General features: G+C 43.0%; 3 protein-coding genes and 1 long non-coding RNA gene across 5 annotated transcripts; 2 read left to right on the plus strand and 2 right to left on the minus strand.

The window, feature by feature from the left end:
• Window positions 1-10,330: 10,330 nt before the first annotated feature.
• CALHM5 (calcium homeostasis modulator family member 5) lies at window positions 10,331-15,200 on the minus strand. The gene is made up of 2 exons (XM_004753553.3): window positions 14,541-15,200; window positions 10,331-11,048 (listed from the first exon to the last, which is right to left on the minus strand). The coding sequence occupies exons 1-2, from the start codon at window positions 15,177-15,179 to the stop codon at window positions 10,659-10,661; spliced, it is 1,029 nt and encodes a 342-aa protein (XP_004753610.2). The 5' UTR covers window positions 15,180-15,200; the 3' UTR covers window positions 10,331-10,658.
• On the plus strand, window positions 11,856-27,905 carry LOC106005895. 2 transcript variants are annotated; one of them, XR_001179605.2, is made up of 4 exons: window positions 11,856-12,091; window positions 24,933-26,536; window positions 26,622-26,766; window positions 26,997-27,905. It is a non-coding gene; the product is annotated as an uncharacterized LOC106005895 (long non-coding RNA). The 2 variants fall into 2 exon arrangements; XR_001179604.2 differs by lacking the exon at window positions 11,856-12,091 and adding an exon at window positions 22,121-22,373.
• Window positions 16,057-19,859, plus strand: TRAPPC3L (trafficking protein particle complex subunit 3L). The gene is made up of 2 exons (XM_004753554.3): window positions 16,057-16,284; window positions 19,740-19,859. The coding sequence occupies exons 1-2, from the start codon at window positions 16,111-16,113 to the stop codon at window positions 19,857-19,859; spliced, it is 294 nt and encodes a 97-aa protein (XP_004753611.1). The 5' UTR covers window positions 16,057-16,110.
• Window positions 27,906-51,194: 23,289 nt separating the features above from the next.
• CALHM6 (calcium homeostasis modulator family member 6) lies at window positions 51,195-53,975 on the minus strand. Its single transcript, XM_045080191.1, has 2 exons — window positions 53,016-53,975; window positions 51,195-51,690 (listed from the first exon to the last, which is right to left on the minus strand). The coding sequence occupies exons 1-2, from the start codon at window positions 53,544-53,546 to the stop codon at window positions 51,268-51,270; spliced, it is 954 nt and encodes a 317-aa protein (XP_044936126.1). The 5' UTR covers window positions 53,547-53,975; the 3' UTR covers window positions 51,195-51,267.
• Between the last annotated feature and the right edge of the window lie 12,098 nt (window positions 53,976-66,073).

The raw sequence follows: 66,073 nt of genomic DNA on the forward strand, positions 1-66,073 counted from the left end.
GTGGAGGGCCTATTGAATTGCTTTACTTTTTCCACTTTTCCAACAGATGATATTAAAATAAATGGGAGCCCTTGGTAAACAGGGATCGAATTCCATGCAAGTCACGGCCCAGCACCACACAGCATTCCAGAGAAGCCCAGCCACACAGCTCACTGAATGTCAGGCCATTTTCCTATTTAGTCACATTTCTGAGCAGGGAAGAAGGCAGTGGAAAAAACTAAATGGAAAGAAAAACCTTTATAGTCCTAAAATTCTCCGTATTTAAAAAATGATGAATATTAACAGCAAAAGGAACTCATCAAGTATATTCAGAAATCTTCTCCTTGGGGCCAGAAATATAGCAGATGGATTATTAAAAGTAAGAAACTTGTTTCAAGGAATATAACCTTTTAGGCTTAATTCCCCCCACTGCGTAGGCAAGCGCTATAAGCACCCACACACACTTGATCTATTCCCCTTTGTACCTCTGGGAGGGGTGAGAGACGAGAGCGTAGGAAGATTTCTTCTGTGGGAAAGCGTGTGCACGCACGGTCTGGGGACCACGAGGTCTGGGGACTCTGCCGACTGCTTGGGCCTCACCCAGCAGTGCACACCAGTTACTCACGGCAGAGCTCCCAAATCGAAGCGAAGCACCTGGGGGAAAATTACCCCGTAAGCTTTTATTAGGACGACACCTGTGTCATATTATTTTCCCTTTAGTCTCAGAAAAGTGTCTCTCAAGGTTCAGTTGTCAGTACATTCTGCAACTCGTCCCACCGCTTTCCTACACAGGTCCATGTTCCAGTTTTCTGCGTATCATCAGGTGTCCTGGCACATCTGGCTTTTTCTAGGCATCTTATCTCCTTGGCGCCATTACCAAGGATGCCTCAATGCTCCAGATATGCCAGATATGAAAATCTGGGCTGTGCTAACTTCCCATTGGAGAGTCTCAGCTGCATTTCAATCTCTTAACTCATATGGTTGAAATTCATGAGAGCCTGATTTAAAGACAAACCGAAGTGTGTGCATTGAAAATAGCAATAAGGTTGGGAGCATCCTTCCCAGGAGATGAATACGGCCGAGGGAATACTCTGGGAGAATCAAAGCCCAAAGGTTCAAGAGGTACATCTGGGCCTAAGGGTTCAGAGACACATCAGGAAGACAGACACTCTGGGGCCTCCCTGCTCAGTATTCATTATGCCTGTCGGAAGATTTTGTTCAAACTCACCCTGACCTCTCTGTGATGCTCCAGGGTAATGGTTCTCAATTCTTACTGTTCCATAGAATCACTTAGAGCTTTAAAAAAAAAAAAAAACAAAAACAAAAAAAACACCAGATTCCCAGGCTGAGTTTGCCAAGCTGAGTGATGGTCTCTGGAAATAAGACGCAGGCATCACAACTTTTAAAATGCTCCCAAGCATGGGCGCCTGGGTGGCTCAGTGGGTTAAGCCTCTGCCTTCAGCTCAGGTCATGATCCCAACGTCCTGGGAGAGCCTGCTTCCTTCTCTCTCTCTCTGCCTACTTTCTGCCTACTCTCTGCCTACTTGTGATCTCTGTCAAATAAATAAATAAAATCTTTTAAAATAAAATAAAATACTCCCAAGCGATCTTAGTGGGCCCCTTCTGCTTTAAAGCAAAAGTTTGCAAACTGTCTTCCTGGGTTGGTGCTTCGGGTGATTGCTGGAAAGGCAGGAACACCACGTGAAGGCTGCTCCTCTCCAGACTCTCAGTCCCAGTCCCTCCAGAGCTGCCTCTCCTTTTGTCTCTTTAAGTGTTTCAAATAAAATACAGTGTCATTGGAAAAAAAAAAGGGACAGTCTTGATTGAAACAAAGCCCACCCCACCAGTGGCTGGGATGACTAGCTTACCCCTTGGGATGGAGGTAGGAAGAGAAGCTGGGTCTTCTAGGACATCACCCCAGAGTAGGTGGAGAATGATCAAACACAGGTTCATTACTATATATATATATATATATATATATATATATATGCAGTTAAAATATATATATATATATTTTTTTAACTGCTTATTTCCTATACAGGGTCAGTGAGACCCACTCATAGTTAGCCAGGTGTTTAGGGAAACAAGTTTTTTTAAACACTAATTACTTTTCCTCATGTTTCCTCCCGCAATTCAAATGCCAGAAAACAAAACAAAACAAAACAAAAACCCTGGGAGAAAGAACCTTGTTCTGTTGATACCAACAGCAATCATTATTAATGCTGACGCACATCCATTCATATTAAAATCTAGGAATAGGGCTCAGTTGGTTAAGTGACTGCCTTTGGCTCAGGTCATGATCCTGGAGTCCCAGAATCCAGTCCCACATTGGGCTCCCTGCTCAGCATGGGGTCTTCGTCTCCCTCTGACCCTCTTCCTGTCTCGTGCTCTCTCTTTCTTTCTCTCTCCCTCTCAAATAAATAAGATCTTTAAATATATATATAGGAATAAAATGTTGTTATAGTGCAACTAGAAGCTATTTCATGGGTTATGTACTCTGCCCAGAGATGTATTTATTTTGAGGTATCATTCTTTTTTTTTTTTTAAGATTTTATTTATTTATCTGACAGACAGAGATCACAAGTAGGCAGAGAGGCAGGCGGGGGGCAGGGGGGGGAGCAGGCTCCCTGCTGAGCAGAGAGCCTGATCCCAGGACCCTGAGATCATGACCTGAGTTGAAGGCAGACACTTAACTCACTGAGCCACCCAGGTGCCCCTTGAGGTATCATTCTTAAGCAGAATTACTCATATCACCAGAGTTCATAGTTTTCTTACTTAATCCTATTCCTGGAGATGATCTAGAGAATGTGATTAGGCAAAATAATTAATTCATTTCCTCCCATTTTCATCTCAGTTTTCATTACAATGTAAAACTGTTAAAGATTTTTCTCTAGCATGGGTGTGGCTGTAGGGTCCAGAAATCTAAAATCGTAAAAAGATGGTTTGTCATATGCACAGACAGAAAGATGGGCTCGAACGATATAAAAATTAAAGTATAGAGACTACTCCAGATCTTTTGTGAACTTCCCAGTGCTGAAATCCCTTCTCTAGCAAGTATAATTTTTATCAAAGGAAATATTAGGAAGTTGACCTTATTGATACAGGGAACTGGAAGCATAGTTTGAGCACAACTATTGCAAATAATTTAGAAACCCAAGGTGGAAAAGCTGTGCCGAATGGGAAAGGGGCCAGGAACCTTCAAGCTGGACATTAATTCCCAGGGGTACCCCAAGAAGCCCATGATGGAATTCATGTGCTACTGATGTAAGATTTAGGACAACAGAGTTGAAACTCAGAGATGTCCTCATCCAACACTCAGATTTTAACAAGGAAACATGTTGTTAAAAGTTAAATAATGACTTGAGAAGACACCAACATGAGACAACATTCCTGGGGTGGAAGTTAAGAGATCAGACGAACCCAGATTCACATTTAGGTTCTATTCTCTTACCTGCAGCTTAACCTTGACCTGTTTGAACTTCAGTGTTCTTTGTAAAAATAGAAACAATAATCCCTCCTCCCCAGTATGTTTGAGAAATTTTAAATATAAACCAGATGTAAAGTATCTGTCGCATAATAGGTCGTCAATAAACATTAATTCTGCCTTCCCTCTTTAGTGGAAGAGCAAAATTTAGAATGTGATCTCTCTTACAGCTGCTAAGTGTTCTTTCTGCGTAACGCGTAACTCAACCTTAACCAACTGAACAGTGAAAATATTATTTGAGGGGGGCCTCATTCTGTTAAGCGTCTGCCTTCTGCTCAGGTCATGACCTCAGGGTCCTGGGATCAAGTCCCATATTGGGGGTGGGGGGTGGCTTCTCCCTCTGTGCTCTCTCTCTCTCTGTGTCAAATAAATAATAAATAAAATCTTTAAAAAAAAAAAAAGAAAAAGAAAATATTATTGAAGCTGCCTAAAAATAGATTTCCTTCCAGACTCAAATAGGACATTTTATATTTGTAATAAATATGTTCCAATTCTGAAAGGGATTAAACTAAGTCAATGCTCTTGATCAAAATCCTACTCAAATAGGTGTCAGTGCAAAGCCCCACTAAATCTCTTGCGTGAAGGCTTCTTTCTGGGGCTTCCCTCCATGCTCAGGCTCCAGCTTCCGTAGATCAGCTTGTTCTCTTGTCTCTCTGAAAATCTCGCTGTGTCCCAAGACACATTTTGGGCTTCATTAAGGTTTAGTCAGAAACCACAGCTATAATGGTTAGAACCAGAGCCAGATCCTTTCTTTCGTCAGCACCTCAAGGCAGTCTAGGCTCCCTTGGGAACTTCGGGCAATGATGGGTTTGGGTTAAATATATGGTAACAATCAAGACCACAACCACACACAGAGGGAAGTCTTCACCCTTGCAGCTACCATAGACGAGGTCCATATGTGGGTCCCCTGCTCTTTGCTATTTACCTCATAGGTCAGGGGCTACAAATGTCAAAAAGTGGTGACTCTTCTGGTTCTAGAGGCAGGCAGAGGGAAGGGAGAGGGTAGGAATCAATGAAATAAGAATCAAGACCACGAGATTAATTTAGTTTTTAAAAATTTTTAAATTAATGAAATTCCAGTAAGAGCACAGCAGTGGCTTAGTTCTGAATCCAAAACCATGAAGTTTCTTGCAAATCATATGATGCAACAAAAAGAGGAAGAGGAAATTTACAAATCCCAGTTTCTTAAAACAAGAGAAAATGTTTCTCCACAATGAAAGAATATAACTTGGAGCAGGGAAAGCTGATGCAAGAGACCTACCTGAAGGCCAATCTAGTAACACTATTGGACTTTAAAGACTTTGAAGATGTGAAACTACAGGTTGCCTGGGTGGCTCAGTCAGTTAAGTGTGCCTGCCTTGACACACTGGGTCTCAAGGTCCTGGGATAGGGCCTAGCACTCGGGGTTAGTCTGCTTCTCCTTCTCCCTTTGCCCCTCCCCCTACTCCCCCACTCCCGCTCATGTTCTCTTGCACTCTCTCTCTCAAATAAATTATAAAATCTTTAAAAAAAAAAAAGAAAGTGAAAATACAGGCAAAAACATCATATTAGAAATAAATAGGGATGGCATTGGATTTTTCCTCAGAAACGTCCAGTAACAAAAGAAAATGGACTAACAGCTAAAACATACTCAAGTAGAGAAAGTGTGAACCAGCTAAGCTGTCCTTCAAGTAGAGAACACGCCAACATGTGACTAAGAATTCAGGGAATAGTATTCCTGAGAACCTTTGCTGAGAATGATACTAGAGGATCCAACCAGGTAAGCAGAAGTTGACTAACAACACTTCAGCAGAAGACCTGAGGTGAGCATACCATTTATTTCATCGCATAACTCTTATGAAAATTTTCAAACACAAATGTAAAGAGAACCCTTTATAAATCCCATGTACTACCTATCCGCCTTCAATAAGTATCCATCTTTTGCCATTTCTCCTTCTTTCAGCTACCCTTTTTTGTGCTGAAATATTTTATTTTATTTTTTTAAGATTTTCTTTATTTACTTGACAGGCAGAGATCACAAGCAGGCAGAGAGGCAGGCAGAGAGAGAGAGAGGAGGAAGCAGGCTCGTTGCTGAGCAGAGAGCCCGATGCAGGGCTCGATCCCACGACCCTGAGATCATGACCTGAGCCAAAGGCAGAGGCTTTAACCCACTGAAGCCACCCAGGTGCCCCGAAATATTTTATTTTTTTAAGATTTTATTTCTTTATATCAAAGAAAGAGAGAGAGAGAGCACGCGCATGCACACGCAAGTGAGGGGGAGGGGCCAAGGGAGAAGCAGACTCCTCACTGAGCAGGGAGCCCAACTTGGGGCTTGATCCCAGGACCTCATGCTTAATGGCCTGAGCCACCCAGGCACCTCTGTGCTGAAATATTATAAAGAAAATTCCTTTTCTTTAAGATTTTATCTATTTATTTGAAAGAGAGAGAGAGAGAGCGCGCACAAGTAGGGGAAGGGGCAGAGGGAGAAGCAGACTCCCACTTTAGCGAAGATCCTGATGTGGGACTCTGATCCCAGGACCCTGAGATCGTGACCTGAGCTGAAGGCAGATGTTTAACGGACTGAGCCACTCAGGCCTCCTTAAAGAAATTCTAAATAATACGTTAATTTACACAGAAACAATATGCGTCTGTAACTGGAAGGGACTTTTTAAAAAATATAAACCACCGTGCTACTATTATACATAACATGGTATATATTTTCTATACATGTGTTTAATTTATAATATTATTATAAATAATTCCATGAAATCATCTAACACCCATTTAATACTCATTCATCTTCCCCTAAATATCGCAACGCTATCCTGTTAGAGCTGGCTGTGTGAAACAGTTCACACACATGGCTCATGCACTGCTTCTGTTATGTCTCTCCTTTCTCTTTTTTTCCCCCTTTTACATGCCATCTGTCTATAGAAGACTGTGTCATGTGTCACACAGAATGTCCTGTATCGTAAGTTTACTTGGTCGCTTCCTCATTAACTTGTTCCCTTTGGCCTGTATCTCCTACAAAGCAGTAATTGGGTCTTAATACTCGATTTGATTCAGACCGAGTTTTTCAGGACACATTTGACAGGTGATCCTGGGGACTTGCTCTCTCACTGTGCAACATAGGGAGGCACAGAACCTCTGGCTGTTCCATTTTTAGCGACGCTAAAAAACACGAGTGGCTTCAAGTGGTGTGGGCCACATCCCACTGTGCTTTCCCCTAGGAGCTGAGAATTAGCTATTTCTTGTGTAGGTCCATTATGTCCGTAGGGGTAGCACAATGGTTATTTTCTAATTCTGAAGAGCTCTACAAAGAATCAAATCATGAGGGGCGCCTGGGTGGCTCAGTGGATTAAGCCTCTGCCTTCGGCTCAGGTCATGATCCCAAGGTGCTGGGATCGAGCCCTGCATCGGGCGCTTTGCTCAGCGGGGAGCCTGCTTCCTCCTCTCTCTCTGTCTGCCTCTCTGCCTCCTTGTGATCTCTCTCTCTGTCCAATAATAAATAAAATCTTTAAAAAAAAAAGAATCAAATCATGATATGCATAAAGAAATAGCTTTTTCATGTACTCAACTAAGCACAACTTAGAAGATATCATGGGAAAAAGAAACCGTGGACTAGAGCAGAAAAGAAGAATGCCTAGAAATACAGAAAAGTTACAAAACTTGTGTGAGGGAAAACTTGAAACTATTTCTGAAGGACAAAGGGTAGCTTTGAATACATGGAAAAGAAATGGGAGGGCATCCCCTGTTCCCAGACAGGTTGATAACATCATAACCGAGGTGTCTAATTCAGGAGGTCTGGGGTGAGACCCAAGATTCTGAATCTCGTCTAGCCTGCCTTCCGCAGCATGGCTTCTTTGTGCTTTTGAGCAGCTCTCAAGGTGTGGTCTGTGGGCCAAGAGCATGAGCAACCACTGAGAACTTGGTTACAAATTCTCTTGCCTTACCCCAGACCTACCAAATCAGACACTCTGGTCTCAGCAATCTCCATGTTAACAAATCCTCTGGAGGATTCTGACATGAGCTAAAAGTTTGAGAACCACAGCTCTAGTGTTTCTAAAATTTAAGTTGTGTAGGAATCACCTAAGATCCTGTCAGAGTGAAGACTTGATTCAACAGGTCTGGGATAGGGTCTGATTCTGCCCAGCTGGCCACCTCCCTCATGGTGCTGATGGTCTGAGACAACACTTGGAGGAGCGAGACTAGAGGAAGAATCTGTTTCTAGTTCACTCAAGGCCAGTTCAACCTGTCCCCTCTGCTCCCGTTTTGTTCTAGGTATTCACGACAAATCATATGTTACTTCTCTCAGTGGTATGTTTATTTGAAACAGAATTTAACCCACAGAAGTGTGTTCCTCTCACAACAAATTTAGCCAGAAGTAACTAGAAATTAATCTCAGGCTTTGGTGGAACAGTTTTGGAGAGACACCTATCTGGGGTCTGTTAAATTGTGCCATTGAGGATATACTGTTAAATGGAACCTAGATGAACAAATTAGGGAAAAGCTTATGCATGAAGAGAATCTTTGTATAAATCTATGTCTAATTTTGATTTGCCTCCACTTTCTCTCCCTTAATAAATTCTGGTTTTCCTGAATTAGGTTTAGGCTATCTATTGATTCCTGGTGTCCCCAAATTTGGTGGTTTAAAACAACCAACATTTATTTGAGCTCACAATTTCCTGCATCAGGGATTTAGGCAAGACACAAAGGCAGTGCCCTGCAATGTCTGCAGCCTCCAAAGGAGCAGCTCAAAAGTCTGGATGGCTGGAAGGGCTCCATTAGGACCAAAGACCTGTGATCTTTGTTCTGGATGTTGGTTGGGTTCTCTGGTTCTTCTCTAGGTCATGTCTACTGAGGCTGGCTGGGATGACTTCTTCACTGATGCATCTGGCATCTAAGCTAGAATGACTGGGACAGCTGGGCTGACCAGGCTCCTCTCTCTCTCTGTCTCGCTTTCCTGGTTAGTTTGGCCTTCTTCAGAACTTGGAGCTTTCAGGGTAATTGGACTTCTTGGATGGCGGCTGGCTTCTGCCAGGCCGAGCATTGCCAGCGACAAGGCACAAGCTGCAACACTTGCACAGTCTGGCTTCACTCTGCCAGATGCTGTTGGTTGAGGAAGGCCAGATTCGAGGGGAGAAGGATAAGAGACTCCATCTTTCCACTGGATCCAATGAGCTGTGTTACCATGGTTAGGTTTTATTAAAGTGAAACCCAGATGCACCAAAGATGCAGTGAAGTTGGTTGGTTAGAATCAATGTAAATGGGGAAAAAAAAAAAAAAGCTAGCTTTATGGGCTTCTTTGAAAGGCTCAAGGGAGCCTGTGGTTGGCATCTCTTCCTCACTCTACTTTCAGTGATCTCAAGGGGGTAACTTAAATCTGTGCCATAGAAATTGGCAAACAGTTCAAATCGAGATTTTTTAAAGAGCCACTTGTTAAATATTAATCATACACCATGTTTAAAATCCAAGTAATACATCAAATAGATTGCTACTTTCCATCCTCCACCTTCCACTGTCCCACCTAAACACACACACACACACACACACACACACACATACACACACACACACACACACCCCTGAGCCTGCTCTAAGTTCCCAAGGATATATTCTGGGTCTTAATACCTTTAGGGTCTTTTCTTCAACTGGGGGTAAGGTCCATGGTCACAAAGGTTTGTTCCCCGGATTCACCATCTAGGGGGCCAGGACTCTTTGTGATATAAGGTGTGAGCCATAGCGTAAGATATAGTGTCTCTTCCTTACACATTAGTTCTGCTAAGAGATATGGGGGGAACTTAAATATAAACATATACATATATATAATATATACATATATTAAATACATATATATGTATAGATTTAAACTAATGTATATGTTAGTAAACATGTATAGATTTAAGCTATACATATATGTATATATACATATAACCTTGGACCCCCATACATATATGTATATGTCTATACATATGTGTATACATCTATATTTAAGCTAACATGGGTATATTACATAATAGAATACACAAAATTTGCATTATTTCTGATAAACATAAAACTGCAGAACAGTTCTACACTAGCACTGCCTTGACAGTTTCCCCAAACACCTGGTCAGGGCCGACTGACCCATTCGTCATAGCAGGTACTATGCCTAGAGCCCGTGATACTTGTAGGGGCTCGTGAAAGTGTTTTTAATTTCTTTTAAAATCAGAAGAAAATAAATGAACTTTTGGGTTGAAAAATGTTTTAGTATATACTATAAATATACTTGTCTTTATATTAACACATTCATAAATGTGTGTGCATGTTTTAATGTAGAAAGGGGTCTATGAAGGCAGAAGTGCCTAGGGCCCCCAAAAGCCATAATACGGCCCTGCCTGTAGAAACATACTTTCAGTGCACAGTGGAATCATGTGAAAAGCTCTGAATTTTAGGCATCATATACTTTCAATGTGTTATTCTTGAGAACTGCTGACTTCAGATTCCAAGGAAATGAATTCCAAATGGTAGAATTTCATATGTCCCTGAAAGGCAGTAGAATAGATTTGCAGGACAAGGATTTCCTCTGACTACACCGCAGATCCCACTGTCTACGGCTGTCTGTTAAGAGTCTTGTACTTAGTCCCACGTTACCACTTTTACCCCCAGATGCCACAACCAATATTTACATAAAGTGGCCAAACTTCTGGCATGAGTCCCGCTGTCAAAACATAAAATCTTAGAACTTGAAGCCACTGGAGATGCCTGGGTGGCTCCGTCCATGAAGCATCTGCCTTTGGCCCAGGTCATGATCCTCACATCCTGGGATCAAGCCCCGAGTCATCATTGGGCTCCCCGCTCAATGGAGAGTCTACTTCTCCCTCTCTCCCTCTGCCCCCCGCCCCCGCTGCATGCATGCTCTCTCTTTCTCTCCCAAAGGAATAAACAAAACTTATTTAAAAAAAAAAAAAAAAAAACAGAAGAACCTGAAGCCACTGAACCCTAAGTCACATCAGTGGAAGAGCACCTTCCTCACCATCCTTGACCACACACACTGCATCCGTTTCAGCACATCCAGCCACTGCCTGCCCTTGGGAGCTGCATATCTCTTCCCTTCGGGTTCTTGTCCTCAAGGAAATACCGTGAGAAAACAGAGACAGAGTGGTCACTACTGATGCAGCAAAAATGTCAGAATGAGTGTACCGCTGAACGCCATGAGTCCGCGGCCGTGGATGCGCTACACGCTGTGGGCAGTACCCACAAGCACCATTGTGGTCTCATCGTCCTCAGGGCCAAGGTCCAGGCCGTCCTCCACCACCCTATGCAGGGTGCTGTAATGCTGCTGGCTTTGGTGGAAAGAATGGAGCTTGGAAGCCGCCTCCCAGGCTGCAAAGGTGGGCATGGGGAAGACATCTGGCCTCTTTTTTTCAAAAAAGCATTTCACGTTTCTCTCACTCAGCTTGTTGGCGTACTCCAGGAATGTATTTTCCAACTGCTCCTTCTCCTTTTGTGCATACGTCTTCCAAAAATTCAGCTGAAGGTAGCTAACTTTAGATCGGCAGCGAGCGCAACAAGTGGTGATCAGAGAGAAGAAAGATGCCGAACAAATGATGAACCAACCTAGAATCTAAGAAAGAAAGATATTGAGGACGTGCAAAGGCACAGCCACTTCCCAGGGGGCACCGATGGGGCTACCGGTCAGCGTAGGACCCAGTTAAAACCGCAGTCATTACCGTTATCTCAGTGGAAACCCGTCATATTCGTGTTTTTCTTGTTTAATGAAAACTTTAAGGAATGTGCGGGTTTACCTAATCCCTATCATTCATCCGACCCACCACGGCTGGTATGCAAAGAAATAACCAGAAGGCAGACAAATGGGAAAGAGCAAAAATATAAATTATCCAAGAATCAGCTAAAGCACCCCCCGAAAGAGTATTAATTGTTGAAGGAAAGAATTCCATGCATGAGTGAATACGGGCTTTGGAGGAGGAAATGAGCATTTCCTCGGCCCGGAGCTGTCAGCATTGGTAAGTACATGTTCATGGCTAGTGACTGATTTTTCCATATTACATTGTTTGCAGAGAAAAACAGATCCTCTCTGAGAGAAATCCCATGAGTGACCGTCCATGATAAAGTGAGAGAGACATAATACAGTGGGGAAATTGAAGCTAAAAGAATTGAAAGGCCTCAAAAAAGCCAAGGGAAAAAAAAAATTAGAGTCATTCTAAACCTTCAGCATAATTGGTTCTGAATTTTGGTAATTGGGGGAAAAAAAATTCCTTTCTGAATACAAACTGGTTCAAATGGCTTTTTTCCCCCCTGAACTTTAAGAGCGGAACTCTAAATAGCTCATCTGACCTTCTAAACTTTCTTACTATTCTTAATTCTATTTGTCACAATTGGAATTAATCTCCTATTAATCTCCCAACTAACAGAGCCCTTTCACAGTCTCTCTTGACATTTTCATTAAGTGACTCTCGGTATTTCTCAGCAAATGGGCCTATTTGAAAACAGAAGCAACAATCTGCAAATGAACCCATTCAGACCCTAACGGAACTACCCACAAGCCCTGATGCTTTAAATCCGGAGTTCCCACCCGCTGCCTCACACGGTGGCGCCATTGTGAAGGCCCCAGACTCCAGCGAGCACCAACTCCGGACCGGGCACGAGGTGGGTTTCAATCTCCATCTTCCCCCACAACGGGTGTTCTCATGTCCTCCATTGTAAAATGGTGGTTCCCCCACCTCAGAGGAGAATTGGGGGGATTAAAATAAGACAATGCGGACACACATACACATTCAGGAAGCGTTAGCTGGTATCACGTGCTGCTCTTTTTCAAACATACTGATGTTTACATAAAAGCGTTTCTGAACTCATGGTTCTTTGTGACATGATTTATGAATGAGGCACCGCTCCTGTCGTGTGAAAGTCCCATAGTTACCTGGAATCACTTGGGGTCTTCCCCGTCTCTTCTACTTCTACCTTCCTCTTTTTACACAGCTGGGCCTCCTGTGGACCAGCAGGCCATCTCACCTCAGTATCCGAGCCAGTTCTGCTCGAGTTATACTATTTGATGGACCACAGATCTCGGTCTGATCTCAGCGTCACCGAGCTCTCACCTGAGGGCTGAGCCCTGAGCCCTCTTGTTCGTCCCCAGTGCACAGTACGGAGACTCCGGCTAGACGTGGTGGACGCTCCTGCCCCAGCATGTTCCATTCTGCATGACTTCCCTCTCTCAAACCCTGGCAGTTTGCTCATTCATTTAGAACTCGGACTGTGTGCCAGCAGCTTTCCGCCCATGTATGTCCATCATCTCCACACCTTCCAGCAACCTCCCAAGGTAGGTGTTATTCGCCCCAACTGTGAGGAAACAGGGGCTCAGAGGGGTCAAACCATGAGCTTGGGGTCGCAGAGTGGTAAATGGTGAACTCAGGATTCAAACCCCAAGCTGGCCAACTCGAAGACCAACCTCTGACCACTAGTCCTCTCGACTTGCTTAAAATAGAGAGCTGCCCAGCTGGATTTCTTGTTTCCTTGGCCCAGCCACGGATGGGGCACTTTTTCCACCCCCACCCACACACCCCACTATTGATCTGGACTGTTTGTGACTCCTTCCTTGGCTGAACCACTGCGGTCAGCACCTGCCGTTGGCACCGCTCCCCTTGTCCCCATCCCACACGCATCCTCCCCTAGAAATCAGCCCCAGGTCCTTCTCATTCTGCTGAAAAGTAAACAGGTGGTGTGCCCGGGCTAAGCGATGACAGGATGTGCATGATTTCCTTCTGCCTGTGTTTAGAGAAGAAAAGCTCACACGGTGATAAGTGTTTGGACCTGGCACTGACTGAATAGAGTCTGGTGCCCGAGGACATAAATCATAAATCACTCATTGTATCATAACATTCGGAATTAATACCTTCCTTGAACAGAAGAAGGAAGACGTTTGGGATCCTGGCATGTGTTTATCTCGGATGTGCTTTATGCATTAAACAAAAGCTTTTGTCTGGGGGGCATTTTTAAGCTTATCTGTTCGTGTAAAAGGTACGGTGTGACTCTTCTGCTGACCAGCTTTAGAAAGTCTGATTTTAAAACCAGACTGCCCAGATGGGTTGTTGAAAAAGCGAGTCCTTGTTGAAAAAGTAAAAAATTATACTCCTTTCAGTGCACTTTTTTTTTCTGAAACAAATGGCATCTGACAAATTGTGGGTCTGTTTATCTACTCTGATCAGCTGTTGTGGTTTGGGGAATGTAACCCCACGACTCACGACTCACGAGGAGGAACTCAGTCTTTTCCTGAGGCCAGGGAAGGCGTCCCATCTGGATTTGTGCACAGGTACCTGGAAGTATGACAAGCTACTTCCTGGTGTCCAGTTAGGTAGAACTACGGTTTCCCTCTGTTCAACAAAACAGTGTCCCAAATAAAGCATTACTTGAGCTGCTCAAGTAATGTAAGAACATTTTCAGCTGTAGTGGGTAGAAAGAGCAGAGGACGGAACCTCCCTAGAGAATACGGTCCCTTTTGACTAACGGCTATTTAAAGACTGCCAACGCCCATGAAACACAGGAAATTTTTCTCAATCTTAACAATATTTATATACAGAGATAACAGTCGCCAGAAATCATTTGAGGGGATCTCTACACTAATTATATTACATGCCTCTTTGAAAAACATTTGGTTCAGCTCTATTTTAATAGATGAGTGCTATCTGCACGTGTTTTTCTAAGAAACCAGTTTGAAAACAAATAATTGATAGGAGGCAGTGATTTCTAATTACAGCTCTGTCATTAACACTCAGTTATGAGTTAGTGTCATGCATTATGTACCAAGTCAACCCGGAGAGATTGTTCTAAAAGCACTTAAGGATTTACATATGCATAACCCAGAAGATATTTTCTTTTTGGAAATAGGAAAGACCATCCCATCAGCAATTTTACCAAACCACCAACCCCTAAAAAGCTTTTCCTGAGATTGTCTTCATGCTGCACTGTGTTCCAATTTTTCTTTCACCTCAGAATGTTCTAGCAGGATTCAGACTCAGCTCTGCCTGAAAGGAGTCCCCGAGAGAAGAGAGAATCCTTCAAGCTCCTGCTGGGAGAGAGAGGAGAGTCTGTCCTTCCTTACCTGAGACTGGGCTTGAAGGGACAGCTTCACTTCTTCGTTGTCTGCGGGAGTCATGCTGGTTTTGCCACAGGAGACTTTGTGAAGTTCATCCCAGCACTCTTGGGGTTTGCCCTTGCAGATCAGTCCCAGGAGTCTGGAACTTTTGGTCCCGCTCATGGCACATTCATAAAACGTCCCATTGAGCAGAGCCACAGAAAGCCACATCGTCGGAGCCACCAATGAACTCAGAGCGATCTGGCCGAGGACATAGACAAAGCGGCAGCTGTGGCCTTTGGCGAAGATTTTCCTGGGATTCACACAGCAGCCTGTGAAGAGCCTCCAAAACTTGCTGTTCAGAAAGAATCCCAGAATCAGCAACACCCAAGCAGGAGCAAACAGGAAAACCAGCCCATAGACCAAGTTCTCAGTGCTGCAGGGACACTTAAAAGCCACCAGCGAAAAGAGACGCTCACTCCCCAGGGTCAGCAGAGCCATGAAGCTGTAGCCAATAACAGTTTTCTGGTTGAAGAAGAATTTTAAAATCCCTTGAAAAGCATCCATGCTGAAGGCATACCAAGGGAAAAGGCTTTGCTTATTTATCTGGGGAGCAGCTGCGGCAGTGGCCAGGGGTGGAGCTCTTTCTTCCTTAGAAACAAACATGCCTCCTTCTCAGACTGAATTCAGCCAGATAAGGAAACAATGTCATTCCCCAGGAATGACTGTTTCCCAACTGTGTCCAGATAATGCCTCCTACTGGTGGATTTCACGCTGTGGAACCTGGGCCGAGACAGAGACTCGGAGTAGACTCAAAGGGCAATGCTTCCATTTTCTATTATTTTCACGTGGCTTGGATTCTCAATCACAGCAATAACAGTCCAGGAACTTTCCAGCCAGAGGAATCAACATGAGCAGAACGAAGTTTCAGCCAGTTCACTGGGAGCCAAAGCACGTCTCTAGGCGGGGAGTTTCATGATGGCTTTTCCCCTCACTGCTTAAGACCTGCTGCTTTGCCTTAAGATCTGGAAGATTCATTTTGCATCCTCTTCAACTGACGACTGTCAGAGATTTAAGTCAAATTTTAGGATTTGGGCTATTTGAAATTTAGATGGAAAAGTTTAGGGAACATTTGAGTTTGAATGAAAGACAAAATGAGAAGGGAGATCCTACGATCAGGAGCTCGTAGCAACCTCTCGATTAGTACCTCTGCCCTTGACCTCATGTCCACCCTTACCCTCAACCCTAACGATGACTAATATTTTAATTTCTTACCCTCCTGAACGATATTTATTTTTTAAAATGATTTTTTGAGAAATAATGCTTAACTCTGATTCATAAAGCATATTGTTTCGACAGAAAACGGGTCCCTTAGGATATTCCATAAAAATGAAAGGATTTAAGACGTGTACAGGTCACAGGGTCAGTACATTTCAAAGCTGAGTATAAGCCCAGACTTCCCAACTATAAACTCCACCTGCTTAACCATCGTGCTGTCCCACCTGGAACAGAATATTTGGGTGCTCAGCTAATAGATATTTGTTCTAGACCAAGTTTTGTAGAATTTTTTTTTCCTCTTTATGAGGTCGCCTTTAAGATGTACTTGGGGATTACACCAAGTGTGACATGCAACAACTTAAGCAGGATTGAATTTTCCCTGATCCTAGACAAGAATCCGCTGGTGGAGTCTGTGGAGGAGCTCCCCGCTGGGTCATCCTTTCTGTGCTACTGCCATTTACTCTGTGGGATTATCAGAAGTGCCATGGAAATGGTTTAAGTACGTATTTCATTGGGCCAAGTTTATTTGTTAGCCAGTGCTGTGTAACAAATGACCCCCCCTCAAAAAAATACAACTGCTGAAAACAATAAACACTTATTATCTCACACAGTTTCTAAGAAGCTGAAATCTGGAAAGGGTTTTGCTAAGAGCCTGTAGCTCTAGGAGCCTTTCAGAGCTTAATCCCCATGTAGTCCAGCCCTTGGTCAGGGCCGCCATGGTGAAGACTTGATCCAGGCTAAGAGAAACCACCTCCATGCTGCTTACATGGCCTCAGTGCCTGCCTGGCTGTTGGCTAGAGGCCTCAGGAAATTCCTTGCCCCATACGCACCTAGGTAGATCCAGTCACAACAGGTGCTGTCTTCCCCGGTGCAGTGTGGGAGGGCATTACCTGCGGGTGTGAGTAACAGGAGGCAAGATTGTTGGAGTCTGTTTGGGAGGCTGGCTTCCACACCTGGATTATTCATTGGCTTAACAAAGGCAGTGATCGGCATCTGTTCGAAGGCACTGGGCATACAGGATGAGTTAGACATAGTCACCGCCCTTCAAGAGTTTCTGTCCAGTAGAGAAGTCAGATGTGTAAAGAAGTGTGGATAATGGCTATGTGAGGAGCTGGGTTGGGCTGGGTGGTGGGGCAGGGACGACTTCCTAGAGAAAGTCTGGGCTGGCTCATGAAGGATAAAGAGGAGTTAGGGGAAGCAAGGCCTTTGGGTGAGGGGAAAATCATATTCCCAGTAAAAGGAAGAGCATGTCCAAAAGCACAAGAAGAAAGTTTCATTCAAGAAGAAGGCACTTGAATGAGTCAGTACGGGTGACATAGGAGAGAATCTCCAGTCAGTATGGGTAGACTGAGGGAGATATTGTCGTGAAAAAGGAAGTTTCACTTCTTTACAGAGGCCTGATTTTTGAAAAGTGGTAGGGGGCCTTCATATGACCCAAGCTTAGAAATTTAGACTTCTGTGACGAACACAGCAGAGACCCATTATAGGTTGGTAAACAGGGAATGATATTTTGAAATTTGCGGTTTAGGAATTTCATTCCTTTGTCGGCAAATTGAAAGCACATAGGAGGGTACGAAGCTGGCGGGAAGAAGGGGGCAGTTGGGGAGCTGTGATGGTGACCTCAAGAAAAACCAGATTAAAGTCCTGACAATAGGAGCGGACGGGAAAGACCAATTTGAACAACATTAAGGAGATTAGTAATCCGACTGAAGACTAGGTTATCAGTTCACTGAAAGAGACAAGATTGGGAAAAAGAGTCAGGAATTATTCCGGGTTCTGAGCAAAGCAAGGAGAGGTACAGTGGGGGTTAGGAGAGAAGACATGAGGAGTTCAGCTTGGGCGTTCTGGCGTTGAGGTGTCTCACACACAGGCAAGTGACGATATCCAATAAGCAGTTGTTGCACGTGTCTGAAAGCCACAGAGAGATGTGGAGCAAAGAGGCATCGGAACTGTCAAAAGATGCGTCACGGTGTGTAGAGGAAGAAGGGAAAGGAGTCACAGGTGGAGACCTAGGAAGCAATAACATGGAATCCGTAAGTTGGACAGAGAATACAAAGGCGGCAAAGGATACCAAGAAGGAAGAAGCAGAGATGGGAAAACACTAGGACGGGGCGGAGTCAGAAACAAAGGAGGAGAGGCTCTCAAGAGGGAGCGATCCACAAGAGCAAGGACAGTGGAGACGCGAAGTAAAGAAGACCTGTCAGATAGTCAACACACGTAGGGATGGAAACATCAGGAAGGACCTCAGTAAAAGCTGGTTTGGGAAAGTGGAGGAAGAAGAAGGCAATCTGTCAAGACTGTCGAGGCAAGGGCAGTTCAGAAAGAGGTAAGAGTCCACAATCTCGTTTCTCTCCAAGTGTAGCTATTGAACGTGGTGGGACCAGAGAGTAGCCAAAGACTCGACACGCGTTGACCTACCCAATAATGAGGCATTCGTGTAATTTTCAATTATTGGTGATAATTAGAGGAAGGATATAATAACAGGGAATCCAAAAGAGTAAAACAATTGACATAATGTATTAGTCACACGGATCTTCCACGCTTCTCTCTGACCAAATGTTTAGGTTTGCCCTATAATCCAGTAATCAAAAAAGGGGAAGGGAAATATTCTGAGAGTTTATAAGCAAAGAGATAAGCCATAAAACAAAGGCAAAAATAGGATAAAGAATTCTCCGGGTTTCATGGATAACACTTGATTCTAGCACCATAGGACAAACAGGTATGAGACTTCATGTGGCCTCAAACACACATCCAAATAGCGTCAGCGTAGCCTCCTGATTTATCTTACTTGAGCTTCTGTTAAATTTTGACAAAGAGAAAAAAGATCTCATGGGGCAGGGGGAATGAGGGTGAATAAAGCTTCTATATTTCAAATGCTGACTAGACTCAGGCTTTATCACTTATTATCTGCTTTTACCAACCAGGTACTTTTGCTGGGTTAACTTATTTATCTCAGTGACTTAAAATAGCTGAACGGACACTCTGCTGAGGATAGTAGGTCAGCAACATGCTGCTCTTATGTGAATACATTTTAATAAATAGAGAAGTAAGCCCTGTGGGATTACTTCCATGTATGGGAAGTAGGAAATGCTTTACAGTGGAAAAGAAGGGTTGGCCGTCAAATATTCATCTCTGTAATTTCAATCTTTAATTTTATGTTTGTAATTATTTAGTTGAGGCTTTTTCAAAGCTCTCAAAGCCCTAAGTGATTGCTCAGTGTTGTTAGGACAAGTGATTCTGTTATTTAGCTGATAAAAGAATGACTGAATGCAAGTCAGTTGGAAAGAAATTGTTTAAGAATCCATTTATCCTTGGGGCACCTGGGTGGCTCAGTGGGTTAAGCCGCTGCCTTCAGCTCAGGTCATGATCTCAGGGTCCTGGGATCAAGTTCCGCAACGGGCTCTCTGCTCATCGGGGAGCCTGCTTCCCTCTCTCTCTCTCTCTGCCTGCCTCTCTGCCTACTTGTGATCTTTCTCTGTCAAATAAATAAATAAATAATCTTTAAAAAAAAAAAAGAATCCATTTATCCTTGAAGTTCTGCTTGACAAGGCACATTGGCTCAAGGCTATCTTTGAGTTAGGAATTTGTGTTCTTCTTGAGATTCACCCATAATTCAGCTGTGCTGGAGTGGGCCCCTATCTCTGGGCTGGAAACGTCTGGGTTGGGCCTGGCCTGGCCTGGCCTGGCCCACCCTTCTCTTTGCAGACTCACACCACAAAGCTGACAAACAGCCGGATCATCCCTGGAGGACATGCAGGAAAGGGCCCTTCATCCACACAGCCAGATCTTTTCTGTCATTCCATAAGGAAAGTCAGCCCCTTACTGGATGAATAAAGCTGAAAATAGAGAAAAATTTAGAGAGTTTTTTTCTTTTCTTTTTTTTTTTTTTAGAGAGTTTTTTTTCTTAAACCTAAATGACACAGGCCTGGTTTTTTTCCCCTTTCTTAGGTTCCTTTGGCTGCTGATGTTACATTCTTGCAAGATAGACTAAAAGGTGACCATGTGACCGAAATAGGAGTAACATTTCTGGGAAAGCTAGATGAGAAAAAATACAGACGGAAAAAATGAAGTATTGTGTGGAAAATGCCTCAGGATGGCCAGCTAAGGAGTTAGTATTATCTAAACATACAGAGTCATAGAAATTCCCAGTTGTTTAATAATAGCATGGGTTGTAAAAGGCTTATTTATCAGCCAGAAATTTGAAGTACAGGGCACTAGGGTTTAAAGCTGTTTTTTTTTTCTTTGCTGATAAGGTATACATTTTCAGTCTTATGTCCACAAGATTTCATATACAAATAACTCCTTATAAGATAGCATACATGAATTCACACATCATATAGTCCATTCTCACAGAGTCCCCTGATTTCTTTTACTTATGGTAATAGGAAAAAAGCCTACCAACTACACAGTTGGTGTATTATCTATTCTCATTGGAAAAAATAGATGAAATGATACAATATAGAGGTTACTATAGACAATTTCTAGATACTGAATATTGCATTCTTTATAGAAACAGTACCATTTATAACACTTTCCTATATTTTTAAAATAACTATGGATATAATTTCTCTCATATATTGGCTTGGTTTATCACTTCGGCCTCCTGAAACTACTCTCTCTTGATAATTTGTAATTTACCAAGGCAAGGCTCTTTATTTGCATGCTAATTCTGGAATATTTTTAAATAGCATTCAGTTTTTTGTTTTTGTTTCTGTTTTTTAAAAGATTTTATTTATTTATTTGACAGGCAGAGATCACAAGTAGGCAGAGAGGCAGGCGGGGGTGGGGAACAGGCTCCCCACTGAGCAGAGAGCCCGATGCGGAACTTGATCCCAAGACCCTGAGATCATGACCTGAGCCGAAGGCAGAGGCTTAACCCACTGAGCCACCCAGGAGCCCCATAAATAGCATTTAGTTTTAATTCATGTGATTTTTAGGTAGTATCAACCAAATGTCTTCCTATTCTCATGATACATTGCCAATGGTCAGGCTAAGGAAACCTCCAAAATGAGAGGTAAATAATGTCTTTTGAAAATACTTTCTTACCCCAAAGCTTATTCAGTTAGAATTTTTGCTGTCATTTTTATTCTCCAAAAAAAAAAAACCTTACAATGCATGCTTTGTCTGTGACCAGAACATACTTAAATTTCCAAATGTACTGGATTAAATAAACAATAATCTTTACTAAACCATCGGCACACACAGGGGGCCTCTATGTGGTCCAGAGTCTACTGGGCTCTGCAGAGAACTGAAATTCCAAGTTACAAGTAGTGTGGACACTTCAGTTAGAACTGGTGTAAGTGATATGATTATGGTAGACCTCAGCTCCGACTCAGGACCCTGAAGACACAGTCTCAGGTCTGTTTCTAGTGGATTTAGTTGATCCTAACTAATGGCCTCTCTCATGTATAAAAATGGCATAATTGCATATGACAAGTATCTTAAATTATATAAATGAGTTTAAATGGCATCAAAAACAACTGAAATTCTGCATTTTTGGATTTCGAAGACTCTGAGGATATGGTTTGTTTTCTACCTGTGCGGCTGTCTGTTCAAGGGACATCAAGGTCAGTACTAAGGACTCACTAGGGTCACTGGGGCAGCTGTGGCAACCATGGAAGGAACTTCAAGCCAGTTCCACAGAAGACCAGGAGTTGAATCAAGAAGATGAATATTACCTGACATCAGAAGGGATATCACAATGCCATATATTTTAAACTGATGCCTCCAGAAGAATGTTTGCTGCCATCCATCCCAAAGCTTCGTTTCGGGATGTTTCCAACTTCTGTTCTGTTTCCTCTTTCTCTACATTCACCCCTCCAGGAACCTCAAATACTCATGTCTAAGGGCCTCCCTCTTAAATCAGTACCCATCTAGCCCTCTTGAAAATGCTCTGGAGCATTCTGTTACCTGGCTACACCGTGCTCTCCTTTCTGTTCCAACCCAGTCATCCAACTGCCTTGGCCCGCTGTCTTCATTGCCTGCCCACCTGAAGATGACTAAATCTGATATTCTCAATGATGTGGAATGTTAGAACTGGTGATGGCTTCAGGATAAGGCTCGTTCTCCATCCTTCTTTCCCCCTCACCTTGGAGAGGGAGACCAGTCTTTGGATTGAACTTGTGGTATGCGCAAGTGACCTACTTAACCAAGAAAGAAAACTGAGTGGTCGTCCCCCATTATCCACAAGGGGTATGTTCTGAGACCCCCAGTGCATGCCTGAAGCCACAGATAGTACTAAACCCTATATGTACGATGTTTTTCCTATATGTGATAAAGTTTAATTTTTAAATTAGGCACAGTAAGAGATTTATAACAATAACAATAAAACAAAACTATTACAATAATATAACGTAATGAAAGTTATCGAAATGTGGGCATTTCTTACAATATCTTACTGTACTATATTCACCTTTCTGTGATGATGGGAGGTGAAAAAATGCCTATGTGATGAAATGAAGTGAGGTCACTGATGTAGGCATTGTGATGGAGAGTTCCGTTACTGCGGATCTTCTGACCAGAAGTCAGAGGGAGGATAATCAACTTTTGGATTGTGATTGACTGTGGAAAGCAAAACTGCAGGTAAACAGAGACTACTGTATTCAGTAAATGCTCTATCCTAAAGAAGGGGAGAATGTAAAAAGTGTTGTTTATTAGAAGTAGAACCACATATATTAATTTTCTAATAGGTCCATTCAAAAAGTTAAAAGGAGGGGCACCTGGTGGCTCAGTCAGTTGAGCGTCCAACTCTTGATTTCAGCTCAGATCATGATCCTGGGGTCCCGGGATCAATGTGCTCAGTGCAGAGCCTTCTGAAGATTCTTTCTCTCCCTCTCCATCTCCCCCCAACCTCAAATAAATAAATAAAAAGTTTAAAAAGTAAAAAGGAGCAGGGAGCATTAATTTTAATAATATACTTTATTTAGACTAATTATCCAAAATTTTCAAAAATAGACTATGCAAAATATTACTACTGCAACATTTGGTCAATATAAAAATTATTGAGATGATTTACATCACATCCTCTTTCTAAATGTCTTTAAACTATGTAGTATTTTATACTTTTAGCACATCTCAATCTGATGCTAAATTTTCAAAGCCTCCATTACAATGTAGTGCTACCAAAACAATAAAACTGTGCTTATCATTGTTTAATAGCTTCAATGTTAAAATTTAAATGCACTAAAATTAAATTAAAAATTCATTTCCTCGGTCACACTAGTCACACTTCAAGTGTTCAGTAGCCGTGTGTGGCTAGTGGCTACTCTAATGTACAGCACAGGTCTGTAATTCCCAGCCAAAGATCTATTGGGTCTCTTGACCTTGGACACAAAGAATTAATGAGGAGTATCTGGGTTAAGGGAGGAAAGAGATAGAAAGGAAAAGGTAAGAAAGACCATCAGAGATCAATGAAATGCTGAGAGGTGACCCCTAAAAACAGAAACGTTTCCATGTAAAGGTTTCATACTAAAGAAAGTCTCACATCATCCTCTGGATTCCAAGTGTATTTTCACCTGCTTCGTGTGAAGAGGAGTCTTTCTGATAAAGGTCTTGTGGAAGTTGCACGACATAACTACAGAGTTATACGATATTTTTATTTCATAAAAGTCTTCACTCTGAACCCCAAATCTTGATCACTGAGAGATTTTTATCACCTTAGCGAAGCCAAAAGGGAAGAAAATTTGGGGCAGAGAGAGGGTTTATTACTACTCAAACGACATCATCAGGTGGCTGCCTGTGCTGTTCACTGGCGAGACCTGCTATGGTGGCCTATTCACTACTCAGCACTGCCAGGAATCAGAAATCCTTCCCTCAGCAGCCCGCACACTAATTTATTGTCTCCTCAAATCTCTTCGGTTCTTCCGTTAGTTATTAGAAGCCTGGATCTCTTTAGCAGTTGGAACAGACTATTATGAATAAGTGAAAAGTTCCCTTTTCTCTCTGTTTATGAAGGACCCGTGTAGAAATATGGAAAAACAGATGCGTGAAGTGAGAGAATGACATTAAAACTCTTAGAACCCAAGAGACCATTTTAATCAAGCTGTGCTAAATGTTAACGAACACAGTAAACGTTCAAAGAGATAGTATTAGTCACTGTTAAGGGTCTGTCAGTTGGAACACTAGACTTTGAGTGGTTGTTATGTTTCACAGCCTCCTCCGTCAGCGATGGAGGCTAATTCCTTCCTCCTTCATAACACCAAAGTCCAAGATAGGTACCGACCCAATCCTAGAAACTTGGTAGGTCAAACACTTGCTTCTTTAAAAAGAGAGCCAAGTGGGGCACTGGGTGGCTGTTGGTTGGGCATCTGCCTTGGGCTCAGATCATGATCTCAGGGTCCTGGGATTATGTCCTGTGTTGGGCTCCCTGCTCAGCAGGAAACCTGCCTCTCCTTCTCCTCCTGCCTCTCCCACTACTCATTCTCTCTCACTCACTCTCTCAAATAAATAAGTAAATAAAAACTTTTTTAAAGAAAAAAAAAGGAGAGCAAAGTTTGCTTATGCTGCTTAGTTGACTATTAAAAGAAAGAAAAAAAAATCTGTCCAGTTGCTGTAGTTCTTCATTCTGGTGAACCTTCCAGAACTTCAGCAGGACGTTCACAGTGGTTGACTAGCAGTGACTAGGGCAAATAAGCGGACAGAAGGAAAGGGGATGTGGCAGTATAGTACACAGTCTATAATCTGAGGAGACACCCAGTTCTCATTCAACCAGCAATAGTCACCCTACAACTGAGAATAAGGCAAAGCCACAGCAATCATTCGCAAAACTTTCTTTTTCAAGTGTTCACTATGAAAGGAGGAGCTAAACAAAACACATCAAACGTTGGAAATCCTTCACTAAAAACAGATAAGAAATAAATGCCCTAGGATAATTTCTTGTTCCCCCTCAAACTCAAACTCGGTCTTTCCCAATTAAATCTTTCCTTGTTTTTCTTTTCTCTTGTCTTCCATTTTTCCCTTCTAGGATCTCTGTTGCCACTATCTCTGCTTCTTTTCCTTTTTTCCCCAAAGATTCTTCTTGCAGCTCCTTTACTTTACCCTTTATTCCCCCTTCCACTTCCTTTGCTATCATTCTGCTTCATGTAATGGATATTTGTTGGCGGCTTATATCTCCACTAATAGAATGATGTCTTTCCTTTTCAGCTGCCCACCATTTTATTAGGCAACCCATCCTTCAGGAAAAGTCATCATTATCCCCTGTCTCACTGCCATCCCCTGGGCACAGTGACTCTTCCCCAGTTGAAAGTTAACACTCAGCCAATCAGAGCTAAGGCGGTCAGGACCTGCTGTTCCCCAGACCGCCATCATTGCTGCTGACATAGGGCCGAGGGCCAGGATGAATGGACTGAAAGAAGAAAATTCTGCCTGTTACGTGAGCTACTAAATTTACCGCACTCTTTGAGCAAGTAGTGTTGTGTTTGTGTTTCTGTTACAGAAATGCCACGAAGTTCACTGTGTGATAAACAGGTGAAAGGTCTAGGTTATTTGCAACATACTGGAGAATACCAAAGCGAAGAAACCTTATTACATTTTTCACACGGTTGAATGCTCATTGAAATAAATTTGGCTTTACAATCGCCCTCCTCCTCACAGAAAGGAAAGGGTCACAAGAGAGACCTAGAAACCATGCAAGATAGTGTACATCTGTCCAGTACACAAGTCGCAGGAAAGGTAGACACCATAGGGAGAAGACATTTTGAATCAGTGGTAGCTCTTTAGAAACAAACAAAACTCATACGTTTCTGGTACTTCATCAGGAGTCACCCAAGGATTCCAAAGCCAGAACAATCCTGATTTCTAGAACCTCCCAGAGGCCTAAATCTTTCAAGCCAGCAGACTACTTAGTGACTTGGTGTTTCCAAGCAGTGTGTGAATCACATGGATTTTAATGGCTTAAAAGAGGAAGTGCTAATTCCCTGTGGTCTGTATATACCAAACAATAGAAGCACCTGGAAATGCTGCTTTCTTGGTTTTGGATTCAATTAAGATTTTTATCTGGTGCCAGGCACATCCATTATGTGGTGTGTCACTTAATTTTCAGAACAACCTTGTGAGACACGAGGTGGGTAACAAAGACAAGGAGTTGGATATGAAATGACAAAGGAGCTAAATTTGCTGGTGCTTGAAGCACATTAAGACCAGGCTGGTGAGTGGAGGGAGGGTCCTGCGAGTCTCTTGTCTCCCTTGAGAGGGTGAATGAGGGACCACAAGAAGAGGAAACGGCTTAGGAAAGAAGCTAATAAGCTGTGACTATTCTGAGTCTGAGGTAACTTTGAAGCATTCGGACAACCTCAGAGGCTCAGAAGAGAGGACTGGACTGGAGACGGGCTTTGGAGTCATCGGTGCGTGGATAATAATAAAAGCAGCAGATGTGGAGGGCAACATCTGAGGAGAGCGTGGACTTCAGGAAATGCAAGGAAGAAAGAATCTCAACAAACACCACCAATCAAGAGGCAGCCGAGAAAGAAGAACACAGGTGAGGCTGACCTTTCCATCACAGAAGGACATGGGAGAACCTGGTGACATGAAAGCTGGGAGAGTCTCAAGGAGAGCAGAGTGGCCAGAGGCAGCAGATGCCTCAGAAAAGCCCAGAAAGACCAGAGAAAGGACATTGGAGTTGGTAAGGAGAGGGCCTCTGCCTCAGAGCAATCTCAGGGCAAGATGGAGCAACCTGCTGTAGTGGATTGAGGAGTCAGCAGGAAGAGAGGTACCATGTGATTATTCCAGATGGTTCTTGGACCTTGACTGTAAGTAGAAAGAGATGGAGAATACCTGGGGAAAGCTGGGTGGCTGTTTGCTCTTTTACTTATTATTTTATTTTATTTTTTTAAGAATGCAGGCATTTGAGGATCCGGGAGAAAGGGAATGACCAAGGAAGCAAGGCTCTGGGGAGGTGGAAGGGGTCAGGATCCAGATCAGAACAGTTCGGCTCTGAATAACACGAAGGCGACGCCATCCCGAGAGAAGAGCGAAGAAGGTGAGAGGGGGCGTGGCTGGAGGGGCGTGGCTGGAAGGGGCGTGGCTGGGAATGGGCTGGGAGGTGTTAGAGGAAGACCTCGACAGAGCTCGTAGTCTGTGGCCTCGATCTCCCCTGAAATGGAGGGGAGGGGATCGAGCAGGGTCTTCGTGGAGAGGGCGGTGGAGGGAAGCCAGAGGAGGTTACCTTCTGCAGCAGGCCGTGGCTCACGCTCTGCCATTCCCACCCAGAAGTAGAAAAGAGCCCAGGCTTCAGGTGGAGCGATCCTGCTCATGCCCGGGGAGAAAACCTCGGTCCCCTACACTTCTGTGCTCCAATGAACCCTTCTCCACCCGCACCCGCACCCCAACGCAGAGGGAACAACATCCTGATGGGAGGTGCTTACCTGAGACTCCACCTGGATCACAAGCGGCGTCTCCTCTGTCTCCAAGGAAAGAGACGCATCGGGTCGTAGGCCCGCTTGGAGAGCGCTCCCACGCAGCACATGGATTTGTGGCTTCCAAGTTGCCCCAGCTTCTCCTGCGCTGCTGTACCGCGGCTGGTGCGCACAGAGAGACGATCCCTCAGGGATGTAACTGTCCCTCAGAACAACGGATTACTTAAAATATAACCCCTGGGAAATTTTACTGGTTACCAAGCACATTTAGATGTAGCCTCCAGAACACACACTGGCAACAGGCCGCTGGAGGAGAGGACAGTATATATACAGCCTTGAAGCCCAGCAGCTGGAACACCCGGCCCGCTCAGGACTGACCTCCGCCTCCTTCATTTTCCCGTTAGAGCCCCCTGCCCCAGAGCACCTGCAGCTAATTAGATAAGTCCTTTGAACGTGCTTGCTCAGCTATAAACTTTATACGGCTTGACCAGACATATTTTGCCTTCCTTCTTGTTGATCTACAAGGCCTATGATCAGCGTTTAGCCTTCTTCGGCTCTTCTGCTGATTACTGTCTGTATCTAATAAAAACGGGACTGAGGAGTTGTTGGGGCCAACAGTCTTTGCTAGTGGTGTCCCCCGCTCCCTTTCTCTGGCAGCTGACTTGTTCGTGCCTCATTCTTCTCCTATGCACTGTCAGGAAGCAGCAAGGAAAGCCACAGAAACCCCCAAAACCGGACTACCAAGGCTTGTCAGGCGATTTTCCCGAAGATGTAAAATAAATGACATTGTTCCCCTTTGGGAAAGATTTTCCAAGCGTTCATAGAGAATTTTGTGAAGAGCTAGCAAATGCTACCATTGGGGGGGGGGGGGAAATAAAACCATTCCAGGGAAAGCCACACAAAAGCTGGAGTTAATAAGTAAAAAGTGTCCATAGACATAATTTTTACTGCTGCAGATGCTTAAAACTGACAGGAAGAAGCAAACCCCCTCTCCCACCATCAGTAGTTCCTGTCAAGTGTGACCTGTGACTGTCTTCCAGCCGCCCAGGGCATTTCTGGTGGCCAGGAAAAGCTCCGGCTATGAACAATATATTTTTCAACCTCCTCGCGATGTGAAAAACTGGCTTTTTAAGCTTTTCTGAACACCTGCGGGGTGGTGTCCCTCACAAAGATGTCAAACGCAAAGAATGAATGAGAGGAAAGAAGCCCCCAAACCAGTCGCTTGAGTTTCGACAACTCAAAACGCAATTCTTTGCCAAGAATTCAACTACTTCAGGCCCGGCAGTTGATTAAGATGGTGTTTCTGTGCATAGACGGGGCCAACAGTCTCTTGGCAAAGATTTATATTCCATAATCTAAAGTTAAATATAGTTGAACAGAGTTGAACTAAGTCTTGATTCTGTGTCTGGTAGCTACCTTCTAGAGGCAGAAACATCTGCAGCAGATTTAGCCTGGAGGCAGGGAAAGAGACGTACAATAACTCAGAAAGAGCTTTTCAGTTCTGGGATGGTGCACTTTACAGAGAAAGCTATAAAAAGAGAAGCTTAGGACCAAACATGGTCTTGGAGAGATCTAAAGTGGACTACTTGTTTACTGAGATCTGAAAGGTGATAACGATGTCGTAAGAAAGACCCCAGAAAACAGCAAATTGAATAAAATAAATACTAACCTGTGGAATTGCTTATTCTGACACAGACCCAGGCGTATTCGAGTTCCCACTACCTCACTGGGGACTTCACTCTGTCACCGATGCACTTTCATTCTCCATTGGGCTCCTTCTCATAAGCCTAAAAATAAACTCAAGATCTACCATCCTAGGGAAAAAAAAAAAAAGAACATTCTCTTAACACTGTTTCCCTTCTTCTATTGGCAAACCTTAAGAAAGTATGATGTAGTAAGAAAATGTTCTATGGCCTGAATGTTTGCCTCCCACCACGCTTCATAGGTTGAAGCCCTAACTCCCAATGTGATGGTTTTTGGAGGTGGGACCTTTAGGATGTGATTGCAGTTAGATTAGGACGTAAGGGTGAGGCCCTCATCATGGGACTAATGCTCAGAAAAAGAAAAAGAGACACAAGATCTCTCTCTCCCCACTCTGTGTGATAATACAATAGGACAGCCACCGGTAAACCAAGGAGAGGGTCCTCACTAGACACTGAATCTGCTAGCATCTTGATCTTGACCATCCCAGCCTCCAGAACTGTGAGAAATAAATGTCTGCTGTCGTGTAAACCACCAAGCCTGTGGAGTTCAGATACAGCAGCCCGAATTGCCAAAGAGAGCCGGCTTCGAAAGTGTCTAATTCTATGTTAAAATGCTTACCAGTGCTTATCTTAAATTTCTCGATCCTGACTCCTCTCTTGCATTTCAGCTGACTGTTGATTCTAAGTCTCTCTCATTCTTCTCCAGTTCCTCTGTTTCATGCCCAAATTTTGTTATATGCAGGCTGTGTTCGGCACTTTGCTCAAAGTAGATGTTGTCCTGGGTAGTACCACCTGGCCCAGAAAACCTCTCCTCTCTACCCTCTTCATCCAACTGCTCCTATTCCCTACTCTGCCTACATGTCCCAGAGGCATATATTTGGTGCATCCCAAAGCCAGCGCATCATGTCCTCTCCCTCCATGTAAAACCTCTTTTCCCTCCAACACCCTACGTCCTAGATAAGCATCCCATTGTTAACACTAAAAGCCTCGTGTTAATTTCTGATTCCTCCTTCCCTCTTACACTTACATCTAATTTGTCACCACGCCCTGTTAATCCTACATCCTAAACTCCCTCTGATCTTTCTTTTCCTCTTAGTTCAGGACCTCATCTGTACTCTTTAAGCTGCTTCCTGATGTGATTTTTTCATGTCTATTTCTCTCCACTCTGGAATCAAGTGATCTCTACCATATACAAATCAGATACCACTGCAGCCACACTGCAAATCTCTGTTTTCCTGTCTATGGGATACAGCTTCTAGACCATACTATAGTCCTTACCCGTCAGGCGAAGTCTAGTTCCCCCTCCTACGTATGTCCACGATTCGGTAAAGACTATCCTAAATGGCCCATCTCCCCGCCCCATCCCCCAAACTGAGTGACTTGCCCACTAATTTCCGATCTCTTTAATCTTCTACATATCTCTACCCTATATGCTGAGTATTTTCTCACATGGCTTTTTCCCCCAGTTAGTCTGTGAGTTCTTCTTTGGCAAAGAGCACATCTTATGTATCTTGGTCTTGCAGCACCTGGCACAGTCCCTGACAACCAACACTTACTGAGATATTTTGAGTGGAAAATGTACTGAGTGAATTAGTGAGTGAATGGCTGAGGTGTTAACTTCTAGGTCTCACTGGCCCACTTTGGAAGATTGTTCTACATTTTGTCTTCTTTGTATGGCATTCTATTGCTAAGGTCAAGATTTTAGGGAAAGGCTTCCCAAAACACCAGTATAAAGCACATGGAATGTGTCTGTGAAGTTACAGACTCCTCCGGCCATGAGGATCGCTAGGGTCCCTACACTGATCGCTAGGGACTCTGCTTTGCTCAAGAAGGAGCCGATTAGGCAGGAGAACCAACTTCACTGCAGATTTGCTCTACGCCTGAATTTTCTGGCATGACCAGCGGCTCCACGACAAATAGGGTGAATGTTCCTTATTCTACTTGTCCTTTGGCTCCCTCAAGGGTTCATTTTCCTCAAGGCACATGTTCTAAAATTAAGAAACATAGGGGCTATAATAAAATGAAGGTGCACACATTCTCAAAACATATTTTATTGACCCTCATAGGTAAATTGAAGTAATCTTTAAAAACCCAAGTAAGAGTGCTCATTATATCACCCAGTCTTGCTAAATAATACCTCGCCTTCTCTAAACATCAGGTTCCTCTTTTCCCTACACACTACCACTGCCTTAGCTGTCATCCTTATCACCACAGCGGTGATCCTCTTGTCCTGCTCTCTCCTGAAAAGCCACCACTGTTTTCTTCCTTATGTTGTGTGTGAGTGGTATGGTAGTCATTTAGGATATTGTCATCTCTTTACAGATAGATGTTAAACAACTTTGGGAAAAAGACAACATATTTGTATTTTCTTTAAGTCACAAAAAATATTAAACATTGGCAAAACATTATAGATGTTTGCACAAGGTGATTAATTTGTGTTAACTTAAAAAAATGTCTGCCTGGAGGAGGCTGATCGAATAAACTAGAGTTTGTTGGAGTACTATACTGCTATCAAAAATGAGTAATATCTTTTTTATTGTATGGCATGATGACTTCTAGAATATATTGTTGCATTAGGCTTTTTGCTCAGCAGGGGGAGCCTGCTTCTCTCTCTGCCTGCCACTTCCCCTGCTTGTACTCTTTCTCTCTGACAAATAAATAAAATCTTTAAAAAAAAAAAACAATTTTTTTTTTGGTTCAGAATTTGATTTGGAAACTATCAATATAATGTATCTTAATTTTAAAAAATCCAGCTATGATACCAAAAACACAGGCAAAAATAGGAAAAAGATAGGCAAATTGTATTAAAAATTCTGTGCATCAGGGCTCCTGGGTGGTTCAGTTGGTTGAGCAACTGCCTTCAGCTCAGGTCATGATCCTAGAGTTACCAGATGGAGACCCGCATTGGGGTTGGGGGGGAGGTCCCTGTTCAGCAGGGGGCCTGCTTTTCTCCCTCTGCCCTTCCCCCATCATGCTCTCTCTCTATCATTCTTTGTCTCAAATAAATAAATAAAATCTTTAAAAAAAAATTCTGTGCATCAAAGGACACAGTGGTGAAAAGGTACCCTGTGAAGTAGTAGAAAATATTTTCAGATAATATATCTGATAACGGGCTAACATCCAGAATATGTAAAGAATTCCTCTCGTTCAGGGATGCCTGGGTGGCTCAGTTGGTTAAGTGGCTGCCTTCAGCTCAGGTCATGATCCCAGTGTCCCGGGATCGAGTCCCACGTCGGGTTTCTTGCTCAGCAGGGAGCCTGCTTCTCCCTCTGCCTCTGCCTGCCACTCTGCCTGTGCTTGCACGCTCTCTCTCCCTCTATCTCCCCAACAAATAAATAAATAAAATCTTAAAAAAAATTCCTACCATTCAACAATAAAAAACAAACAACTCAGTGAAAAAAAAAATGGGCAAATACCTTGAATGGTTTGATCATCAGGGTAACGCAAATTAAAACCACAATGAGATAACTATCTCATGCCTATTGGGATGGCTATTACCAAGAAACAAACAAAACAGATTTTTTTTTTAACCAATATGTTGAGGATATGGAGAAACTGGAATCCTTGTGTAGTGTTAGTGGGAATGGGAAATTGTGCAGCCTCCATGGAAAACAGTGTGGTCATTCCTCAAAAAGTTAAAAATTGGACTAAAAATATGATTCAGCAATTCCAATTCTGGGTATAGAGCCAAAAGAATAAAAAACAGAGTCTCAAAGAGAAGTCTGTACCCCCATGTTTACAGCAGTATTATTCACAATAACCAAAAAGTTGAAACAGCCCAAGTGTCCATCAAAGGCTAAATGAATACACAAAATCTGGTATATACTTATGATGGCATATTATTCAGCCTTAAAAAGGAAGAAAGTCCTGAAAGAAGCTACAACATGAATGAACCTTGAATACATTATGCTAACTAAAATAAGCCAGTCACAAAAAGATGGATACCGCGTGATTCCATTCCCATGAAACTCCTAGAGTAGTCAAACGCATAGAAACAGAAAATAGAACGGAGGTTACCAGCGGTTCAGGGAAAGGGGGTTGGGAAGTCATCGTTTAATGAGTATGGAGTTTCAGTTTTGCAAGATGCAGGTGGAGATGGACAGTGGTGATGATTGAAATACTTAGTACTACTAAAGTGGACACTTAAAAATGATTAAGGTGGTAAATTTTACATGGTATGTATTTTACCACAATTAACAATTTTTAAAATACTGAATCAAATGACTACAATAAAGAATTGATATTTTGGGCGTGCCTGAGTGGGTCAGTCAGTTAAGCATCTGCCTTCAGCCATGATCTCAGGGACCTAGGATGGAGCCCCCCAAATTGGGCTCCCTGCTCAGCGGAAGCCTGCTTCTCCCTCTCCCTCTGCCTGCCACTCCTCCTGCTTGTGCTCTCTCTCTCTGTCAAGTAAATGAATAAAACCTTAAAAAAATAACTGATATTTTAAAAAGACATTTAAGGAACAAGCCAATGTGGTATATGGACCTTATTTGAATTCCAATTTAAACAAATAATATCTTAGGAGCACTTGACTGGTAGCCAGAAGAGTGCGTGACTTTTGATCTCAGGGTCATGAGTGTGAGCCCTCTTTTGGGTGTAGAAATTACTAGAGCATAAACAAACTTTAAAAAAAAAAAAGAAGTAATACCTTTATAAGGGTTGTGGGAACTTAAATACAGACTGGATATTTAATGATATTAAGGAATTATTGTTTTTTAGGTATGATAAGGGTATGATGGATTTTCTTTGTTTGCTTTTTGGGGTGGTTTTTGTTCTAGTTTTTGTTTTAATTAAGAATTTGTTTTTTAGGGGTGTCTGGGTGGCTCAGTCAGTTGAGCATCTGCCTTTGGCTCAGGTCATGATCCCAGGGTCCTGGGATGGAGCGCGCATTGGGTTCCCTGCTCAGCGGGGAGTCTGCTCATCCCTCTGCCCCTCCCCCTGCATGCTCTCTCTCTCTCCCTCTCAAATAAATAAATAAAATCTTTTTTTAAAAAAGACTTTTTAAAAGCAGTTTTAGGCTCACAGCAAAACTGAGGGGGAAGGTGCAGAGCTTTCCCATTGACCAGCCCCCCCAACATACACGCATGCACAGCACCCCCCATTACTAACTTCTCCACCAGAGTGGTACGTTTGTAAGACTCAGGAACTTCTACTGACCCATCACAATCCCCCGGAGTCTGCGGTTCTCACTGTTCACACCCAGTGGTATACATCCTGTGGGTGTTTTAAGTACTCTTTTTCTCAGACATATATATTTACCGGTGGAATTGTATGACCTTCGGGATGTGCCTCAGAACAATCTGAGAACGGAGGGAAGTGCAACTGCCTGTCAGAACAATGTATTACTTATAACCCCCGGGAAATTTTACTAGTTACCAAGCGCATTTAGATACAGCCTTAAGAAAAACAGATACTGCCACAGGCCTCTGGGGGAGAGGATGATCTATGGCCTTGAAGCCCAGCAGCTGGGGATGCCCGGCTCGCTCAGGGCGGAAGGCCGCCTGCTTCATTTTCCCGTTATCTCCCCTTCCCCCGGGAGAGCACCTGTGGCTACTTAGCTAGGTCCTTTGAATGTGCTTGTTCAACTATAAACTTTATACTGCTTGTACAGATATATGCTGCCCTCCTTGTTTATCTACAAGGCATATGACTAATGTTTGACCTTCATTGACTCTTCTGTTGGTTACTGATTTTACTTAATAAAAGCCAGACTGTGGAGCTGCTCGGGGCAGCCGTCTTTCGACTGTGGTCCCCCGCTCCCAGTCTCTTGCCGCTGACTTGTTTTGTGCCTCATTCCTCTCCCGTTCGCCGACTGGCAGCGGCAGGGAAGTGTGTTGGAGGGTAGACAAGATGGTTATGCGTTGATAACTGTTGAAACTGACGTAGGGGTACAAGAGGCTTCCACACATTATTTTCTCTGTTTATGTTTATTTTTGATATTTTGGAGTAATAAACACTTTTTTAAAATGTTTACAGTTCTGAAATCTGCATTTAGAGTGATTCATTATACTATTCTCTTTGCCTCTGTGTTTATAAAATTTTCATAATACCAAGTCTAAAAAAAAAAATCCTTCACCAGGATGATCACCTCTACCCAATGGTATCCCCACTTTTCTTACTGCCTCTCCACTGTCTGCAGGGCCAAGTGTAAGTTCCCTGTGATGACACCCGAGGCCCTCCATGACCCGACCTCGGCTCTGCTTCCCAGTCCTTGCCTTCAGGGCAATGCAAAAGTAATTTGGTCCCTAAGTACATAGGGCTGTTGGTGCCTCTGACTTTTCATGTGGTCTTCCTTGTTCCTGCAATATTCTTCCCCTCCTCATACACCTGGGGAGCAATTCTTCTTCCAAAACCCTCATCAGGGCTCATGTTCTCGAAAAGCTTCCCTTCTCACCTCTCTCAACTCCTTAAATATCTGTGGCAGCTCTCTGGCAAATTATCACTCTCCCATTTCTCTGATGTGCACAGACATTAATCTTCACACAAATTTCACTACATTATAATTTTTTTATTATGGCGCTGCCCCCCCACTAGGTTATGATCATACCATGGATGCATGATAAATATTTATTAAATCAACCTGACTCCTGCTTCAAAAATTTCTGAGTGACATTGCAAAGAGAAGGAAAGGCTAAAATGAAAAAAACCTATTCAGTCACCAGAATGTTTTTTTCATACTCTAAATCAACAGAGAAAACAAAACAGTCACCAGAGCTAAAGAGGTCATTAAAGATTTTGTGTCATCTCAGGAAACAAACAAAATTCCTCTCTACAGCACACCATGATGGCTCCAGTCACAAAATTATTTTTAATCACTTCAGAAAACACAGGAAGATCTTAAGTGGAAGCTAACGTCATGTAGATATTCCTCTCAGGAGATTAAGAACCTTATTTGGAGGACCCCTGAAAGCGACTTGGGGTTTGTTGAAGATGGAAAGCGCCCATTAGGAACATTGGTAACATTTGTGGATTCTTGCCATACATTCTAATTGATCATTTTAGTGATTCTCTTGTTTCTCTTTTCTTTCTAAGTTTACTTTTTAAAAATGTATTCACACACGTCAAGGTCCAATGAGAATACAAACCATTTCCTGCCGCCTCTCCCTGACCTCCCCCCACTCCTGCCCTCCACTATTTCCTGAGTCACATCAGCACCTCCTTTCTATTCCTGTCAACCGATTCTTCTGGCACCTACCTTCTATTTTTTTATGTCATAGTCTTACATAGCTTTTCCTGATTTCTCAGCTGGAGGCACCATTTTTTATTTCCACATAGAAATAGAAGGCTTTCTCACACACCAGCCTTCATCCTAACCATGCATATAGGCCAACTTCCTGACCTGCATCCCTCCTATTATATGGGAACTGGTCTGAGAATGATATTCAGTGGTTCCACGCCATGACTGTGTAAACACGATAGACCACTGGACCATGCGGCATCCTAAGAGGAGATTTCCTTTCCTCCACAACTTTTGGTTTTCCCTGGAGTTCACAATAGAACTTTTTCATATTTTCTTAGCTTTCTCTCTGCTAATCACTAACCCTCAAATTTGTGACTTACATACATGTTCCCTCAATGTATTCAAATCCATTACGTTTTCTATCAATTTACCTTCTTAAAGAAGTCTCAAGCTTGGGCGCCTGGGTGGCTCAGTGGGTTAAAGCCTCTGCCTTCAGCTCAGGTCATGGTCCCAGGGTCCTGGGATCGAGACCCACATCAGGCTCTCTACTCCACGGGGAGCCTGCTTCCTCCTCTCTCTCTGCCTGCCTCTCTGCCTACTTGTGATCTCTCTCTCTCTGTGTTAAATAAATAAATTAAAAAAAAAAAAAAAGAAGTCTCAAGCCTTCTAATGTTGTCTTGCTGTTTAGCTATTACAGTCAGAGGGGAAAGTTACTCAAAATTTAAACTAAGATCTCGATATTGCTGAGAACTACACGTGGAAGGCTGGAGAGATGCTCACACCAGTCGGTAGCTGGTCATATGCAAACCTCATTTCCTTAACCCGTCAAAATTATGGATCTTTTTGCACATGAGTAGAGTACAAAACTCTCTTGAAAAATTGCCCCATGGCCAGCAGAAGAAAAGTCTATGACACTCAGGTAGAGGAAATGAGATGTCCTGTCACTTAGCAAAATTCAGGAGGGTGGACCTTAGTTAGAGTCAAGTGAGCAGATTTCAGTAGCCTTTACCTTGGAATAAATCACCTCATAACCTAGTGGCTTATGACAATGATGTATTATCCCACTGTCTCTGTGGGTCAGGAATTTAGGAACAGGGGTGCCTGGGTGGCTCAGTCAGTTAAGCCTCTGCCTTTAGCTCAGATCATGATCCCAGGGTCCTGGGATTGAGGCCCACATCAGGCTACTTGCTCAGCGGGAGCCTGCTTCCCCCTCCCGCTCTGTCTGCGACTCCCCCATGCTGTGCTCGCACTCTCTTTGACAAATAAATAAATAAAATCTTTAAAAATAATAACGGTAATTTAAGAGGAGCTCAGCTGGATGGTTCCTGTTCAGGGTTTCTCTCAAGGCTGCCATCAGGGTATCAGTTAAGTCCACTGTCATATGAAGCCTGCCAACAGCCGGAGGATTTAATTTCAAGACCATTTCAAGGCCACTCACGTGGCTATGGGCAAGAGGGTTTGGTTTGTCACCACATGGGCCTCCGCAGAAGCTGCTTCATCATCCTCACAGCCTGGAGTGAATTCATTAAGAGAGCCGTCCAGGAGAGAGAGAGAGCCAAGAGGCTGCAGCGCCTTTTATGGCCCATGCTCTGAATATGCATATCGTCCTCTCTGCTTTTTCTTATTCCTCAGAAACAAGTCATTAAGTCCAGCACAAAACCAAGGGAGGGAACTCATCTCTACCTCTTGAAGGAAGGCATTTTGCAGAATCTGTGGACATGTTTTAAAGCCACCGTACACTATTTGAAAGAGGTTGCAGTGATTTTCCAGGAAAATATTAAAACTCGTAATTTGCTAGAATTTTTATTTTTTCCTGTCTAATCCTTGATTAACCCATACAGGACTAATCTTGTTATGGAGGGACAAATTACCACCATTTATTTATATATATATATATATATATATATATATATATATATATACACACACACACACACACACATACATATACACATACATACATATATATGTATATATACATATATAGACATATTCATATATATATACATATATATATATTTTTTAAAGATTTTATTCTTTTATTTGACAGGCAGAGATCACAGGTAGGCAGAGAGGCAGGCAGAGAGAGAGGAAGGGAAGCAGGCTCCCCGCTGAGCAGAGAGCCTGATTCGGGCTTGATCCCAGGACCCTGGGATCATGACCTGAGCCGAAGGCAGAGGCTTTAACCCGCTGAGCCGCCCAGGTGGCCCTACCACCATTTTTTTAAAAGTAATCTCCACACCCAACATAGGCTCAACTCAACATTGAGATAAAGAATCAGCTACTCTATCAACTGAGCCAGCCAGGCACCCCTAAATTGCCATCATTTTTATCTTTTCCTTTTGCCATCATTTTAGGAATTCCCTTCTCGTCTATCTTCTATGGGATCTCTTGTTTCTCTGATCCTATGGTCACTGTTTCTTGGTGTAGTCCCTCTTCTGGAAGAGTGTATGCTCTAGCAGCTTCCTAATAAAAAGTGAATAGGAGATAAAGTTGTGAAAATATCATCCAACTTCCAGTTGTTTTTCAGAAGTTCAGTGTCACTTGATTTTCAATTCTTGGTCTGTAATTTCGCTCTGGGAAACTTTGGGGTCTTTTTATCCCCAATGTTCCAAAATTGCACCATGGTGCACCTCATTGTGGGTTTGTATCTTTTCACTTCTAGTTTCTTGATAGAATCTTCACGTAGAAATCCATTTCTTTCTGGGCATCTGGGTGGCTCAGTCAGCTAAGTGTCTGCCTTCAGCTCAGGTCAAGATCCTGGAGTTCCAGAATGGAACCCATGCTGGGCTCCCTGCTCAGCGGGGAGTCTGCTTCTCCTTCTGCCCTTCCCTGCTTGTGTTCTCTCTTGCATGCTCAGACTTGGTCCTAAATAAATAAAATCTTTAGGGGGAAAAAAAAAAAGAAAGAAATCCATGTTCTTCCATCTGGGGAAACACTGAATTATTTCTTTGATGATTTCTTATTTTACTCTACTTATTTCCTCTGTTTTCTCCTGGAATCTTAGTAGGATGATAGACCTTTGGACTAGTCTACTAATTTACTTTTCTCTCGTTCCCATCTCTTTATTGTAATCTTTGACTTCCTGGAAGATTTCCTACAAATACATCTTCCAATCTTTCTGAATTTTTAATTTCTGATATCATGCTAATCTCCAAGAACTCTTTTTTTCTCTAAATGCTTTTTAATACCATTCTATTCTCATTTCATACATGTAATGTCTCCTCATATCTCTAAAATCATTACGGTGGTTTTTTTTTTTTTTTTTTTTTTTTCTTAAAGATTTTATTTATTTATTTATTTATTTGACAGAGATCACAAGTAGGCAGAGAGGCAGGCAGAGAGAGAGAAGGAAGCAGGCTTCCCGCCGAGCAGAGAGCTCGATGTGGGGCTCCATCCTAGGACCCTGAGATCATCGCCTGAGCTGAAGGCAGAGCCTTAACCCAGTAAGCCACCCAGGCGCCACCCCTCACTTTTTTTTTTTTTAGAGATTTTATTTATTTATTTATTTGACAGAGAGAGAGAGAGAGATCACAAGGAAGCAGAGAGGCAGGCAGAGAGAGAGGGGGAAACAGGCTCCCTAATGAGCAGAGACTGACGTGGGGCTCAATCCCGGGACCCTAAGATCATGACCTGAGCTGGAGGCAGAGGCTTAACCCACTGAGCCACCCAGGCGCCCCATTATGGTAGTTTTTAAAAAGGTTTTCTTAAAAGTGTATAATTTTGGGGCACCTGGGGGGCTCAGTCGGTTGCGTGTCCTACTCTTGGTTTTGGCTTAGGTCATGATATTGGGGTCATGGGATCAGCCCCACATCAGATTCTGAGCTCAGCACGGAGTCTCCTAGTGCCACCGCCCACCCACCTCTCTCCCCTCCCCCACCCCGCCCCCCCTGCCGCCCTGCTGGCTCGCGCCTGCGCATATACTCTCTCACTCTCTCTCTCTAAAATAAATAATTTTTTAAAAGTGTGTAATTTTTCTGCTCTCTCCAAGTAGACTTTTATCTTTGTTTTGACTTCTGTCTTTCTTATTTCTTTCAAATCTCTGGAGATCCTTGGTTATCCACTCAAATTGGATAAAATATGAACTTTGATAGAGTTTGTAGATTATGGACTTCAACATAAGATAATAAGCTGGGGAATTTAAATGTGAATCTCAAAATGTGTTGTTTTATGGAAATCTCTTTTCTTGGGCAGCCAGATTTACTAGATCTGGCTCCTCTGATCTACTGTCCAGAGAATAAAGACCTGAATGCCAACATTCTGGGAGTCAGGTTGGGTAAGAAGGCTGGGAAAATAAAAATTTGGTATCTACATTTTAACTTAATTCCCATGTGTTCAATATAATGTCCCTGCCTTCAACTAGCCTAGCGTCCCTCAGTTCAGAAATCTTTTTGAAAAACCGTATCTAGAGCTTAAAATTCCCATCTTTTCCTAGGGTATAGAGAAGTGGTTGCCCAGCCACTTGGAATGGGGACAGAGATCTAAGATTGGCTGAAAGCTGGTTTTAGCCCCACCACCAGCCCCATTTCCAGGGGTGACAGATGCTGCTAATTCCTGGGCTTTTTAAAAGAGTCCCATGTACAAATCATTTCATTTCTTATCTCTCTCCACTTCTGGCTTGGGATTTAGAGTTCTCAGTTCCATTAGGAAAATTACCATTTACCGTCTGCTTTCCAACTTAAAAAGTGTGTCCCTTTCTCTTCTCCTGTTCTCTACTTGCTTTCTGAGGCAAAAAAAAAAAAATCCTTTGCTTTGTTTCATTGTGGTTGAACATGTACTTTCAAACGAACAGCTTTAACCAGAGTACCTTTTTCAGTTGTCTTTCACTGCCAATAACCCTAACCCTAACATGAATTCTAATAGATGTGAATTATTCGATCTCCAGTTGAAGTGGGAACATAGAGGAACTGGAATGAAGTTTTGGATTTTAAGAAAATAAAAGACTTTTATAGAAAGTTTCATTATGCATCTGCACGGAGAGGTAGGCAGTTGTTAGCTGGGATAAATGTGCTTATGACCCTGCAAAACTGTGGAATTCTGTTGGTATGAACAGTGGCAAACAGATTTAACGTTAAAGAATATGGACTCATTTTAAGCTAGTCTTAGATTACATATGAATTGAATAGGAACAATCATCTCATCAGGAAATCTTCAGCAGAGCTGGGAGCTGAGAAAGAGGTTAGGATTGTTTTGATTTTTGAGAGGAAAAACATCTGTTTTTGATTTTATGTACTGCCCTCTCTCCAAGTGCTTTTGGGGATCTTTAAAGATGCTTAGACACATGATGATCTAGTCTCTGTGAAATAAAGTATGGTTTAATGAATCCGGAATGTATCCATCTACTTGCTTGGCCATCGAAATAAGTTGCCCCACAGCCTGACCATGTCTCAGACTTGAGTTTATTCAGTTTGCTATTTTTGGATAGGCTGTGATATTTAAGAATATTATGAAAGAAGCCAAACAACGGTTGATTTTCCATCTGCCTCTGATTATCTGAGCTAATGTTTCCCAAACAGTGTTCTGTGGAACATCAGAAACCGAAATTGCTGGTGAGTACATCATTAAAGAAAAAAACAAAACAAAACAGAAACCAACTTCTGTCTTTTAAATTTTATTCCTTTACTATGTTTATTAGACATATTTATATAATTGCTTTTCTTATTCTATAATCTGCCTTTAAGAAATGCAGTGTCCTACAGAAAAGATTAGCAAATAATATGCGATCGCCTCATCTGGGAACATATTTTCCAGTACAGCAATGATAATGTATTTATCAAAGTGCAGATTTACTATCTATGGATATGTATCTTGTATCTTAAAATTTCAAGAAGCATTTGTCATATTTAAAACTTTTTTCATTTTTTTTAAGATTTCATTTATTTGTTTGACAGATAGAACACAAGTAGGCAGAGAGGCAGGCAGAGAGAGAGGGGGGGGGGAAGCAGGCTCCCTGCTGAGCAGAGAGCCCGATGTGGGGCTCAATCCCAGGACCCTGGAATCATGACCCGAGCCGAAGGCAGAGGCTTTAACCCTCTGAGCCATCCAGGTGCCCCTAAAAATTTTTCATCTTAATAAAATTTTTAAAAATATTTAAATCTTAATTGTTTTTATCAGTTTTGTTGCTGTTTGTGGGATTTGTAAGATGTTTTTTAAGTTCAGAAGGCAAAAAAATCCTGCTAGAAAGAGAAAACACAGTTACTGTAACACAGAGAGATACATGATGAATGCTACAGTGACTATGAGAGGTGCAGTCATAAGAGTTCAGAGAAAGAAGTTAGTGTGGACTGATGACATTGGGGAATGTTTTGAGTAGGAAGTTGATCTGAAAGAGGGCTTGAAAGACAGAAAGTACTGTTCGTGCTCTCACATGTCTCACTAGTATGCCAGGAATGCAAGGCTCTGACTGCTTTTTACCCAGGCCATTTCTCAGGGTGTGTTTGCAGCAAGCAATATTGAGAGATGAAATAATATCCTTCTTAGACAAGGAACATGCTTGATTACTACTTGCTCTAAAACGATGTTGCCCCAGCGCCCAGGTGGCTCAGTTGGTTAAGCATCCAACTCTTGATTTCAGCTCAGGTTGTGATCTCCAGGTCGTGGGATCAAGCCTCCCGATAGGCTCCACGCTCAGAGCGGAGTCTGCTGAGATTCTCTCTTTCCCTTTTCCTAAGGCCCTCCCCACTGCTCTCTTTCTCTCTCTAAAGTAAATAAATATTTTTTTTTAAATGGTGGTGTCCCAAGTTCTGTGTTCTCTCAAATAATACAATCCATTTGGTGTGATGGAATTTAGAGGCAACTAGATCATAAGGACAGAGCCCTCATGAAAGGGGTTAGTGCCGTTATAAAAGAGACCCAGAGAACTCCCTTGCTCTTTCTACCTTGTGAGAAGACAGCTATCTATGAACCGAGAAAGGAACACCCACCAGACACTGAGCTTGATGGTGTCTTAATCTTGGACTTCTCAGCCTCCAGAACTGTCAGAGATGTAGCCACCCAGGCTACACTACTTTGTCTCCAGTGACTGAGCTGTTAATCACAGTATTGTAAAGACTCCCACGTGTGGTAGGTATTCTCAATATATGTTTGGATGTTTCTCGAATGACTGAAAATGAATATACTAAGAAGTTGATGGTGAACATAAAGACATTGGCTGAGTGGAGCCCAAAACTTGACAAGGAGAATCGTTTAAAAATAACTCACAGAGTTTTATTTTTTAAATCTTTTTCCAAGGCTTTCAAAATCACACATATGTAATCATTTGGATTAGAAAAACCACAGGGGCGCCTGGGTGGCTCAGTGGGTTGGGCCGCTGCCTTCGGCTAGGTCATCTCGGAGTCACACATCGGGCTCTCTCTGCTCGGCAGAGACATCACTTGTGATTTCTCACTGTCAACGGATAAAATAAAAAAAAAAAAAAAAGTCATACCACACAAATCTATTGTCAACCAAAAATCTATTTCCTGGAGTAAATAAATACAGTCTTTAAAATATGACAAATTCAAAACTTATTTAACCTAAATTGAAAATCAATGAAATCCAAAAATTATCACCACTATTGTGCTACTGGCTCTATTTTTATTTTTTTATTTCTTAATGTAAATTGAAGTTAATTTACATACAGTGTAGTATTGGTTCCAGGAGCAGAATTTAGTGATACATCACTTACATATAACACCCAATGCTCATCCCAACAACTGGCCTCTTTAATGTTCATCACCCATTTAGCCCTTCCCCCACCCACCTCCCCTCCAACAACTCTAAGTTTGTTCTCTATGTTTAACAGTCTCTCATGGCTTGTTTCCCTCTCTGTTTTCATCTTATTTTATTTTTCCTTCCCTTCCTCTTTATTTATCTGTTTTGTTTCTTAAATTCCACATATGAATGAAATCATATCATATTTGTCTTTCTCTGACTGATTTCACTTAGCATAAAACACTTTAGTTCCATTCACATCACTGCAAATGGCAAGATTTCATTCATTTTGATGGCTAAGTTATATATATATGTACATATGTATGTACATGTATGTACATATAACTTCTTTATATCTATATAAAGAAGATGTAGCCATATCCATTACATGTGTGTGTGTGTGTGTGTGTAAAGAAGATGTGGTATACCATATGCATTCATCTGTCTATGGACATCTGGACTCTTTCCATAATTTGGCTATTGCTGATAGTGTTGCTATAAACATCAAGGTGTGGCTGCCCCTTCATATCAGCATTTTTGTTTCCTTTGGATTAATACCTACTAGTGCAATTGCTGGGTCATAGGGTGGTTCTATTTTTAACTTCCTGAGGAACCTCCACACTGTTTTCCAGAGTGACTACATAAGCTTGCATTCTCACCAACAGTATAAGAGGGTTCCCCATTCTCTGCATCCTCGCCAACACCTGTTGTTTCCTGAGTCAAGTTTTGCTACTCTGACTGGTGTGAGGTGGTATCTCATCACGGTTTTGACTTATATTCCCCTGATAATGAGTGATATTGGGCATTTTTTCATGTGTCTGTTGGCCATTTGTATGTCTTCTTTGGAGAAATGTCTGCTTATGTCTTCTGCCCATTTTTTCACTGGATTATTCTTGGGGTGTTGATTTTGATGAGTTCTTTATAGATTCTGGATACTAGGCCTTTTTCAGGTATGTTGTTTGCAAATATCTTCTCCCATTCTGCAGGTTGCCTTTTAGTTCTATTGATTGTTTCCTTCAATGTGCAGAAGACTTTATCTTGTTTTTTTAATTTAAATTAGTCAACATAGAGTGTACATCATTAGTTTCAGATGTAGAGTTCAGTAATTCATCAGGGGCATATAATACTCAGTGCTCATCACATCATGTGCCTTCCTTAATGCCTGTCAGAAACGGGCATTTCTTGATGATCCCTCAATGGTTCATTTTTGCTTTTGTTTCCCTTGCCTGCCTCTCAGTGTACTTGTAATTTCTCTCTGTCAAATAAATAAATAAAATCTTTAAAAAAAAAAAAATCCTCACACTGGCCCAAAGTGACCTTTATGTGACCTGCCCCCACCCCCTCAACTCTCTGACCTCATGGTCTTCTTCTGTCCCCTAGCTCAATACTTAGGCCCACTAACTCCTTAAACTCCTCCTCCAAGGCTCGGCTCAAAAGTGACTACTCAGTGAGGACAGCAGCTCTCAGAACTCCAGCGTTTCTAATGGCTCTTAGAGTATTCTTTCTCTGTGTTTTTTTTTCCCCCTACAGTCTTCTTTCTCTTTGGTACATTCAATTATTTGCTTATTTGTTATCCTTACTATTTGCTACCTCTCTCTTCCCTTAGAATGTAAGCTTCACAAAGTCAGGGTCTTTGCTCTTGGTCCGCTGATGTATTCCAAGTGTCAAGAACATGCCCAGAACAAAGCAAGCACTCAATAAATATTTGGTAGTCTACGTGTATAAATAACAATGATATCACATAAATAAATGGGAAAAAGACAATCCAAAAAGGAAAAAATAATGTGCAAAAGCCCTAAATAGGCATTTTGTGTAAGAGGGTATCCAAATGATTGGGAGATCTAGGAAAAGATACCAAAAAGCTTTAATGGTTAGGAAGATACAGAGGCGAGAAACAGTGGGAACTCTCTTAATAGTGTAGATTGGTACACCTTAGGGCAAACATTTGACATTATCTAGCAAACTGAAGTATGTCTACACAAACTGAAGCGACACTTGCACACGTATACTAGAGTTCAAAACTTCACCCCAATATTGCTTGTAAGATCCAGAAACTGAGAACAAATCGAATGTTCATCAGTGGTTAAATGGACAACTGGATTGGGGTACATTCATGTAGTAGAATACTATCCAACAATCAAAGTAAATAAGTTGTTCTAAATGGACTATGGGTGAATCCATCAAATAAAAGCGAAAAAGGTGACAAAAATTCTCAGGGAAATGATTAGAGAATGTTTTCATTCATATAAAGTTCAAAAACAGATACATTAATTTAGGAATGAACACATAGATGGTAAAACTATAAATAAAAGTAAGTAAATGATTGCCATCCCCACCACCACCACACACATACCACTTTTAGGCAGGGAGAGTTAAGACTGTAGAGTGACACTTGGAGCAGGTGTTTTCTGGGGTGCTGGAGGTGTACCCTTTCTTTCCGCTCTGCAGTGGTTAGATAGATGTTTCCTGTGTAATTATCCTGTGAAATGTACACAAATGTTTCATCTACTCTTCTCTATGTTGGATATCCACAATTTTTTAAATGACAATAAATTGCCAAATCTTAGAGAAATTTCTTTCATTTGGAACTTTTAATGTTTTCTTCCTTGTGGCAAAGGATCTTGACAGACCATATCCCTTTTTTGACTCGGTTCTCTTGCCTTAGATAAGAATGTCATATAATCAATTCCACTGTCTTTACATTGCAATTCACAAGAGAGATTTCGTAAGGAGGCAATGAAGAGGAAGAGAGAGAAGACGGTCAACTCAAGGCTGAGCTTTCAGGGCAGACCCAGTGTCTGACACATGCAGCCACTCTGTGGGAGTCTGCCCCGATGAAACAGGCAGGGGCAGCTGAGGCTGGCGCTGACTCAGGGAGCATTTCTCCATCTTTTGTTTCGGGAAGAGTTTTTTACAATAGACACCTGGTAGATAAGGTGTTGTGAAACTTGGGGGTTTCGAGATGTCTTCCAGCCAGAGATGTTTGTGTAGGGGGCTAAGTCTATCTGCTGATGCTCCCTCAGGACTTACTTCTTTAGTCAGTTTGTAGAGCACTGATGTATCTACATGGCTTTGAACAGAGCAAAGAGACCATGCCTCATCTTATGATGCTCTGTAAATTGTATCATCTTGCCGAATCCAGCACAGCACGGAATCATCCATGCTGTGACTGAATTTTTTCTGAAGTTGAGTCTTCAGGGCAGCAGGAAACCAAGGTGATTCTAAAGAATCATTTGGCAAGCCAGCAAATAAATGCAGTTGGCCCTGGAGCAGTATAGATGGGAACAGCACAAGTCCACTTATATGTGGAATTTTTTTGATACAGAACATTACTGTAAATATACTTTTTCTTCCTTACAACTTTCAAAACATTTTCTTTTCTCTAGATTATTTTATTGTAAGAATACAGTAAATAATACATAGAACATATAAAATACATAGTTACGTGATCATTAATGCTTCTAGTCAACAATAGGTGAGTAGTAAAGTTTGGGGGGAGTCAAAAGTTATACATGGACTTTTGACTGTGTGGGCATCAGTTCTAAGCCCCAGTTGTTCAAGGATCAACTGTATGCACCACCTGTAGAAATGCTTGTGGGCCCGTGATGAGTCTATATGGGAACAAGGCTCCCAGGAGTAGTGTGTCCTACCAAACAGTGGTGACCATGTTCCCACCATGAATTAACTGCTATGTCCTGATATCACTGTTTATTCAAAGTGGTCTCAGCTATCTACAGTTGCCAGGATCCTGAATGGGATGAAAAATATTAAGGGTCACTAAGGACATCTGCATCTTTCTGCACATGAGAGCATGTGGGTTAAAAAAGGAAAAACCTGGCCCAGGAATAAAAACACCAAGTGACCACTTTGAACCATGTGATCCAGAGAGGCTCAGTTCCCTAGTTATAGTTCTGCCTTCCACTGACGGTATGACCTTGGACTAGTACTACAACCACTCCAACCTTCAATTCTTCCACTTGGAAGTGTCAGTCATGTGTTTCACGGGTATCCCACAAACTTGTGAAAATGAAATGAAGAGAGACATACTAAACTTCCTTTTGACTGCAGGACTTACATATTTGTAAGCCTTTAATCTTTTAATCTTTTTTGGATCTTAATCTTTTAATCTTTTAATTTAATCTTTTTATATCTTAATCTTTTTAACCTTTTCTAATTATACAGTTAACATTTATCATTCACTACCAAAAAAAAAAAAATGAGGTTTAAAGAAAAAAATCTTCTGCCTCATTAGTAGTCTTTTTTTTTAAAGATTTTTATTTATTTATTTGATAGACAGAGAGAGATCACAAGTAGGCAGAGAGGCAGGCAGAGAGAGAGGGGGAAGCAGGCTCCCCGCTGAGCAGAGAGCCCGATGTGGGGCTCGATCCCAGGACCCTGAGATCATGACCTGAGCTGAAGGCAGAGGCTTAAACCACTGAGCCACCCAGGCGCCCTGCCTCATTAGTAGTCTTGAGAACTGACCAAATTTGACAAATTTATATATACTTTATATATCTACTTTATTTGAATGTGTGTGTATGCGTATTTTTTAACAAAAAAGGGATCATATCCTACTAATCAGTACAATACCATGCAGCAACTTTTAATGAGAGGAACTGTTCCATACGGACATAGAACAAGGATACTTTATGTGACAAAGTTGCAGAACCATTTAGAATACAACAATATTTGTGTAGACACAGAGTTCATGGCTTCCTCTGGTAAAAATATGTTGCAAATGAGTGAAGTATTTTTTACTTCACACAGCTCTCTACCATTATCATTTCTTCTCTTAACCATATATACTTTAACAATAATTAATAATTAATAATGTGCAAGATAAAGTGCTGCATAAGTCAGCCAAAAGGAGACTATGCCATTGAAGTTGAAAGGAAAATAGCAGACCAGGGGCGGGGGGAACACTGAGAGAGAAGATTATACCAAAGAAATGGGAAAATGAAATAAAAGAAGCAAAGTAAAAGTAAGCATGTTACAATTTTCAAAACTACTCATTGGGGAATAGAAAGAAACTGATCATGCAGTTTCCGCCATCAACTTTCTTGTAATACATGGTACAGCAAGAAGATACTCAGTTCTGCTGACTAGTTCTTTTTAATGACCCTGTGCAACAAAGGCAAGTAGAGGCCAACACAGATCTGCTGAGAGTAAGAAGGCCTAAGTAGGGCCGGTGCTCAACTCTTTCCCAATTTTCACGTCTTTTTTTTTTTTCTTTTTAAGATTTTATTTATTTGACAGAGAGACACAGCGAGAAAGGAAAGAAGCAGGGGGAGTGGGAGAGGGAGAAGCAGACTCTCCACTGAGCAGAGAGCCTGATGTGGGGCTTGATCCCAGGACCCTAGGATCATGATCTGAGCTGAAGGCAGCTGCTTAACGACTGAGCCACCCAGGTGCCCTCATGCCTTATAAAATATACAAAACAGCCATAAATTTGGGGGATGTGCATAAATGACAATCTATTTTCCCCTGGTATTTTCAAGCAACAGAATTTTATCTATAGACGCCCTTGCTTTCAATAAATCTTTGTATCCTCTCCAACAATAAAGCCTGTATGTCTATGTTCAAAATCTACTTTGAACCTCTCTACGTCTGTTTTCATCACCAGCAACCCAGTTCAAGTTCACTCCCACCTCTTTTCACGGCAGTGGTGCTCTGACCAGTCTCTCCATTTCCATGTTGGCTCTTCCTATCCCCCACCATAACTTTCCCACAAGAATATCAGAACAATCTTCCTAAAATGCTCATGGCATGAAAACTAAACTCCTTTGCACGACTTCAAGGAGCTACATGACCTGTCCCTTGCTTTGCCTCTTCCAGTCACCTTTAAGGCTTCCAGCTGCGCTAAGATTTTTCTCACCTCTGTCCTTGCCATGCTATTCTACAAACAGAAATGCTCTGCTGTTTTTCCGGTTTCAGTTTCTCACAGATTTCTTCAGTCTCCTCCCGTCCTCTAAATCTGGTCATAACCTGTATTTCTACATTTATTTGTATGGTAAATGTTTTATCGGGCTTCTGTACTATGTCAAAGAGGCGTCATGACTCTACAGGGGTTCATAACACTATCCTCTCTACTCTTGTGTATATTTGAAATTTTCCATTATAAAATCCTTTAAGAATACATGAAACAAGATGGCCTCGGGAGGGAGACAAACCATAAAAGACTCTTAATGTCACAAAACAAACTGAAGGTGGGGGGGAGGGGTGGGGGAGGGAGAGGGTGGTGGGGTTATGGACATTGGGGAGGGTATGTGCTATGGTGAGTGCTGTGAAGTGTGTAAACCTGGCGATTCACAGACCTGTACCCCTGGGGATAAAAATATATGTTTACAAAAAATAAAAAAGTAAAAAAAAAAAGAAGTTGGAATTGGAAAAAAAAAACACACTGGATTTCACAGACACAATTTCACACACACACAAAGGCAAAATAGCTCATTAATAATTCTCAAGATTGATGATATGTTGAAATGATAGTATTTTGGCTATCTTGGGTTAAATCAATAAATCACTAAATTAAATAAATAAATAAATAATAAATAAATAAATAAATAAAATCCTTTAAAATTTTCCCTTGGATCCTGCAAGTGAAAACCAACAGTTTTGCTTGCAATTATCCTAGTTTTCCATGTTTTGTATTTTTTAAATTTTATTTTCCTTTTCATGATGATTTTTTGGGTTTTTGTTTAGTAACCACCACAAAATGCCAGTATTTTTTTTTAAGAGAATTTATTTATTTGTTTGACAGAGAGAGATCACAGGTAGACAGAGAGGCAGGCAGAGAGAGAGGAAAGGAAGCAGGCTCCCTGCTGAGCAGAGAGCCCGATGCGGGGCTCGATCCCAGGACTCTGGGATCACGACCCGAGCCGAAGGCAGAGGCTTTAACCCACTGAACCACTCAGGCACCCCAAATGCCAGTATTTTAATGTTCTAAACAAGGTGTAATCTACAAGACAGTGAATTTGAGGGGCACCTGGGTGGCTCAGTGGGTTAAGCCACTGCTTTCGGCCCAGGTCATGATCCCAGGGTCCTGGGGTCGAGCCCCGAGTCGGGCTCTCTGCTCAGCAGGGAGCCGTCTTCCTCCCTCTCTCTCTGCCTGCCTCTGCCTACTTGTGATCTCTGTCAAATAAATAAATAAAATATTTTTTTAAAAATCATTAAAAAAAAAAAGACAGTGAATTTGAAGTTAACATCAGATAACCTAAAAGAAAGGTCAGAAGTTCGTTTGTTCTTTCAGTTTCTGCTACTGAAGTCTTTTATTTGACTTCATTATTATTCAGTGAAAGGGACCCTAGACCAGGGATATAAAATTTCTGACCTAGCTCCAGTCTGTCATTTTGAGTGAGTCACCAGACTTTGCTTCCTTTTTTATAATTAATATAAGAAATAGGTAAAGTACTAATTTTTCATTTGATTTAAAATTGTTTCCACAATTTGAAAAATCTAAAAAAGAGCAGTCATACACGATACCAAAGCTTTTTATTTTTTAATGAAGTGAAAACTCAAAAGAACTTTCCCTATATTCATTCATAGGGTCATAACTCGGCAGCAGTGTTCATACCGGGTGTATCTACAAAGCCAAGAATGGGAATCACTACATCTCCTTCGTTAGATCTGATACTCTGACTCTTCTCTTTTCTGTTGACATATTTGTGCAACATGCTGTAGTACTGGTCCTTTGGATTGAAAGTATACAGTGAGGAAATTTGCTGCCAGTCTTTGACACTGGGGGTGTTGTACTGCTTTGGATGCGTGCATTCAAAGAAACATTTAATATTCTCTTTGGCCAGTTCTGTTGCATGCTCTGTGGCCTGACTTTTAAGGATCTGCTGCTCCTGTTCCAAATAGATTTTCCAGAATTTCAGCTGCAGGAAACTAACTGGAGATAGGCATCGGGAGACAGATGTAAAGATCAGAAGGAAGATGATGACAACTGCTATCAGGATCCAGCCCAGAACCTGAGGGAAAAAAAAACACAAAAAATCCCAGCAATTTAGCCACATTTATTATATATATATATATATATATATATATATATATATATATTCCTTTTTAAAAAGATTTTATTTATTTATTTGAGAGAGAGTGTGTGTGTGCACGCACACGCGCGCGAGAGAGAGAGCAAGCACGCTCAGGAGCAGGGGGTAGGGCCAGAGGGAGAAGGAGAGGGGGAAGCAGACTCCTGGCTGAGAAGGGAGCCCACCCAGGGCTCCATCCCGGGACCCTGGGATCATGACAGGAGCCAAAGGCAGATGCTTCACCGACTGAGTCACCCAGGCGCCCCCAAATTTTAAAATTCCTACCTAGAGTTTGAACTACTCACAGTGATTATGATGATCAAGCAACAGTTTTAGGTCTTAGTCTCCCTCTCTTTTTTAAAAATCTATTTATGAGAGAGAGAGACAGATTCTCTGTGGAGCCGAAGTCCGAGGTGGGGCTCAATCCCTAGACCCTAGGATCCTGACCCGAGCAGAGGGCAAAAGATTAACCCACTGAGCCACTCAGGCGCCCCAGGTCTTGGTCTCTTAAGAAGTGGCAATAACTCCCAAAACCCTCGGTAGAACTGCTTGACAAATCATTTTCCAAGTCAGGTCCAAGGCCCAGAGAATTCACTATGCTAGAATTCAAAACGTGGAATTTTGACAAATCCAAAGAAACAAGCATTCCTGTTCAAGAACCTCTTAGCTTGGGGCGCCTCAGTGGGTTAAGCCTCTGCCTTCGGCTCAGGTCATGATCTCGGGGTCCGGGGATTGAGCCCCGCATCGGGAGCTCAGCGAGAAGCCTGCTTCCTCCTCTCTCTCTCTGCCTGCCTCTCTGCCTGCTTGTGGTCTCTCTGTCAAATAAATAAATAAAATCCTTTTAAAAGAAGAGAGAAGAAGGGAGGAGCAGGAGGAAGGAGGAGGAAGGAAGAAGAAGAAGAAGAAGAACCACCTCTGAGCTTTACATGTCCAGAAGCACCGTGGGGTGGTGGCTTTAGAGCCAGGTCAACCCATTTTATTGTAACAATTCGGCCTTCTTCTGGCTGGACGAACAACGCGACCTGCGCAGGCGCATCAAGAAGATAAGGTAGGACTGGAGGTCAAGGGCCCGGCGCAGGTGCCTGCCATTGTCCGTGCGCCTTCCGTCCTTCTCACTCGCGCCACGGGAACAGTCGCCCTTCTCTTCTGTCCTCCGGGGCCCGGGGTCTGGAGCCAGCCGCCCCCCCCCCACCCCGCAACCCCGCTCGCCCCTCACCCCGGCCCTCTCCCATCCTCCCGACCGTGGCCCGCGGCCGGCGCCTGACCTGCGACTGGGCCTTGAGCTCCTTCAGCAGGTCCTGCACGTCGGCCGCCTGCGCGGGGCTGCAGGGCGCCAGCGGCAGCCGGGCCTCGCAGCTGGGGTCGCGGCCGCGGCACAGGCGCCGCGCCAGGGGGCCGCTCCCGGAGGCGGCGCACTCGTAGAAGGCGCCCCCGAGCAGCGCCACCGACACCCAGGTGAGCGGCGCGACGGCGGCGGTGGCGCTGAGCTGCGCGAACACCAGGACGGCCCGCCGCGCCGCGCCGCAGCCCCCCGAGCGGGCGCCGCGCGCGCAGCAGCCGGTCAGCAGGCGCCAGGTGCGCGCGTTGAGCACGTAGCCCAGCAGGAAGAGGGCGAGCGCGGGCACCAGCAGGAAGACCAGGCCGTAGGGCAGGTTCCAGGTGGCGCTGCAGGGACACTGGAATACCGCGGTGGAGAACACGCGCTCGCCGCCCGCCGTCAGGAGGGTCACCAGGCCGTAGCCCAGCGTGCTGTGATGCTTGAGGTGCAGGTCCAGCACCGCCCGGAACTTATCCATGGGCCGCCTGCCCCCCGCGGGCGCCGTGCACAGGCCTCTCAGCGTCTGCCTCTTCGGGGCCCCCCCGCTCCTGCAAACGGTTTGGGTGGGCTGAGGTCGAGGGCTTTCCACTCTGCTCGGCAGCAGCTTCCGGACTGGGGAGAAGGGCTTCTTGGGCCTCTGTGAGCTTTCGCTTTCTTATTTCAAGCCGGCCAAGTCTGGCTGATACACCCTTGACCTCTCAGGATCCCTGGTTTGGCTGATTCCATGGTTACCTTTGTTTCTACCCAACGGACAAGAAACCAGGGGACTTTCCTTACCCTTCCTGATTCGATGCAGCTACCCAAAGAAAAGAGAACAAAATTCTACTTGCATAAACGCAGAATGCCAGATTGTCCCCCATTACAGCCCCCTTCCTTCTAAGCCGGCTCTCAGACCCAAACCATTACAAAAAAAAACTAGTCAGTTACAGGAAACATTACTCAAGGACAAACTTCTGGTTCCTCTTTCATAAGCTAAATCACAACAAAGCCTAGCTCAAGTTCTAGTACTTCCATGATCTGGCCCCTCCTGTTCCGCTCCTGGACAGAATCACTGGCCTCATTCACATCTTGACTATTGTCACCTCTGATCTCCCACAGGGCATTAGACTAAACCTATTGGACTGAGTTCTGCCTTTTTATAACCCCCAGGTACGTCCTAACACTGTTAGTACCTGGAGGGCAGAGCTACATCCCACTACCCCTGCCTGGCCCCAAACCACCATTCTGTAGCATTTTGAGGAAAAGCGATTCTCTCTGTGTGAGTCCAAACTGTCATGCAGCACAGTTAGGCCCCCTTCTCTGAGATGAAACCAGATCCTGCCTGTAAACTTGCAGCAAAGCTCCGTATTTGAGGCACGTCATTTCTGCTTTATTCCTACATCTCAAAAAAATATATATTTTTTTTCTTCTCTTGTCCCTCAGTTGACCCTGCCCCTCTTACTGCTAGAAGATTCTTTACTCCTGCCACATTCTCCCAAAGATGTTGCCTCCCCGCTCCACACTTTCGGCATACCACCATGAACGAATCCCACCCTATCCACAATCTTTATGCAAATGGCCTTATCCACATCTCCCTCATCTGTAACCTAACTAAAATGTGCCCTTCCGCCCTCTTCAGTCCTCTTCAGTAACACATTTCGCAAAACAAGAGGGAGGGTTGGCTGGCCTCCTCCCATTACAATGTGCAAACCCAGGCTTTTCTGTTATCCTCTAATAGTTCATTCTCCACCGAGGCTCAAGCTATTCCCCACAACCTCCTGCCTCACCTCACTCCTGCCATCTGTGCCCGCTCCTTTCATTCATTAAGACTTCTGCGTCTGGTGACAGCTTACCTCTTCCCCCTGGCTCCTCTTATTTCGTCAAGGATTTGGTTTCAAATATTTTTAGTTCCAGAAACTTCCATCTTGTCAGTCTTCTATCCTAGCTAGAGTAACCCATTTGTTAACAGTTAACTACTTCATTTGTTTATTCAGTCATTCATTTAAATGTTTAATAAGCCCCCAGAATAAGATAGGAACATATGAAAGTGCCTGCTAGTATTGGGTACAATAAGGAACAAGACAAACAGACACCTTCCTTTCATTGAGCTTGTATTAGTGAGGATAGATAATGAGGAGGAAAGTCCTCAAGGTTATGAAAATAATTCAAATGGAATCACGTGGTAGAGAGTGTCCTGAGAAAGCCTTTGTAAGGAGAGGACGTTTAAGGACAAATGTGATTGAGGAAGGCTGCGGGCTCCAAGGGAACTTAGCAGTCTCTGGTTGGAAAACACGCCAGAGTGAAGGAACATTAAAGGTGAGGTCATGAGGTCGAGCTGCAGGGGGAAGGTCAGGTTTAGGGGCCTCTGTAGACCAGAGTATGGGGTTTGCAACCCTGCCCATGAAACTCATTACAGACTGAGCCGCCTCCTGCCCTATTATCCTATCAGCTTGTGTCTCCAAACACTACCTCCTGAGGTCGCCACCACTGTGCTCCCCCGATCGTGGATCTCCCAGATACCAATGATTACTCTGTACTTATTACAGGTTACCGTAATTGTGAGAGTCTGGGCTCTGCCTGCCGGCCTGAATGTTCTCCCAGTACCAGCCGATGAGTCTAGTCCCTGACCTCTACCCCTGCCCTCACTGAAGCAGTGGGCGGTTCTAGTTTGGAGTCTACTGGACATTGCTCAGCCCCTTATACCCAGCTCTGTCCGGAGAAGACATTGCTGAGCTCAGTACTTAGTGGAAACAGTAAAATACTAATGGTGTGGAGGGATTTAAGGATTTTTTCTTGAGGGTAGACTAAATAATACTTGAAAGACCTTCACACTTTTGAGAATCTGTAACTTAACGCCAATTTACTTTAGCTTTAAAAAAAATGAGTGTGAGATTCTCATGGTAGGCACACTGGAACACCAGTAGTTATGGGTTTGGTTTGGTATGGTTTGAACTGTAGGACTTTGTTTCTCAGCACTGTCATTATCACTGTCAGGAATGGGTTTCAGAAACCTCAAAAAAGTCATGGAAAAGAAAGGAAAAGAAACTCTTGAAGGAATTTCACTCTGTGAATCTAAAAGTTCCTTGTAGTCATCTTCAAGTGAGCTAGATCTCAAATGTTATTCTCTGTAGTCTTCACAAAAACTCGGACTAATGGTGTGACCCTGCTTGGAATATGACTTCTTGATTCTAGCGAAGTGTCAATCCCAGTCCCAAGACCCACCTGTAAGAATCAAATCAAATCAAATCAAAACTCATCTGTATTTTAAGTATCTACCATGTGCAAGACCCAAATTTAGATGTCAAAAAATAACAAGTAAATTTAGATCTGACACTCTTAATCTTAGGGAATAGTTTATTGTGCGTTATTGTTTATGAATACATTGTTTATGCTATGTATTTGAAAATTCGAGCCTGTTATTTTAAGATTCTTGAATGCTTATAAAAGTCCTTCCAGTGCAAGTATAAAGCAAGAAGGGAGAAAGATTAGACCTTTTCCCTGACACAGGAATGTCATTTGTTAAATGGCAATCCCATGACATTTCAAGTAACCTTTTTACAGATTATTTTCCCCTTTTCTTAGCATGAATTGTCTAAACCTATCATAAAATCTTAAATATTCATAGATTCACACACTTAAAACGTATTTTCTTACAGAAGATGATTATTTTAACCCTGAGAACCTAGATGTCGTCAGTCTTTGCTGTCATCACTGTTGTCATCGTCATCATCATCTGACACCGTAACCATATAAAGGTTCTAGTTTTCCTTCCAAGGTTCTTTTTTTCTTTTTCTTTTTCTTCTTCTTTTTTTTTTTTTTTTGAAAGAGTGCAAGCAGAGGGTGTGGGGGGCAGAGGGAGAGAGAGAGAATCTTAAGCCGACTCGGTGCTGAGCATGGAGCCCAACACGGGGCTCAATCCCACAACCCTGTGATCATGATGCAAGCCGAAATCAAGAGTCGATGCTCAACCAACTGAGCCACCCAGGTGCGCATCCTTCCATGGCCCTTAAAACCCATGTCTAGCTTCCTTTCCAACCAGGGCCCAGCAGGATGGCTCCCACCAAGAAGGGTGGTAAGAAGAGGAAGGATCGTTCGTTCTGCCATCAGTGAGGTGGTGACTAGAGAATACACCATCCACAGTCACAAGTGCATCATGAGTGGGTTTCAAGAAATGTGCCCCTTGGGCACTCAAAGAGACCCAGAAATTTGCCATGAAGGACATGGGAACTCCAGATGTGCACATTGACACCAGGCTCAACAAAGTTGTCTGGACCAAAGGAATAAGGAATGTTCCATACTGTACATCCATGTACAGTTGTCCAGAAAACATAATGAGGAGGAAGATTTGACAAACAAGCTCTGTCCATTGGTTACCTATGGTACCTGTCACCACTTCTAAAATCTACAGTTAATGTTGGATGAGAACTAATCGCTGATTGCCAAATAAAGGGATAAAACAAGAAAAAAAATGTCTATTAGGAATTTTGGTAAATTACATTACATTTTTCCATTGACTCAATTGTTTCACAGGTGATTTTAAGTATACTAGAGCTTCACTGTCAATGGCCACTTACTTATACTTTGATTCATCACAAGTCCAATTCCCCTCCTGTCAAATTTGGTTTACTAGTTTGCGAATTGTGACCAAAGATTTGGATTTCCAAAGATAACAGTAATAAGTAACAAATAAGATTAAAGTTTAAGAATAAAGAAAAAAGTAAATCGGGGCTCCTGGGTGGCTCAGTGGATTAACCCTCTGCCTTCAGCTCAGATCGTGATCTCAGGGTCCTGGGATCAAGCCCCACATCGGGCTCTCTGCTCAGCAGGGAGCCTGCTTCCCTCTCTCTCTCTCTCTCTCTCTGCCTCTCTCTCTCTGTCTACTTGTGACCTCTGTCTAATAAATAAATTTAAAAATCTTTAAAAAAAAGAATAAAGAAAAAAGTAATTTTTTTAAAGGTTTTATTTATTTATTTGACAGAGAGAAATCACAAGTAGATGGAGAGGCAGGTAGAGAGAGAGAGAGAGAGAGGGAAGCAGGCTCCCTGCTGAGCAGAGAGCCCAATGTGGGACCGGATCCCAGGACCCTGAGATCATGACCTGAGCCGAAGGCAGCAGCTTAACCCACTGAGCCACCCAGGTGCTCCAAGAAAAAAGTAATTTAATAGGAGAAAATTTGGATTTCTTCAAATTATAAATGACATTATTGGAAAATATCAAAAATTTACATTAACTCAATGGAGAACATAAAATGTTGTGGAAGATCTTCCCTAAAAGAATGTATCACATGAGAGATGCCTGGCTGGCTCAGCTGGTAGAGCATGCAACTCTTGATCTCAGGGTTCTGAGCTCAAGCCCCATAGTGAGTAAGCAGATTACTTAAAAATAAATAAGTGAAACAAAATGAAAAAAAATATGTCACATGAAATACGCTGCATATTTAAAACAGTCACATCTATGCAATGGAATACAAAGTAGGTGCATATGATTGAGGTAGATCAGTGTGTGCTGGTATGGGTGTAAAGACAAGAGTTAACATGTTAATTGGAAGAAGTGAACAGAAAGACTGCATGCCATACATTTGTGTAAGAACTCTGAGAAACAAACTGAGGGTTTTGGAGGGGAGGGGGGTAGGGGGCTGGGTGAACCTGGTGGTGGGTATTATGGAGGGCACGTATTGCATGGAGCACTGGGTGTGGAGCATAAACAATGAATGCTGGAAGAGTGAAAAGAAATAAAAGAAAATGGGGGGGGGGAAGAAAATGTATTTATGTCCCTTGCAGATTTGTATAATATTCTGCAAGATTAAAAAATACTGTCAAATTTTTACCTCTTGAGTGTAAAGAAGAGGGTTGTGAATGGATGCAGGGAGAGAGACTTGTAGTACATCTTTCTTAGTGATTGTCCTTTTTTTAAATGTGCATCTGTTCCTTCTACAATTAAAAACACGTGAAATGTTTTGATCTAATGAAGAATCTCTGAGGAGGAAGTCCGGGAAGAGGCAATTTCCTGGGCTCTTCCTTGTCCTTCCTTCTCTGCACCCAGAGCTGGTATAAAGGGTTGCTCCCTGAACCTGGAATGCTAACAATTCACCCCTTCTTGCCAAAAGTAACAAATTCTAGTGATAAAGTGTGTTTGAAGAATACAGAAGATAAAGAAACTGAGAGTTTGAGAACCGGAAGACGGCAAAAAGCAGTAGGAAGAGAAGAGAAGATCAAACAAAAAGGTGGGACTGGGTGGCATTTATCCAAGTCCTGAGGGAAGCAAGATGGAAGACCCACTGTCTCCTTCAGAGACGGCTTCACCTGTGCTCTGTAGGGTCTTCTACGTACCCATTATTGGCACAGATACAAGGCAGAGAGGAAAGGCAGGTGGAGAAGAATGGAGGTGGGTGAGCAGTTAGATTGTGGAGCTTTAAAGTGCTATTATTTTCTTCCCATAGGAGGAGGGAGTTGGGTAGATATTAAAAGCACTTTGGAGATCATTACAGAATTGAAGTGGCTTCTCATGCATACATACTGACACATAATCTTCAGGGCAACCAGAAAACCAGGCCAGAGGGACACGGCTGTCTTCCAGTTGGTCTTCTTAGGAATCCCATACTCTCCTAGCTCCAGCTAGGAAGGCTTAATATTCTCCTTTTAAGAAGTAACTCTCTCCCCTTTAGGGATTGCTTTTTGATGATGAACATATAGATCATCATCTCTGCGTCTACATTCCTCTCCTAGGCAACCTTTGCATCTTGGCAAGGTTTGGATAATTCTGTAACACCCTGTCTTTAGGGCATTTTCTGTTCCTTCTTCCTGCTCACTACAGACAGTGCTGTGGTCAGACTATGTCCCCCGTCCTCCAAATTCATATGTTGGAGCTCTGACCACCCCCCCCAAAGTGATGGTATTAGTAAATGAGACTGTTTTGAGGGGCTTATGTCTTGAAGGTGGAGTCCTCATAAGTAGGATTAGTGCTCTTATAAAAGAGGCCCCCAGTGAGATCCCTCACTCCTCTGGGGGAGAGGGTATCCTCTGAGTAGCCATTACATGCTTCAGCACAGTCTGGTGGTCCACCTTACTGCAAGGGGACAAGATTATATAATCTTCCCATTTGCCAGAAGGAAAGGAATGAACATTAGTTCTACTACTGTAGGCCACTCTTTTGTTTCACTCTTCTTCCCACTCCACGTCACTAGCCTCTTTCCCAAAAGAAACAAACCAGAAGTCCAAACATGGAACTCACAGTCCTGACTCTGGGTAGTGCGTGGCAGTCTCTACATCAGGTTTCATGTGGCCCATCTTGAGCTACAGAACCATGAACTAACAGTAATAGATTAATCTGTCCCCCACAGGCAATGTACAGTGGAGGAACAGGGCCAGAACAACCACACAGAACACTCTATTCTGAGAGGGAGAAATGGAAGCCAGCAGGGGACACTGACTGATGTGTTATGTTTCTGAAGTTATTCCTGGGCAAAAACACCAGAAGGGCCTCTTTCCTAGGCAAGGGGGGGTGAAAAACATCTGTTGAATCTCTTGACTCCCCCCTCTGGAGGGTTTTCTTCTTTTGTCACCATTGGCCATGTAGTCAGTGGGTATATGCCCTTAGTTCATGTGCTACTTGTACAATGTTGGGAGACTACAAGTCCAGGGGGGTTATGATTCCTTTGACAGTAAATCTCTCCCAAAATTATTTAGTAAGCTTCTTGTCTCTTATTTCAGTAAACTGTAATTGCCAATACTGTTATAGTTCTTTTTAAAACATGATTCTCAGATCTACTATATTCTTTTTCCTTCCTGCCTCATTCTCTCTCTCTCCCCTCGAACTTGTATGTATCTTTCTCTCTTGCCAGTACAGGTACCCTGAGTAAACATGAGACTATACCTTTCTGTGGGAAAGCTACACGTTTATTTCGATCTTTCTGAGGCGCTTTACCATTGTATATCTTAATTTTATCTTTGTCCCAAAGTTTCTGAAGTGATTGAGAGGTATTACCAATTGGTGTAAAAGCCATACTTTTAATTTGGCCTTTCCATTGGTTTACTTTAATGGACATTGTCTTTCAAGGTTTCCCCAAACTCTCTCTTTTAAAATTTTAGGGTCTAAAACCTGTCAAGTTTTCCAATTTTGCAAGCCCTCATTTTTCTGAAATATCTCTATTCCTTTTCATTTCCGCTTACAGATCAACCAATTCCTTTTTAAGCTTATAAAGTCTTTCCAAAACATAGCCAGTAGCAACCAACACACTAGAAACGTGTTTTCTAATTTTTCCCCCTAGGGCCACATTTTCTTTAGCTGCATAATCTTTCCAAATTAATGCAGGAGTTAGTTTTATTAGCAGCCGAATGAGAGTTGCTGTCTCTCTAGACCTCCACTATCAGTTTCCATGCTGCTCACCACGAGACTGCCAAACTAATGTCACATATTTGGGGAAAGGAAGTGAAACCTCCATAAGAAACCTAGGAATAAATCAGAGAAAAAGTTATTTCCTCTTGGTTGTTGTCTACAGCTAAAGTAGAAAGAAAAATCCTTCCCTTAATTCATTCCCTTATGGGTGGGAATGGGGAGATAGTGGAGAAGTGGAGCAGACAGTGGGGAAGATGCGAGATGATTTTTATCGAGGAAGAATCCTGCATCAAATACCAGTACTTGGTCCGAACTAGTCACCAGCCTCCAACAATTGGCAAGGGAAGGGGGCAGTATGGTCCTCTCCTATGCATTAAAGTCAGAGAGAACTGGACACGCGTGAGCATAGGAAGTCTACCGTGTGTTGTGTGATCAGTTTTTCTAAATTCCCCCATCCACCCTTTAATCTTTTGTACCCTCTTGCATGACAGCTTCAGAATCTTTAATTTACTACATACTATTTTTTCATCTCCCCAACTAGATTATATGTTTCATGAAGGCAAGGGTCATGCTTGGTTTAATCCCTTTTGGGTTACATAGGTCTTAGCCTCGTGCCCAGGACATTATAGGTGTTCAGTAAATATCTGTGGGTGCGATGAGTGAATCAATCAATGAACAGATGAACGAATGAATGAGAATCAGACTTGGATTTTCTCTTCTCCTACTGCAGAGTCAGGATCATGTCTTTGCTCAGCTCAGAACTTGACCCCTTCTACAGAGATCCTGCCTGATTGCCAACCTTGTAACAGACAGAAGGGAGGAGCAGACCCAGGGAGGAGCAGGACAACACCATGGAGAAGACAGGGCCATGGGACAGGTTCCAGGTGCAGCTGAAGGGCCATCTGGACACCCACTCCCATTCACTTGCGTCAGAGTGACCAAGCCCCAGGAGGGGGCGGTGAGCTGCAGGTGCCGGCACAGGAGGGACTCTCCCACCACTTCCTCCTTCCTGCCCAGCTCAGCCTGTTTACTCAGCAGAGCTGCCTGGCACAGAGAGGGCCCTCGCCTTCCCCACCACCAGCCCCATTCGTCCACCATCTTCCCCTGCCTTGCTTAACTGAATTTCTCAAGGGAGGCATTTTTCTTTTTACTTTAGCTGTAGACAGCAACCAAAGGTAAGTAACTATTTTTCTATATTTAATTATTAGATTTCCTTAAAAAGGTTTCACTTCCTTTCTTGGAAGCCATGAGCTAAGCAATAGGGTTTGTTTACACCTAATCGCCAGCTTGGCTATTATGACTGCACTCTAGCACGCTGACCCCCTCCAGCCAGGCACCTGACGAACCTTACCCAGTTAACTTAAGCTAGACTCCTGGCTCTCCTCCTAACTTGGTGACTGTTCAGCTAAGTGTCCCTACCAGGCTCCTCCTCACAACCACTGATATCGGTACTCGCGAGAATTCAATCCTCTCCACCTGGAGCCACCACTAGCTAGATCTATGATCTTGGGCAAGCTTTCGACCTCTCTGTGCCTCAGTTCTTTCATCTGTAAAATGAAAATAACAGTATTCTGTGACTCCTTGGGCCATTGTGAAGATGAAATGAGTTGATACATTTAACATTCTTTTTTTTAATTTTATTAAGTTTTTTAAAATTCCAGTAGGGTTAACATACATTGATCTATCTGTTTCGGACGTACGATATAGTGATTCGATAATTCTGTGTACTGCTCAGTGCGCATCCGTGCACTCTGACTCCCCATCAACTATCCGCATCCCACCACCCCCCTGCCTCTGGTAAGCCTCGGTTTGTTCTCTATAGTTAAGAGTTTGTATCTTGGTTTCTCTCTCTCTCTCTCTTTTTCCTTTGTTCATTTGTTTTGTTTCTTAAATTTCACGGATGAGTGAGATCATATAGGATTCATGTTTCTCTTATTTTGCTCAGCATTGTGCTGTCTAACTCCATCCTGGTTGCTGCAAATGGCAAGATTTCATTATTTTTATGGCTGAATAATATTCCCTCATGTGTATATACCACGTTTTCTTCATCCATTCATCCATCACTGGATACTTGGGCTGTTCCATTGTTCGGCTATCATTAATAATGCTTCATTAAACATAGGGGTGCATGTATCCTTTCAAATTAGTTGGGCGCCTGGGTGGCTCAGTGGGTTAAGCCGCTGCCTTCGGCTCAGGTCATGATCTCAGGGTCCTGGGATCGAGTCCCGCATCAGGCTCTCTGCTCAGCAGGGAGCCTGCTTCCTCTCTCTCTCTCTCTCTCTGCCTACTTGTGATCTCTCTCTGTCAAATAAATAAATAAATAAAATCTTAAAAACAAAAAAAACAAATTAGTGTCTGCATATTCTTTGGGTCAATACTTTGTTGATAGTGCCGCCATAAACACTAGGGTACATGTGCCCCTTCAAAGCAGCCCTTTTTTTTTTTTTTTATCCTTTGGGTACATACCTAGTAGTGCAATTGCTGGGTCATAGGTAGGGTAGCTCTATTTTTAATTTCTGAGGAATTTCCACGCTGTTTTCCACAGTGGCTGCACCAGTTTGCATTCCCACCAGCAGTGCACAAGGTTTCTTTTTCTCCACATCCTCCCCAACGCTTGTGTTTCTTGAGATATATGAAGCATTCTTAGACTAGTCCCTGTCAGAAAGTGCCGTCCGTCAATGACTGTTTTTCTCTTTCCACGTATCTTTGACAACCAATTGTACGTTACCATTTCACACCTTTCCCTCCAGCCTGTCCCCTCCCAAGTTCTCAACAGGCTTCTCTGATTGCCTCACAGACATTTCTGCCTATAGGTGCAGAAGTCACCTCAAACCCAAAATAGAACTCATTTCCCCCCTAAAACTTACTTCTCGCCCAGAATCTTTCTGTGACTTAAGGATATCAATCTTTTTTTTAAAAAGATTTTATTTATTTATTTGAGAGAGAGACAGTGAGAGAGAGCATGAGAGGCGAGAAGGTCAGAGAGAGAAGCAGATTCCCCATGGAGTTGGGAGCCTAATGCGGGACTCGATCCCGGGACTCTGGGACCGTGACCCGAGCCGAAGGCAGTTTCCTAACCAACTGAGCCACCCAGGCGCCCCGGATATCAATCTTTTAAGCTGGAAAACTCAGAGTCACCTGTAGGTGCCACTCCATTTCCTACACAGCTCCACGCCGCCTCAGGACCATCCCTCCGATCGGACCTCTTCTCCCCCCTCACGGGAAGTGGACCAGGCCACTATTTCCTCGCTCCCCTCGGGTGGATGCCACGCACTGCTATCAGAGTTCATGTCCTGAAAGAAATTGAAGTCGGCTGGAGAAACTGTTCTGCACATGTGAGTAGGACACAAAGCACAAAAAGCTCATGGCAGGAGTGTTCGTGTTGGTCAAGAACTCGTTTAAAAAAGTCAAAGAACAAATATCCGACAGCATCATACAAGAGAAATTGCAAAGTATTCAGACAGGAGAAGGCTGGTCAGCAGTTCACATAAATAAACGGCCGTGACAGCAACAATCAACAAGCACGAATGTTACAGACATTATGCAGAGCAGTAACCATCAGACACAAGGAAAATTTTAAGTGCCATTCCATTTACAAAAACTTCGCAAGCAGTTAAAAGGAAATGTTATTTTCTGAGGAAGTACATACAAGTAATGAAACAGTAAAGAAAAACCAAGTAGTGATAAGGGTCACAAAGACAGTGGTTATTGTCTTTGGGGGCTTGAGTGGGATTATAACTTGGGTAGAAAGAAGGACTGAGTGTTCACAGTGTTGTATTTCTATACCAGAGTGCGGGGTACAGAACTGTTGGCTTTATAACTATGCTTTATACAGCATGTTTGTTTTAGTCGTCTTCTGACCGTGGGTTATATTTCTCAACTTCTGAGGCAGAAAAAAAAAGAAATCCAATTATATTATTTTCCAGTTGAAAACCCCCAATACTCCCATTGTCAAGAAAACAAGTTCCATATTCGCTGTGTGGTCACAGAAGCCTTTCCCAGTGCTGCTCCGGACACCTCTGTCCCCCCCATCCCATGCACCCCGGTTTCCAACAGCACTGACCCCCTGCATTACTCATACTTAAGTACCAGAGTGTTCTCCAGTTGTGTGCCCTTAAGCTTGCCCCTGTGGCTGCTCTGAACGTTTCTCTGTTCTTTACCCGTCAAACTACTCTCCTCTTTTAATTCTTTGTCCAGTGTCATCTCTTCACTGACGCTATCCTCACAACCCCCAAGCGGACTTAGTGGTTCTGTTTCCTTGTTCCCACACTCTTAAAAAATACAATAACTTGCAATAGTTCTTAAGGTGTCTATTGCAACATTCCTTTCTGGAATTCTTTTTTTTTTTTAAGATTTTATTTATTTGTTTGACAGAAAGAGAGATCAAAACTAGGAAAGAGGCAGGTGGGGCAGCGGGGGTGGGGGGGGGGGAAGCAGGCTCCTCACTGAGCAGAAAGCCCGATGCGGTGCTCCATCCCAGGACCCCGAGATCATGACCTGAGCCGAAGGCAGAGGCTTTACCCACTGAGCCACCCAGGTGCCCCCCTTTCTGGAATTCTTTCTCTCCTACTAATCAGGGAGCCCCCAGAGGACCAGGACCTCTTCATATTCATCAGTGTCACTCAGGAAAGTCAGTCATTCCCCGTCCACAGCTCTTCTCACTCCCGAAGGAGCCCTCACCACACTGCATAT

This window comes from Mustela putorius, unplaced genomic scaffold, assembly GCF_011764305.1.
Source record: "Mustela putorius furo isolate JIRA1106 unplaced genomic scaffold, ASM1176430v1.1 tig00000450_pilon_pilon_pilon, whole genome shotgun sequence".
Classification (NCBI taxonomy): domain Eukaryota; kingdom Metazoa; phylum Chordata; class Mammalia; order Carnivora; family Mustelidae; genus Mustela; species Mustela putorius.

Bases quoted from the DNA above. Each gene is read 5' to 3' on its own strand.
- CALHM5 (XM_004753553.3), bottom strand. From the start codon at position 15,179: ATGTTTGTTTCTAAGGAAGAAAGAGCTCCACCCCTGGCCACTGCCGCA. The intron at 11,049-14,540 runs GTAAGGAAGGAC...TTTCTTTCTTAG, and splicing joins CCCTTCAAGCCCAGTCTCAG to ATTCTAGGTTGGTTCATCAT.
- TRAPPC3L (XM_004753554.3), top strand. From the start codon at position 16,111: ATGTACTTGGGGATTACACCAAGTGTGACATGCAACAACTTAAGCAGG. The intron at 16,285-19,739 runs GTTTAAGTACGT...CCCCTTTCTTAG, and splicing joins TCAGAAGTGCCATGGAAATG to GTTCCTTTGGCTGCTGATGT.
- CALHM6 (XM_045080191.1), bottom strand. From the start codon at position 53,546: ATGGATAAGTTCCGGGCGGTGCTGGACCTGCACCTCAAGCATCACAGC. The intron at 51,691-53,015 runs GTCAGGCGCCGG...TTTTTCCCTCAG, and splicing joins AGCTCAAGGCCCAGTCGCAG to GTTCTGGGCTGGATCCTGAT.